The 60,569-nt window shown below is 50.9% G+C and overlaps 3 protein-coding genes across 4 annotated transcripts in view; all 3 read left to right on the forward strand.

The window, feature by feature from the left end:
- The window catches only part of RAB7B (RAB7B, member RAS oncogene family), a 5,495-nt gene extending 1,382 nt beyond the window's left edge, over positions 1 to 4,113 (forward strand). The window contains exons 2-7 of one of the 2 annotated variants that reach the window (XM_014955421.1): positions 673 to 731; positions 1,715 to 1,776; positions 1,912 to 2,038; positions 2,187 to 2,402; positions 2,800 to 2,925; positions 3,422 to 4,113. In XM_014955421.1, the coding sequence (XP_014810907.1) occupies positions 720 to 731; positions 1,715 to 1,776; positions 1,912 to 2,038; positions 2,187 to 2,402; positions 2,800 to 2,925; positions 3,422 to 3,502 (624 nt within the window). In that variant the 5' untranslated portion in view covers positions 673 to 719 and the 3' untranslated portion in view covers positions 3,503 to 4,113. Of the gene's footprint in view, positions 1 to 548; positions 732 to 1,714; positions 1,777 to 1,911; positions 2,039 to 2,186; positions 2,403 to 2,799; positions 2,926 to 3,421 lie in introns of those variants that run through there. The other variant, XM_014955420.1, reaches the window with a different exon arrangement.
- Positions 4,114 to 22,940: 18,827 nt separating this feature from the next.
- Positions 22,941 to 39,561, forward strand: SLC26A9 (solute carrier family 26 (anion exchanger), member 9). Its single transcript, XM_014955416.1, has 20 exons — positions 22,941 to 23,065; positions 24,047 to 24,186; positions 24,508 to 24,618; positions 24,915 to 25,090; positions 25,451 to 25,615; positions 26,191 to 26,343; positions 26,723 to 26,805; positions 27,081 to 27,228; positions 27,955 to 28,068; positions 28,513 to 28,590; positions 28,923 to 29,018; positions 31,284 to 31,390; positions 31,967 to 32,036; positions 32,266 to 32,358; positions 32,813 to 32,929; positions 33,469 to 33,786; positions 34,005 to 34,059; positions 34,456 to 34,601; positions 35,367 to 35,441; positions 36,458 to 39,561. Exons 1-20 carry the CDS (start codon positions 22,941 to 22,943, stop codon positions 36,503 to 36,505), a joined length of 2,418 nt encoding a protein of 805 aa, XP_014810902.1. The 3' UTR covers positions 36,506 to 39,561.
- Positions 39,562 to 40,331: 770 nt separating this feature from the next.
- On the forward strand, positions 40,332 to 54,150 carry PM20D1 (peptidase M20 domain containing 1). Its single transcript, XM_014955467.1, has 13 exons — positions 40,332 to 40,536; positions 42,274 to 42,360; positions 42,924 to 43,156; positions 44,597 to 44,683; positions 45,444 to 45,577; positions 46,009 to 46,128; positions 46,913 to 46,988; positions 47,202 to 47,263; positions 47,497 to 47,575; positions 48,757 to 48,828; positions 49,786 to 49,954; positions 50,666 to 50,765; positions 51,805 to 54,150. The coding sequence occupies exons 1-13, from the start codon at positions 40,332 to 40,334 to the stop codon at positions 51,932 to 51,934; spliced, it is 1,554 nt and encodes a 517-aa protein (XP_014810953.1). The 3' UTR covers positions 51,935 to 54,150.
- The last annotated feature ends 6,419 nt before the right edge of the window (positions 54,151 to 60,569 follow it).

The raw sequence follows: 60,569 nt of genomic DNA on the forward strand, positions 1-60,569 counted from the left end.
GGGACCTGGGGTCCCCCCGCGTCCCCCGGGCACAGGGTCCCGCCGAGGCCACCAGCAGTTGCTGTTCAGGGTGAGGGAGCTGCAAATGTTCTTGCTTCCCAACCTGCCCACAAAAGGAGAAGAAGCCACACAGAGCCCACAGCCCCCTCAAAGGGGGACCCCTACCCCTCTGCTCCTGCCACTGTCCCCCCCCCCAATTCTATCCCCAGCTCCCAAAACAGCTTTTCCTGCCCCACGTTATCAGAGCTGCCTGAGCAAAGTCTACGGGGGGAGCTCCCGTGGGCTCTGGGGATGTTGTTTTTAATTCTCAGCCCTAAAATAATCCTGCAGATAAAAGGGTCCCAGGGGGGAGGTGGGTAAACGGTCCCAAGGGGGGAACTTGAACAAAAGAAGAGGCCAAAAGTCAATCCCAGGAGAGGAGGGGACTTTGTTCTCTTTCCCTTATAACACCCTGAGCTGAGGAACAACCAGCAAAAGCTCCGGAGCAGAGGGAGATGCCGTGACATCCCGGCAGCCGCCCGCGGCTCCTCCGTCAGGATCTCGGCCCCTTTCTGCTGATGTCACGGCACGGGGCCCCGCAGCCGCCTTCCCCGGGCAGTGAGCAGGCAGGAATCAGTGCCAGGGATTGCCGCCCTTCACTGGATCCTCCTCTTCCACCTCTTCCCTCCCCAGGACACCAGCTGGAAGGGAGCCCAGAGCCTTGGCCGCCCGGCAGACGGATGCCCCGGCAGGTGAGTGTGCTGCAGCCCAGACCACGGCTGAGCAGGAGACCCCCGGAGCGATTAATCATCAGGCAAGAAGCTTGGGAAACTCCATTTTGAGTTGAAAACTGCCTGGCTTCTGAGAAAGCCATCCAGTGCTGGGAAAAAGCCTGGAAATTTTGTGCATGCTGAGACATGAGGCTCTGCCTGTGCAGAGGGTGCTGCCTGAGATGGGTCTGGGGTGGCAGAGGGGGTGTGGGAGAGCCTGGTCCCCCCGGCGGAGAGCTGTCCTGGCAGGGGTGATGTGCCAAGGGGGAACGGCGCGGGGCCGGCCAGCGCATCGGGGAAAAATGCAGAGAAGAGGCTGTCAGTAAGTGTTTCCATCTGTGCCGTGGCTGGGGATGCTCGTCCCTGCCCAGGGAGGGGGTCTGCTGGGGGTTCTCGGGGCTCCTTCCTCGGGATGGCCACGCTCAGAGCACGTGGGGACACCAGGACGCATTGGGGATGCAGGCTGTGGGGAGCTTTTTGGGGTTCTCCCAGGCTGGGGGCACCCCTGGGCTGTGCTTTGGGGCACCCAGAGAAGTCCAGATGACTGTGGTCTGTACTGAATGTAATTTTCCCCAGAACCCTCGGTTTGTGCCAGGTTTAGGGGGAGGGATTGCACTTTGGAGGGAGAGGGAGAGGCAGGGAAGTTGTTGAGAGCAGCTTTTAGTGGTGCAGGGCGCTGGCGTGTCTGGACGTGCATCGGCACCTCGGGAGCCAGTCCCAGGAGGTGACGTGGGCCGGGCTCCTCAGGGCGGTTTCTGCCCCCACCACCACCACTGGGACACCGGAGCAGCAGGGTGCTGGCCCAGCGCGGCCACGGTGCTGCCATGGTGAGGACACGGCCAGGGTGGGAGCAGGGAAAAGCCATGGGGAGCAATGGCAGCTCCCACACCTCCACCAGTGCTGCGGGGATCACCGGGAACTGGTCCCATCCCCGTGGCCAAGTGACCCCCCTTCTCATCCCGCAGGGCCCGTCCATGGATGCCAGCAAGAAGGTGGATCTGAAGATAATTATCATAGGAGCTCTGGGGTAAGGAGCGGCGCTGGCGGTGGGAGGGAAGCCCAGGAGCCTTGGGGTGTGCAGCCCCTGTCCCTGCTGCCACCCACCCCCCTGAGCCTGGCTTCACAGGGCAGACCCTCACCCCTGTCCCTTCCCTCCCACCAGCGTGGGCAAAACCTCCCTCCTGCACCAGTACGTGCACAAGAGGTTTTACGAAGACTATCGCACCACCCTGGGTGCCAGCATCCTGACCAAAGTCCTCGCGGTGGACAACACCCCCCTGAAACTGCAGGTGAGAGGGGCTGGGACTGCCCGGGGTGCCCATCCTGGTCCCGTGGCACGAGTGTCCCACCATGTCCTGCTGTCCCCAAACACCTACTGGTGTCATGAGGTGCAGGGCTCGTGTCGTGTGTCTGTACCCGTGTCCTTCTCTGCCCTAGATCTGGGACACGGGGGGACAGGAGAGATTCCGGTCCATGGTGTCAACCTTTTACAAAGGCTCAGATGGCTGCATGCTGGCCTTCGACGTGACGGACAGGGAGTCCTTTGAGGCCCTGGACAACTGGCGAGATGACTTCCTGGAGAAGGTCATTCCAAGGGAGCAAGATTTCCCCATGGTTGTGCTGGGGAACAAAATAGACCTCTGCGATCGGCAGGTAATGGTGGAGGAGACCAGGGTGTGTGGGTTGGGATGCCTTGGTGCCCCAGCAGCTTGTGAGCGCTGCTCCTTCTCCTGCAGAACCAGCCTTCTGCCCATGCTCATGTGGAAACCAGGGCTCCCAGGCAAGGAGCCGCCCCCCCCCATGCCCCTTGGAGGCAGAAGCAGCATCCCCACCCCCACATGCCCCTTGGAGGCAGAAGCAGCATCCCCCCACTGCCCTTCACAGCAAACATTGTCCCCACTGAAGGCAACAGGAATTTAGCATCTCAGAGAGCTGCCTGCTCTGCCAGCACCCTTGGGTGGGCCAGGAGGGTCCTCTCCACCACCTCTCCAGCAGCTACAGCCCCATGCAGGGTTGGGTTGTGTTGTGGCTCCATCCTCCTTTCCCGCAGGTCCCCAAGGAGACCGCCTCAGCCTGGTGCAAGGAGAAAGACATCCCTTATTTTGAAGTCAGCGCCAAGAACAACATCAACGTGGCGGAGGCTTTTGAGACCCTCGCGAAGCAGGCGCTCTCCACGGTGAGCATCGCTCCGGGGCCGGCAGCGGGGACATCGGGTGGGAGCTGGACTCAGCCCCTGGTGGGACCTGACCCAACAGACCCTCAGAGCCCACCTCCTGATGCAGAACATCTTCTGTTCACCACAGAAGTGAGGTCCTGTGGGACAGCCCCAGGAAAGAGAAAGGCACCAGCGTTTGGTTTCTTAAAATAGATCTAAAACAAGTTAGAAAAGAGTAAGAATTGCTGTTTCTCTCTGCCCCTGGTGACAGGGCGTGCAGCACCACACAGCGCGCCAGCACTGTCCTCTAGTGGCCAGCCCTTGGGGACATCCATGTCCCCGAGCCACACAAGTGGGGTGGCCCCACTCCTCAGCTGAACCAGGATGGCTTTTCCCTGGATTTTGCCTTTAATCACAAATCAGGACTGAACCTGCGCTCCCTAGTCCTTCGGTCTGCTCAGGCTGGTTCTGATCTGACATCACTCACCCTTTCTCTTCTCTTTTTTTTTTTCCCCAGTATAAAGGGATATTTGAGAGTTATTTAACCGACTCCATCAAACTCACTCCCAACGACAAGCCCAAGAAGAGCTGCTGCTGACCCTGGGCACGCACCGCGCTCCGGGCTGTACTGGATGAGCAGAGCCTGGGGGTGATGGACCCCACGTTGCCCACGGCTGGAGCTCTGCCTGGAGGGGGGGTGTCCATACCCCCTGCCCACCCCAGCCCGGCCACAGAAGTTGGCCAAGCCGGGGGACAGAATGGCCACCACTTGATGCAGGTACCTGCGCATCCCGGGACTTGCTGCTTCCCACGTCTCCGGAGCTGCTCTCCCAAACCAGGAGCCTCCCAAATCACCGCTGCGTCATGGTGGCCCCGTCCCCCTCGATCCGCTGCCACCCGGCACCCGAGCGGGCCACCCCCCTGCAGTGACGGTGCTGCTGATGCTTCTCCAGAGACCATGACCTTGTCCCCACGGGTGACCCTTCCTGGTGCGTGGATGGGTGGCCCCACGGTGCTCGCGGTGCATCCGGGCTGTCCCGGGGCTGGTGGCCACGGCACAGGTCTGAGAGCAGCCGGGTCCCCTCCCGGGGTCAGCCGCTGCCGACGTAACCGTCCCGTGCCTCAGTTTCCCCTGCTCTCATGCACACCCCCCGTCAAACACCCTCCGCCTCCCGCCTCACTGGTGAGGATCCTCAGTAAAGCACTTTGTCAGGGACTCTTTTTTTTAGAAAAAAAAAAAGGAAATTAAATATTTCATTTTTATTTATAGATGCGTGCGGCAAAACACTCCTGTGGCCCAGCAGCAGGAGGATGGGGTGGGGGCTCCAGGCTCTTCTGCTCTCCTGTGGGCTTTCCTCTGGCAAGACCAGCAGCTCTGAGCCTGTGCCAGCTTCTGGGGGCAGGAGGATGCATTTTGGGGCTGGATTATATTTTTTTTTCCAGTGCAAATTTTGGGTCAGGGGCTAGAGAGGAGGTGTGTGGGATGTTGTGCAAAGTGGGTGTGCAGTGGTGGCGTGGGGACCTGGCCGGGGCGGCTGTCGGCAGAGGGAGCCCGATGGGAGCCCAGCCCAGTGGCCGCTTCCCTTCTTGCATCCATCTGGCTCTGGCTTGGACACCTTCCAGAAGCCGGAGCTGGCCAGAGGGGCGGCCGTGGCCACCATGTGCCACCTTCCCTGCAGCCTCAGGAGCCCCATCCCTGGGGCTGCAGCACCCTGCTCACTGCAGAGCTGTAGGAATGGAGGGACTCGGGGAGACCCCCAGCTGGACAACCTCCATGGGACCTCCTGCCCTCTCGCCACCCTTCCCCAGACCCACCTACACTGACCCCACCGGTCCCACAGAGCTTCCCCAGGGCCATGGGGGCTCTGCCCCGGCATCACCTGGACCCTCCATGAGCAACGTCCCCCTCGTGGCTCTTCCCCACCCAGGACCACCGAGCGGTGACACAGGCTGGGGAGAGGACCCACCGGTGGTGGTGGCAGGACACGGGGCCAGGGGGTGCGTGTGGGCAGGGTGAAACCTGAGCGAGAGCTCGGGGGGCCGCAGTGCAGTAATTAGCCTGCCAGGCTCCGCAGAGGCACGTAGAGATCTTCCCACCCTCCTCCTTACGCAAGGCTCAGCCTGTTTATTTGGGCACCACGCCGCGGGAGAGGGTTTGTCCCTTAATATTGGGAGGAAAGGGGCATTAACTATTTCCTCCCTGAGCTCCCCACACCCCTTTCCCCCTGTATCCCCAAGGCAGCAGGACAAGCTGGAGCCCCCCTCGTGCTCAGCATCACCTGTGGGATGCAGCCCCCATCCTGGCACAGCTGGACCGAGCATCAGCCAACGCACTCAGCCGGTTTGTTTGGACGGCGGGTGTTCACCCGTGTCAATAGTGATATTCTTTCTAATTCCACCCTTTCTCCAGCAGCTCTCAGTGCTGGAGGTGGATGCAAACTCCATCTGTTTTATTCCAGCGAGCAGCAATTTGGACACCCAGAGCTCAGCAGGTCAAATAAATGCACTCGGTGGAGTGGGTGCTCCCTCGTCCAGGGCTGGTGTGTGCCCAGGGCTGCTGCTGGTGCCAAAGCCCACGAGCAGGAGCTGGAGCCAGGCAGGAGCTGCTGATTTGGCTCAGGGACTGTGCAGAGTGGGCTGGAGTGTGTCACAGCACCCAGTCAAGCTGGGGCCAGACCTTTGATCATGGGCACAGCTTGCTCCAAAGCCCTTGACTCTAAAACGCTGGGCTTGAACTCAGCGATGGAGAATAGCAGGACCCAAGCACTTGTGTGGCCATGGAGCATCATTCCAGAGACAGGAATTAAGGCTGCATAGGAGATTGCATCTTGGGAAGCTGGCAGGATCTCTAGTGGAGTCACCACCCTGTAGAGACCCTGGCTAACGCACCTCCAGATGTGCAGCACCATGGCTGGAGCCCCCCACAACCATTCAGCCTTTCTTCTCCCTCCGTCCCTCCTGGGTAAGCTCACCGGTGTGGTCCTGCTGATCCTGCCTCAGGATGGTCGGGGTCAGCCCAGGAATTGTCCCTCCAGGAGGATGTGGAGACTGGGGGGGGGGTGGCACGGCGCCAGGCAGGATGCTGGCAGGAGCAGCCAGAGGTGCTAAGCTGGTAACACTATCCCCCAGCCGAGAGGGGATAAAGGACAAGGGGGAGGTTTGCGACACGTGGGATTAACAAGGTCGGCTGGAGATTTTCTCAGGGTGAAAATCAAAGGGGAAAAATATTTGCCTTTGCGTGACTCAGTGAGTTCCTGCGAAGCCAGCGGTACCAGCTCACCCCGGCGGGGCACCGGCCCACGGGGACAGTCAAGAAACCAAACCAGCCTGAGCTCTCCCCCTCCCGCTGTCCTACCCCACACGGCTGGATTTAATAAACCAAAGATACTTCCCAGCCATGATGCTGGGCTCGGCGCTTCACTCGGCCAGGCTGCACCTCTGCCCTCACAGGTTTGCTTTCACTGATTGAATCTACGCCCAAAAATCACTAAAACCCCAGCCTGAGGATGCTGAGCACCAAACGGAGACCATCCCTGCCCTGCAGCACCTACAGAGCAGAGGCTGCCCTCGGGATTTGCAGAATTAGCCCCTGATGCTCCCTCCAAGTCCAGAACTGCAGTTTCCTTCAGCATTTCTAAGGTTTCGTGACTCCTAACAGCTCTCCCACCCTCCGCCATCCCTCCCAGGTGCTCCAAAAATGCAGCGTGAGCTCCCTTTTATCTCGTGGGACCAGTCTGGTTGTGTGCTGACTGGTTCCAGCTGTGGGAGAGTCTGCTTCGAGCCCGGGGATTTGCCTTGCAAACCACCCCTCAGCAGGGCTGACCCACAGCAGCTCCTCTGCAGCCTGCGGGGACATCCCAGCCCCCCGGGGACAGCCACCGGTGTCCCTCCACCCCAGCCTGAGGCACTGGGGCTGGCTGGGATTAAATTCTCTTCCTCAACCTGCAAGCGTTAAAATGAAGCAGCTTAAAATCTGCAGAGCAGATTTTAAAGAAACTCAAGTTTTCCTGTTCTGAAGGAAGAGCCCCGTTAACCTGGAGCTGGGATTGAGAGCAACCAACGCTCCAAACACGACGAACCCCAGAGGCTTGAAGTTTCAGGTAACCTCTCCAGAGCTGCAAACATGAAAAATAAGGCTTCGGGCAAAGTCTCACCTCTGCCCTTTGGTGCCACCGGGCAGCAGGTCTGGAGCTGCCTGGGGAGCGTGCCAGCCCATGGTTTTGCTGGCCACACGTGCCGTGCTTGGCCGTGCCCGGTCCCTCTGGCCAGTGGCAGCCCCAGCCCCGTGTGGGTCCCGTTTGCTCATTAACGAAGGGTTTGGAGTCGTGGTGTGGGATGGAGCCGGGCACGGAGCGACGCCGGAGCATCCCCCAGGGCGCTGGCACCGCTTGCCCTGCTGCACACGAGCACTGCTGATGCTATTCATTATTTCTTTGTTTCCTCAATCATTGCCCCATTATTCCACCTCAACCCACCAGCAGTGAACCCCTTGCAGGTGACACTAATGGGGTTTGTGTCACTGTCCCCCCTCGACATCTAGGGACACAGAATTAGCCCCCTCTTGGAGCAGAGTCAGGTGGGAGCGGACGCCGTCCCCTCGCCCTCTGCTTCGTTGACCATCTACTCACGGCAAATATTGATGCTTCTCCTTCAAACCCACCACATGGGAGGTTTTGTCACCACTTCCCACTCTGACAATCCCGTGGTTCTGTGATTCCATGATCCCAGCTGCAGTGAGTGTCCCTGTGAAGGGGTCATGCGGGGCCACAGGGCTCTCCCTGGCCCCGGGGGCTGCGAGCAGCGGGGAGGGGGGACACGGCAGGTCTGCAAGCCAGCACGTAGAGAGGATTAGGGGCTGTGGCCAGGCCCCCAGTCAGCCGAGGTACCTGCTGAAGTCAGCAGCCAGCCTGAGCTCCAGGCGTCCCCCAGCCGGGTGAGGGACAGCAGTAAAGTGCAATCTGCTGGGACTGGGGGGGAGTTTGCTCCAGCCAGTCCGTCAGGGGGCTGCTCCAAGGTCCCGTGGGGCACTAGGTATGGCAGTGCTCTGCTTGGAGGGCTTTCCACCCCTCACCACAGTCGATGGGCATTTTGCAAAGCCCTCCAGAAACACCAAGAGCTGTGGTGAGGGTCCCGTGCACGGGCAGGGGATGGGCAGGAGTAACGGCAGCAAAAGCAATATGGAAAAGTCCATGAAGGATGCATTTCACCAGGATGGGATGGCTCCCGGGGCAAAAGGCCAGCCCAAGGCCAGGCATGGGTGGTGGGCAACTCGGTGGTGACCAAGGTAGGACCAAGCAGTGGTGCCTCCTGTGGGTAGACATTGTCTTCGCTAAGGAATTTGGTGCTATCTGCACCTGGAGCAGCTTCAGCCTCCAACTGATGTCTACCTGCTGTCCAAGGAGGAGCTCACTGCCTCCAAATTCCCTTGCTTTTGGCTTGAGATGGGCCAGACTCTGTCCTGCCTGAATGAGCAGCTCCTCAGAGCATGGACAGATGTGAACCACAGTCAGCAAGGGGAAAGTGCAGACATAACTTCTCCTTGCTGTGCTGGCTGAGCACCCTTGGGTCTTGCAAGCCTCTGCATGAGGCCACCAGCATCCCTGGGGACGTGGCCAGACCAGATCAGGAGCCAGGGATGTGGACCAGGAGCCGTGGACCATCCTCTGAGCTCTGGGCGAGTCGCAAGGCAGGGAATCTCCCACCAGATTTCACCCAGGCATCGCATCCCTCTGGCCTGAAATGATTTATTCAGTTTTAAACGCCCGCTGACTCTTTCCAGCCAAGCCTGAGCTGGCTCCTGGCCTCGTGCCACCGGCTCCCGGCCATGGCTGCGGCACGGCAACACCCTGCCTAAAACTTTTGGAAAAAAAAAAAAAAAAAAGGACAAGCAGGCTGTCGGCGCTTTCATCTAAAAGCTGGATCCTGATCTCTCTAACCGGGGGCGACAGGACCTCCCATCCTGGCTTTAAACACCTGGGTGCTCCTGAAGATATTGACCTCAGAGCCCTGAACAATGAGACGTTTTATTTTCCCGGCTTATCTCCCATCGCTGAGGTTTGAGCATTTTGGCCTTAATGAGTTGCCCAAGGCCACACAGCAGGCGGCCACGTACCAACGTGAGGGCTCCTGCTCCCCCAGGACCACGTTCAGTTTTTGCCCACAGCCCCCCCCCCTGCTTTGCACCACCTTGTACATACTCTGCCGTCAAGGAGGGAGAAGCTGCGTGTTGCTGAGCTTCTCCCAGACTCCTCCACAACACCACCACCACCACCCCCACCCATTTTTGGGGGGAAAAATTCCTCTTTTTTTAGGAAAAAAAAAAAAAATTGGAAAAATCTCCCTTTTCTGGAATTCAATCGTTTGTGTGAAACAAACTCATTATGGTTGACCCTCCTAATTCAGCGAGTGGGCAGAAAGCCCTAAGGGGGGACACAATGAGCGGTGGGGGGAGGCAGAGCCTGGAGCCAGCCCCGAGCTGGGATTCCAGGAGAGCAGGACTCTCTCCTGAGGGCTGGGGGGGATCCCGGGAGGCCCCCACCACCCCGAGGTGCCATCACACCAGGCATTTTTGACCGCAGGTGTGGGCTGGGGCTGCTCCTCACCCTCGCCCCACCGCTGGGCGCTGCTCCTGGGCCTTGGGCAGCCCTTGCTGAGCGCTCCCCGGGAGGAGGCAGTTATCTTGCACCTATTTTACAAATAAGATAACAGCCCTTGCTCAAGGTCACCAGAGGCAGAGCTGGGAAAAGGGCTGTCAGGAGAGCGCCGTCCGGCCTCAGCACTTTGCCAAGGACACAAACAGCCCAGCGTCCGCCATGCACAGCCCATGCCTGCTCCATGATGCTTTCTGGGGGCTGCCCCTGCACTGGGAAGGGTCTTCTCGGGGGTGATGCTTGTTCTGGAGGGCCTTGGTGTGCTCCAGAGGGACATCAGAGCCAGTGGGATTGACTCTGACCAGCAGAACGTGCTCTGCTGCCTGAGCCAGGACATCTTACACTGCAAAGCCTTCAATTTGGGGATGCACTTGCACACTGCGCTCGTGCCAGCCCTGCTGTTGTGGCCCAGGGCTCTCCCGTGAGGAGGTCCCCCTCTGAAGACAAGGGCCAGCACCAATGTGGCAGGGCTTGTTTGATAGACACGTGCAGGGGACACTGTCTCATCAGGAGGCCACCCCTTCCCTTGCCTCTGGAGATGTTCCTGCAGGGCTAAGGCAGGTTGTGAAGGCCATGAGCAGATGGACACAGCAATTCCCTCCAGCAGACAACCAGAAAGTTGAGGTGCTTCTCCCCAGCTCTCAGTTCACACCACGAAATCACCTGTATGAAACATCCACATGGTGCTGAGCCACAGGGGCAGCTTTGAACCTCCCCACGCCTTTCTGCATTCCGCCCTTTATTTCGGTGCTGTAAATAATCCCTCTGTCTCCCTCTAGGACATTGTGTTCCTCATTCCTCTCGGGATAAAGCCCTTGACCCCTGTGCCAGCTGGTGAGACCAGCACCCAAGGGGGAAGCCTGGGGAGTGTTAAAAGTTGGCGGTTCCCTTTCAGGTGAGCCCCGTGTCTCCATCACCCGGCACCGCGGAGCCGACGGCTCGGCCACGTCTGCCAGGGATATTGTGGCATCTGGCCCGAGCCTGGCACCTGCATTCCTGGGCGAGAAGGAAAGGGTGATAACCAGCCCTGGGAATCTCGGTGCTCCAGCCAGGCTCTGTGTGGTGACACGTGGTCCCCGTGGGTGACACTGCTCACTACGCTGCGGGTACCCAGCGGGGACCAAGCCCTGTCTGCCCTCCTGGAGGTCAGAGCATCCTACAGCACTGGGCACGTCCAACGCTCCGTGAATGGTCACCTCATTCCTCTTTCCTGGAGGAATCTGGCAGCCCCGATCTCTGCTGTCCCCTCTGGTTAGGAGAGACTAGGGATTTCAAGAGCTCCTGAAGGGACAGACAGACAAACAGCGAGGCAGGACACCCCACCGAACTTCAGATGTCCCCTGTGCAAGTGTCACAGTCTGAACTACATGGAGCAACAGCCCCTCAGGACCTCCCAGGTCCACCTGGAAGCACCAGTGTCTCTCCAGTGCCCACAAAGGCTCCACCTGCAGCATCCCCATCCCAGCCCCTGGTTCCCACCCACGACTGGGGCTCCACAAGCCCTGGTTCCTTGGCAAAACTGCCTGAAAGCAAGAAGCAGCTCCGTCTGCAGGTGTGAGGGAGGGAAGCCGGGGGGGGGACACGGGCTGCCTGCAGGTCCCACCACCAGCTGAGCTCCCAGGAACCAGCCCCCTCTGCCCCGGGGGCCGCGCTGCCTTTCCCCGCTGACTCTAACCTCGGGGCTCCAAGAAAGCTTTCTCATAACTTCCAGCAGTAAATTACCACTGAATTATTACCCTCATTAAGTGCAATATAGCTGCTAATATTAATCATCTGCAAATAAATCCACACATTCCAGCACTTGGTATGCTGTTATCGGACCAGAAGATAAACAGCTCAGCAGTGCGTGCACCCAGGGCTTCATGTTTGACCCAGGGAAATCCCTCAGGTGTCTTTCCATCTCCCAGTGCCTCCCAGATTTCTGGGCAGCCTGGTGTTCCCCGGACGCTCCTCTGTGCCCTGCACATCCTCCTGGCCAGGCTGTTGGTGGACACATCCCAGCAGAGCAGCTTGGGTCACGCTCGGCGAGTTTGGCCAAAGCAGAAAGATGCAGAATCAGAGTTTTATTTATAGTTACTGGAAGTGGAATTTGACCAGGACTGCACCTCCCGTTGCAAGAAATGCCAAAGGACCATCGGTGGCTGTACGGGGCTGGTTTCTCCACAGGGCAAGACCTTGCAGTTCCCTGATCACACCCACTGGGACTTTGAAATAGCAGCTCATGTAACGGGGAGCTGACAGTCCCCCCCAACTCCTGTGAGATCCAGGGAACTGCTGGTGACTCTGCCCGTGCAGGAGGGACATCTGCTCATCCCCTGCAAGCAAGATTATCTTGCACAGGATTGAGAACTTCCTTGGGTTTTGCCAATGCTGGGTGGGCAAAAGACCCAACCAGTGGGACTTTTGTCCTGCCAATATCTCAGAACAAGCCCCCCAAAAAATGCACCACTGGGTGCCTTTGCCCGGTTCTGCATCCCAGTGTGACTGCATTTTATTGTCGGCCAGGGAGACGTCGCCTTGGACATGGCATCCCTGCTCCAAGGGATCTGGCTGGTCCTCGAGGTGAGACCTGTTCCCTCTGGCACGTACCTTGCCCGGGGGACACGGACACGTGTGACATCCTTGCTGGAGCTCCACATGCACAGACTGGCTGCACCAGCCTCTCTGCTTGGCAGCTTCTCCTCTTCAAAGGCAGATGGCTGTGATCAGAGGGGAAGCTGAAATTCAGAGTTCTGTGGTCCTATTCCAAACCCAGATACTGATCTCAAAACACATTTATGTGTGTCCCCCCCCTTCCCTGTGCCCCTGGCCACTTCTCCAGCTCCACAGCTCTGCCCACACTAGGGATGCCAGTTTAGGAAAATGAGGGGGAAAAATCTTTCATTGGTGGAATCATTCCTCCGCGAGGAAAAGCGCCAATTCAATGATGGCAAAAAAAGTGCCTTTTAGCATTAGTTGATAGTCCAGGCATTTTAGCAATGCCAGCATCCTCTCTGCAGCAGAGATGGTGTCTCCTCTCTTTCTGTGGTGCCTCGTGAGCAGGACCCCTGCAGCTGGGACCTTTGGGTGCTGGTGTCCCGGGTTGCCTGGATCTGCCCTGTTGCAAGGACCCTTGCAGACACTCATGGGCTGCTCCTCCTGCCATGTCACACGTTTCCGTTTCAAAGGGCTCCACGCATATCAGGCTGCCCTTTAAAAAAAAAACACTTGATACGGGTTATTAATATTTACAGGATAACTGCTTGGCAATTATTACCTCTGTCTGTCAGATGGCAATGAATCAGCCCCTTTCCCTCTGGCACACTCCAGCAGGGTGTTCCTTTGGCGTGATCAGGACACCACGATTGATTTCCATAAGATGAGGTTTCTTGGCAGTAAACACCATTTCCCTGTGCATGCACAAGGTACCAGAGATTTTTACTCTGACAGCCTCTGGGAGCGAGCAAAGGCCACATCATCTCCCTCTCCTGCCTCCCACCCCAGCCGTGTCTCCCCCCTCTCTCTCGGTGCCCTGCCTTCTCTCTCCCCTCTCCCTTTTCCCATCATTTTCCCCACACACAGGCCAACAAAGGCTCAGAGGTGGCAGCACATCCCACCCGCCCTGTGTCTGCACTTTGGGACTGAGCCTGGAGCGGGGAGGGCAGCAGAGCCGACCCCCAAAAACTGCTCGTGGTGAGCTGTCCTTGGGGACAACGGGAACAGGGAAGATCCAGGGAGGTGGTGGAGTCCCCATCCCTGGCCAAACTGTCCTTGGGGACAACAGGAACAGGGAAGATCCAGGGAGGTGGCGCAGTCCCCATCCCTGGCTGTGTTTAAGGGCCGTTTAGATGCAGTGCTGAGGGACATGGTGTAGGGGAGGACTTTGTAGAGTAGGGGAGATGGTTGGACTTGATGATCCCAAGGGTCTCTTCCACCCTAGACCATTCTATGATTCTATGATCAATTCCTTTCACAGCAAATAACCCCCTACACCTTCCTTCTCAATTCCTTCCACAGCAAATAACCCCCTACACCTTCCTTCTAGTGACCTGTTCCCTCTGTGATGTACCCTGCTCATCATCTCTGAGTGGTACCCGCCTCCTGCACCCTCAAATCCCTGTGGGAGGAGAAGGACCATGAGCCTGGACACAGCTGGGCACAGTGGTGGCAGCACAGGTCAGGGACACGGTGACAAGAGGGGACAAGCCTTTGCCCCGAGTCCCAGCTGGCTGCTCCCTGCCAACACGCGTGTCACACCGGTGCCTTCTTCAGCTCAAAACGCTGCATTTCCCAAGATGTCAGTAAATTCCCGGGGCAGGAGGTTGACTGACACCTGCCCCCAAGCCCGCGGCTCCCGATGGCCCATCCCAGCACCTCCCCGCTCCATCCCCATCCCCAGGGGCATCCGAAGAACTTGTCAAACTCTCCTCTGGAGGAGCACGTGGCGCAGGTGTGGCTCCTGCCTGGGGACCGTGCCTGCAAGGCTGATGACAGATATAGACCAGCCTCATCCTCACCAGCACATCCCCGCTCCACGGAGAGGTCCCACCTCTTCCCCACGCAGGGGAGCGGGGGGCTTCACCTCTCCTTCCCGCTCCTCTCATCCCTTTGAACCTGGACATCAGAAAGAAGCTGTTTTCCCCCTGCCAAGCCCATCTTCCAAGCCCGAGCGGCAGGGTCCGGTGCTGGCACAAAGGGCACCATTGTCCTCTCTGGAGGTGGAGAGTCGGCCGGAGCACAAAGGCCAGGGAGACGCTGCCCACCGCGCCGGGGAGCTGGCCCAGGCCAACAAAAGCATCTTCTCTCACCCCCGAGTCCAAAGAAGGGGGCCCAGGGGTGAGGGTGAATATAAGCCATTGTCACCGAGAGCCCAGAGCATGGAGCGACCTGCAAAGGGGATCAAACAGCCCAAGCCTCAGCGGGAAGGGGTGGGGTGAGGGAGGGGGGGACACATCCAAAAAAGCCCTTGTCCCTCTTCAGATCTCTCCTTATCTCCCCGGGCTATCTCCTGGGCTTAGCCTGGGTGTACTTGCTTGGCAATTACCTCCTCCAAGCCAATCAGGCGCCGAGCACAGCCCTCGGTCCCCTTGACAGGGGTGATTTATAAATGACTCACTGGCTTATTTGAGCACAGACCTCTGCACACCTCCTCGGGAGCACCTCTCTGGGCCCCGGGCTTTCTCCCCACATCTGCAGTTCCCCTGGCAGAATCGGCCCTTTCTCCGCCCGCCCGGCGAGGAGGCGCAGGTAACCCAGCTCCAACAATCGTGCTCTTTGTCTGGGTGGGCGTGGGGGATTTACACTCCCGGTTGCACAGCCACTGGGTGTGAGTTTCAGTATTTGGAGAACTGGTACTTCTTTTTATTTCCCCCCCCCTCCCTCCCCTTTCGCTTTTTCTCCCTCCTTTCGCAAAGGGGATTTACGGCAGCAGATTTACTCAGGAATTAGCACCAGCAACGATCCAAGGGCTTGATTTATGAAGAGAGGCTGGAAGAGCCAAATATGTGAATTAATTATTGCTAGAATAAATCCTGCCATCTTATCCTGGCTGGCTCCTGCTGAGATCGGGGAGGGGGGGATTTGCCTGGTATCGGAGAGGCAGTACCATGGAGACACCCTCAGTTGCTGGATCCTTGTTACGATCAGAACTTTCTGTGCACGGGACTATGGAAAGTGGTCCCTGCCTCGAGGATGTCACAGCCCAAATTAGACTTTGTCCAAACAGACACAGCGAGAAAGGATGTGGAGGCCAGTGCCTGGCTGAGGAGAGCTCAGGGATCTAACCTGGGCAAGGGGTTTTGCTGCACGGGACATTCCGGTGCGTGGATGCACGGCCCAGGGCACGCGATCAGATTAGGAGGGAATTTTAAAGCTGGGAATGAGAAGCGTTCCCAGACTGAGACCTGTCAGACTGGGTGCAGGGTCTCCAGCTCCTCCCAAGTGCCAATTCCTGGCATGTTTAGGTCCAGTTTGGGCAGCCTCAATACGTAAGCAAGAGAAAACATCCTCATAAGCTGGCTCCACCACAGTAATCTGCTGTTCACGCAGCTAGGATGCTTTCTGCTCTGCCCTGATAAAATTTGTCCACACTCCACACCTGGTTTGTAAGCAAGCTCAAAACTTCAACTAGGGACCTGTGCTTCCCTCCCTTGAAGATAAATCCTTGAAGTGACATGTTTTTTTTTTTGCTGGTCACAAAGTCTTTCTGCCCCAGGTCTGAGATTTCCAGTCGAAAAATACTCTCCCATCCTCTCTCTCTGGGGGAGGATGGACTGGGTGACCCTGCAGGTGTTTTTCCTCCTCCAAGAGTGAAATCACAGGGGCAGGGAGCGTGTGCTGGAGCGAGCTCTCAGCAGGCATCCCAGCTAAGTGTTCGCAGGCAGTGCAGGAATGCTGCAGTCTGCAAACTTTTTAATTCCTTGGGATTTGCGTTGCCCACCGGCTCTCCAAAGGCAGAGGGCAAGGTCTGTGTCAGAGGCGTGTGGAGAGCAGAGACTCATGGCAGTGAGGGACACCGAAGCTTCACTTCTCCTTCTCTATAGAGCACTTTCCAACCTTCCCTCCTCCCATCCCAGCGGCTCCGTACGGCGAGGGAGCAGCATGGGGATGGGGAGGATGGACACACCACTTCCCAAGGGACAGCCTCAGCTGCTGTTACGCTCAGGGACTCCTCTCTGCCTGCCCAGGAGCTGGCAGCCCCATCCCAGCACCACTGGGACACACTCAGCAAGGTGACACCCCCGGGGGACTGCAGGGCAGGGAAGCTGGAGGCTCTCGGAGGATGATGATGGAGCCGTATCCGCATCCCGGAGCGAAGCACCCCGGGCCATGAAAGGACACTGTAGAGAGGTTGGTGCTGGGCTCTTCTCCCAGGTAATTAGTGACAGAACGAGAGGGAATGGCTTCAAGCTCCAACAGGGTAGGTTTAGACTGAACATTAGGAAGGAATTTTTCACTGAAAGAGTGGTCGGGCATTGGAACAGGCTGCCCAGGGAGGGGGTGGAGTCCCCATCCCTGGCTGTGTTTAAGGGCCGTTTAGATGCAGTGCTGAGGGACATGGTGTAGGGGAGGACTTTGTAGAGTAGGGGAGATGGTTGGACTCGATGATCCCAAGGGTCTCTTCCAACCTAGACCATTCTATGATTCTATGCCTCACCCAGCCCAGCCCTCCCTCGGCGAGGGACGGCGCTGGATGCGACAGCAAAAGTCACAGAGAGCGAGGGTGGGGTTGAGAACAAGCGGGTTAATCAAACAAATCACAGCAAGAGAGGGCCAAATCTGGGCTCGTTTGCCCCCGGTGTCGGTGCAGAGCAGACCCTCCGTGCCCACGGCATTTGCTGCATTCCCGACGGCATTCAAAAGAGCAGAAGCTGAGCTGCTGAATATAAGCATTTTACTTAATAAACGCCCTTTGAGCCAAACACTTTGGCTTCACCTTCAGTCGCTGGCAGATGTCTGCAGATCTTATTATTCTGGTTACCAAGCGCGGAGCTAGTTTGGTTAGAAACTCGTGTGAAGTGGTACATCAAACATTGGCACCGGCCCAGCGACGGCAGAACAAGAGCACGGGGCAGCGCTCCTGCCCGCTGCCTGCGCTGGGCTGGGTGGCTTGAAACAAGAAAAGGGCCATCTGCCTTGTGGAAATCACCTATTTAACACTCCAAATATTTAATCTAAACAGAAGGAAAACATTGATTTAATGCCTGGCTGCCCCCGTGGCAAAAGTGCAGGAATGGAGGAACGGGATGGCTACTCCCAAGGGGGATGTTAAAGCCCAGGCAGCAGCAGGGATGGAAGGTGGGAGCTGCAGGGATGGAAGGTGGGAGCCAGAGGGATGGAAGGTGGGAGCCGGAGGGATGGAAGGAGAGAGCCAGAGGGATGGAAGGAGGGAGCTGCAGGGATGGAAAGAGGAAGATGGAGGGAAGCAGAGATGTCTCCTCCCTGCCCCTGCCCGGCCCCCTCTGCGCCGCACCATGGCCAGGCTGCACGTCCCTGCACCTTCTCTCTCCTCTGCCCTCTTCCTCCAGCTTTCATTCCACCAGCCATCACGATGGTTCCCGTTCATGGAAAATTGGTTGAAACGGCTAAGTTTTGTCTGAACTTTATGGGCTCTGGCATTTTGCCTTTTCTGAGGCTAACAGCTGGTTTTGGGACAGGGTATTTTTCATAACTGATCTATCTGCTCTCCTAGTGTCAACCTCTTCTATTTCCAAAGAGAAAAGGTTAAGACAAAGTTAAAACCCGTGGCCAAATATTGTGTGCATTCAGTGCGTGGCACCGTGTGTGCAGCCAACTGCTCAGCCCCCTGAAACAGCCACAGCTTCCCCACTTCTGCCTTTTCCCCTTCCCCACAGCACTGGGAAAGATGTTTTTACCAATATGCTTGTGCCAGAAATGCGGGACTATAGATCTGGCTTTACCACCATAAGGTGCTTTCTTCCTGATTGAGTTTACAGAGCCAAAGGTAAAACAAAACTAAATCAGATCAAAGTGATTTTAACCATGAACAAAAAAAAAAAAGGTATGCCCTATCAAATGGCCCAGCCCAAAGACACTAAACTGACTGAAGGTGCCAGGGTCCCTTGGTGACAAGTTCCTGGTGTGGCCAATCAGCCAGACTCGGTCCTGGCCTGTCCCTGATGCCAGGAGGTCGGAAAGGGTGAACAGCCCGGGAGAGCGGGGGCAGACGGCTGGGCTGAGCAGTGCCCGGCAGCAGAGGTGAATGATACAACATCCTTCTGAAATACCCCAACCGACTGACAGCAGAAACCTCCTTCTTCCTCCTGCCTGTGTGCTTTGCCAGCCCAGCTCGACACCAGAGGTGTGAAAGGGAAGCGGGTGTGAGGCAGGAGGGTGAGGCAGAGTTCAGTCGGGGGGAGCACCCAGCACCGTGGCACCTGGTGCTGCAGAGTCGGGCACTGCAGCATCCACTGCAGAATCTGGCACTGATGCATCTGGCACTGCAGAATCTGGCACTGCAGAGCCTGGCACTGCAGCATCCATCACTGCAGCATCCATCACTGCAGAATCTGGCACTGATGCATCTGGCACTGCAGAGCCTGGCACTGATGCATCCATCACTGCAGCATCCATCGCTGCAGAGCCTGGCACTGATGCATCTGGCACTGCAGAATCTGGCACTGCAGAGCCTGGCACTGATGCATCCATCGCTGCAGCATCCATCACTGCAGAGTCTGGCACTGACGCATCTGGCACTGCAGAATCTGGCAGTGCAGAGCCTGGCACTGCAGCATCCATCACTGCAGCATCCATCACTGCAGAATCTGGCACTGATGCATCTGGCACTGCAGAGCCTGGCACTGATGCATCCATCACTGCAGCATCCATCGCTGCAGAGCCTGGCACTGATGCATCTGGCACTGCAGAATCTGGCACTGCAGAGCCTGGCACTGCAGCATCCATCACTGCAGCATCCATTACTGCAGAATCTGGCACTGATGCATCTGGCACTGCAGCGCCTGGCACTGCAGCTTCCATCACTGCAGCATCCATCGCTGCAGTATCCATTGCTGCAGCATCCATCACTGCAGAATCTGGCACTGATGCATCTGGCACTGCAGCGCCTGGCACTGCAGCTTCCATCACTGCAGCATCCATCGCTGCAGTATCCATTGCTGCAGCATCCATCACTGCAGAATCTGGCACTGATGCATCTGGCACTGCAGAATCTGGCAGTGCAGAGCCTGGCACTGATGCATCCATCCCTGCAGCATCCATCACTGCAGCATCCATCGCTGCAGCATCCATCGCTGCAGTATCCACCACTGCAGTATCCATCACTGCAGCATCCCTCACTTGCAGCATCCCTTGCTGCAGAGCCGGGCACTGCAGCATCTGGCACTGCAGCCGCCCAGTCCTCCCCAGTGCCATGCCCCGGGGAGGAAGCCCAGCACAGGTTTCAGAGGAGGAGGTGACGTCTTCCTCACCTGACCTTGCGAGACTTGGGCCCTTTCACTGTGTTGCCCCAGGGCTCCCATGGCACCTGCAGCCGGCGCGGGGAGGCTGGGGGTCGCGGCAGACACGGTGCTGAAGGCACCAGCTCAGGGGAACAGGAGTCAAGACCTTGTCCTGGTGTCGCAACCAAACCCTTGCACCTGTGCTTGCCCTCTCCAAGGCAGACCTTGCCTCCTGGGGTGGGGGAGAGCTGCTTTTTATAACCCGTTCTTGGGCAATGGAGCTGGGAGAGAGATGTTTTTTAACGAAGATTCACCCAGGATTTGGAAAGGACCCGACCTCTGAACTCCATCTGCTGGGAAGCAATCAGGGAGGAGATCTGCGTGTGCACTGCCCCGTGTGAGGAGCAGGGGGGATGGAGGGGGGGCAGACAAAGGAGGAAACAATATTTCCAGAGCACTGAATTTTTTCTCTCTAAAATGCAGCAGAGACATTCCCTGAATGTCCAGCTCTTGCATTGGGATCAATTTGGGCCCTTAAATTACGCCTAAGGCAGAGATAAGATTGCATTTTCACTAAATTTTGACTCATGGTCCTTGGACTTGAGTCCCTTTTCTGTGCCCATGCCAGCACAGGAAAGTGGCTTTATGCCAATGGCTCCTATCAACACCAGCCAGAAATCTCAATGTGACTTTCCTCTTTCCAAACACAGCTATCACCAGCACAGGCACAGAAGATAGGTGCTTAGTAAGTCCATTTGCAAGATGAACACGGGGAAGAAAGGTCCGTGGCTGGTGCGAGCCTGGCAGGGCAGGGATCAGCCAGGTACGGACTGATGGGACTCTTAGCTGGTGACTTAGTGGGACAATATCCTTCACCCACACCATCTTCTTGGAGAGAAGCAGTTCTGCCTTCGTTTGTTGCTTGCTCCAAGTGTCACATCACAGTGATGTACTCAGGGTGCCACAATTTCTCCAAGACCCCAGGCTCGGTAGACTTATCAGTGAGGCCAAACTTCACATTTCTCGGCATCACCCACTCTGGCCAACACACAAGAGGAACAGGCTTCTTGAAAAGCTTCAATCAGGGGCTCCACACTTGGAGCTCCTCCCCTAGACCTTGTCCTTTATTTCCATGCCCAAATTGGAATAGACCTTTTGAAAAACCTGGTCCCTGCAATGCCACAACTTACTGCCACTCTGCTTTTCTCCCCACACATTACATCGCTTCGGTGTCCTGCCCCAGCTCTGCAGCTTGCCATGGTCTTACCCCATCGACCCCAGGACAGCTGGTTTTTACCTTTTGTTCAAGGAGCAGTCACTCGTTCTCTTTAATTCCGAAATCTTAAAGGTTTAACCTGCTGTTTGATCTAGGGCAAAGCCATTGATAAGCCAAGTCAAGAACTTGACTCTGTCCGAGACGCTGACATCATTAGCCTGTTTGTTTAAGATGGAATTTAATCATGGGGATATTTTTCCCCTCTATACTTGCCTTGTTTATTATTTTTCCTGATTGCCAGCACTTTCGCTCAGCGGGGGAAATTCATTAAAGAGCTGTGATATAATTGGCTGATTCAGTCTGTCTGATGGCAGGCACGCTGCTTGGCAAGTGATGGAGCTGAGAAATAAAGCTGAGAGAGACTTCTTGCACCGGGAACTCGGGTGGGTTTCTCACCCCTTAGAAGCATCTTGCTGAGCCTGGACCTGGGCTACAAGATATTCACGAGGGAGAACTGGAAATCCAGAGGAGAGCTGTGGGGCTGGGACCTGGGGAAAGGCTGGGAACCTGCTCAGCAACAGCCTCTGAAGGCAGGGACATGACTTGTGCAGAGTGACGTGGGAAAACCAGGGAATGATGGTTTATCAGATGGGCCTCTGGCTTGAGTGTAGGGACTGGGAAAGAGCCGAGGACACTGCATCGCCTCGGTCCGCACCCATCCTCTCACAGGTAAAGCTTGTCATTGCTCTTGGAAGGCTACCTCTAGTGCCAAGGAGTGGAAGGATGCCAGTGTGTGTGTGTCTGCAGAGGGCACTGGATGAAGCACCTGGCCATGCAGGAAGGGGGGCACATCCCTCCTCCAGCTCTGGAGCCCAGACATCCCTCCAAAGACACCTCCTGAGCTTGGGGGGGTGCAGGTCAGAGCCTGGAACACACCATCACTGGAGCTGTTTTTACAGCAAACTGCACTTGACTGCCCCTGGGATCACTAAAGTATCCACTGCAGGAGTGAGGTTGATGACCTCCCTTTCTAAGTCCATTACCTTTTATTTGCATAATGATTCTGTTGACCTAAATTCTCCCAAAAGTTTCGGCTGCCTGCATCATACTTTCCTTCCTGTCCTGGACTGCTGGGTCACTCTGCTACTTCTTACCCACATCTTCCAGCCCCAACACCAGGGTACCTGCTCATCAGTGAGCACTGACCTTAGTCCTACGGATGGACATTTTGCTCATCCTGGTTCCACCAACCTCGGTGTGAAGGTGTGCACTGGCTCCAGTGGTACTCACAGTGCCAAGAGAGGGGAGAGGAGGATGTGGTGCATCCAAATCACTCTGTAAGCTCTCGGCAACCTGGATGTTTCTTGATTCATTCTCCTGCCTGAATCACCAGTTTTCTTCCACCCCCTCTTCTACTCCTGTGTTGGGCAATGACCCACTTAGATACACGCCATACCATAAATAATTACCAAGATCCTCATTTTATATCTGACCACTTCCTCCCTCCACCCCCAGCCTCCCCAGACCATAATGATTCTCCCCTCTTCCCAGGTATTGCTGGTCATAGTAAAATAAGGGTGCTCTGAAGTTCATCATCTCTCTTTGGTAAGACCCAGATACTGGGCAGGACTAGTCCATCAGGATGTTTTGGCACCTTCATCACTGAAATGAATTGGAAACGGTTATCTTTCTGCACATCACTTCCTAGAATAAACCCAGGACTCGTCCCCAGCAAAGGAGAAATAGGAAAGGTGCTGGATGCAGCTGAGAGCCCTCGGCAGCACGTCGGAGGGAAACTGCCTTGAATCACGGTGCCAGTATCTGCCATTGCAAACTGTGTCAGGGCTGCCCAGCCTCGCGAAGCCGTGCCAACCCCGTGGTGAAACTCAGGCTTGAGAAAGGTCAAGTGACTCGCCCGAGGCAAAAAGGCAGTCTCTGGCAGAGCCGGGATTAACACCCATGCTCATCTGCCAGGCAATGCGGGATGCGCCCCGGCCCCTCCACACGGCATCGCTCATTAGCATCACCCCAAAATAACTGGTAAAAACTCCCCGGGCCGGGGAGCAGCAGCCCCCGGTGCTGGGTGAAGCCACTCCCAGGGACCTGCCCCTGAGCCACGGGGAAACTATTTAGGGTGGAGATGTTCGGGGAGGGCTCCCAGACGCTGGAGGTGTCCAGTCTGTTATACCGCAGGTGGGGCCAGCTCCAGTCACATTCTTGGCTTTGCTTTTTCTTTCTATTTTTTTTTCTGGGAAAAATTTAAATGATCCAGAGATGAACCACGCCAGGCCTCGCTATGTCATCGAACGCCCCGCGTATTCGGTCAGCCTCTTCGATGAAGAGTTTGAGAAGAAAAGCAGAAGTTACCCCATCGGGGAAAAATTGAACAATCTCTTCAGGTAACGTAGAATGTTGTAGCTGGGGCAAGCGCCAAGCAGATTGGGTCTGGAACTGGGATACAATTTGGACCTGGGGATATAGTTCCCATTTTCCTCCTGGGAAACCTTCTCCATGGTCTTCAGGGCTTTGATGGATGGAAGGCAGAGGAGAAATGCAAATTGTACTGAAGCAAGTGAAACTGGTTGCTCTTTTCACTGCCTCAGCTGTGACGCCACAGGGCAAATAAGCGGAACACTTTGCACTACGTGCATTTGGGAATTGGGTTTCTGTGTTCCAAATATTTTTTTTTTATAATGAGAAAGGTATAATTGGTGATGTAGATATGAGTGTGTGGATTAGTTCTTTAAGCTTTCCAGATGGGATTTCCTTTTATCAAGTTTCTTGTTAAAAACAGTACTAAATTTCTTTAAAGAAAGATTATTAATCCTGCTGATCTCTGCCTTGGAAATCTATCTCCATTCCTTGGAAAAAGGAAGGCAGTAGTACAGGAAAGAGAGAACACACATGTTAGCAGGCAGAGATGTTGCATTTGCCATTCCAAAAGCAACCTTCTTTCAGACACACCTAGGGTTTTTTGACCAAAGACCTGAAAAAACTTGTCTTTGGCTCCATGCAACTGCCCCACGGATCTCTGAGCTGTTTCCTCTCTACAGCTCACCCATCTCATGGGTATCAGGACCCTGGGGAGCTAAATCCTTCACTCTGTGCTGGTTCTCCTTCCAGCTGTGGCAGCACTGGGGACCTCCCAGCAAGTCAGGAACATCCCCTCATTAATCCTCCATGGAATATCCAGCTAGTTAACTGCAAGGGCCTGGCACCCGCAGGGAAGGGCTGCACACCATAAACTGGGCTCAGGATTTGGTGTGGGAGAAAGATTGAGACACTCGTACAAACACCCTTCCTTGCTCACTTCCCAGCTCACTTCCTTCCTTCCTTCTTTACTTATTTGCATTTATTTTTTTTTTTTTGGTCTCCTCTAGATGTTCCACTTCCAGATTAAAACACACCTTCTTTAGCCTATTCCCAATACTTGTGTGGCTTCCCAAGTATAAAATTAAGGACTACATTTTGCCTGATGTTCTCGGCGGGCTCAGTGCGGGGACGATTCAAGTGCCACAAGGTGAGACACAATGACTTTCTTGGTCACTGAGAAGGGACAGCTCTTTGCCAGTTCAAGTCAAGGTCTGCAGATGGCAGCTGGTGTCCAGCCCTGGGGGATTAGCTACCTTTACTGCTGACATGTATAAATCCAAGCTCTACCTTCTCCTTGGTTGTCCCTGTGGTGCATTCCCTGCCCTCTTTGGCCTCTCCTGCCTAGAAAGCAGCAGTTCGTGGTGGCCACAGCACCTTCTTGGAGCTGATTGTGAGTGTGAGCAGGGCCAGGGGCTGACACCAGCTGCACACACCTGGGTGACCTGCCCATTCCCCTTGTGTTTTCCAGGGATGGCCTTCGCGCTGCTGGCCAACCTGCCTCCCGTCAACGGGCTCTACTCCTCCTTCTTCCCCTTGGTGACATACCTCTTCCTTGGTGGCATCCATCAGATGGTCCCAGGTGAGAGTCTGCAGAGCAATTGTCTGCACAAGGCAGTTAAATGTGGGCTGGGAACACTCCATGTGCCCCAGAATAGAGATGTTTGGCCATGTTTGGTCCATCAGGTGTTTAGAGGATCCCTGATCCTGGCTGGAGAGCGGGATCTCACCCCAATGAACCGCTGCCGCATCTCGCCGCGGGGCTGGCTGCGGTGATGGGCTGGGTGTCTGGGTCCAGACAGCCCAACCTGCCCGAGTGCCTTTCAGGACAGGACGCTCTCTAGAGAAAACTCCTGACATCACTGTGTTGTGCTGTAGGTACTTTCGCAGTCATCAGCATTATTGTTGGCAACGTCTGCAATGAGCTGGCTCCGGAGTCGGACTTCCAGTACTTCAACCATACTACCAACGAGACCAGCGTGAATACCACAGCCCTGGAAGCGGCCAGGCTGGAGATCTCTGCCACGTTAGCCTGCCTGACAGCCATCATACAAGTAAGGACTCACTGCACCACCTGTAGTGTGTGTCCTCTGGCCAGCGCTGACCCACACGGGCTCTCACCCCGGGGTGGAGATGCTCAAAGAGGCCCCACTTCTAAGTGGATGATGCCTCAGCGGCATCAAAGGATGGCTTTGGGGGGGGAAATTCTTGCTGTGAAATTCTCTGAATGGACTAGCCAAGGGTGAGGCCAGCCCCTGGGGCAGGATGGCAGCTGGAGATGACTCCCCACCACCCCACAGCTCTCCTCTCCCCGTCCCTGCTCCAGCCCAGCTCTCGCCGTGGCTGCGTGGGAGGGATGAGTCCTCCACACCTCACCCTCCCTTCTAACGCCGCCTTGTCTGTCCTATCCCTAGCTCTGCCTGGGATTCGTGCAGTTTGGCTTTGTCGCTATCTACCTCTCCGAGTCTTTCATCAGGGGCTTCATGACAGCGGCAGGGCTGCAGATCCTCATCTCCGTGCTCAAGTACGTCTTCGGCTTGACAGTCCCATCTTACAACGGCCCCTTAGCTATCGTCTATGTAAGTGGGTGCTCTGGGCAGGGGCCTTCCCTGCACCTCCTTCCCCAGCGACCACCACACCGTAGGCACCACTGCCACCCATGGAAGGGACAGGGGGGCTCGGAGAAAAGGGTGGAGAGGGGGGGAAATAAGGCTGTGCAACCCTCCCAGCCCACACACCCACGTTGCGCCATTGCCTTCCCCATACAGTATTATCTGAGCCCTCCTCTGCTAGTTTGTAATTAGAAAGAATGAAATGGGTCTGGGATTTGGGGAGAATACAAACTGTGTTGCTTTACAGCAGGAGTCTTGCACAATTTTTAGCAACAGAAACTTTTCCTGTGAGCAGGTTTACCCATTCCAGGGCTTTCCTGCATCTTCCGTGGATGCAGCCTCCCATGGATGCAGCTAGAACCTCATTTAACCAGAGGGCACAGACCCAGGGCTGGTTGCTGGTCTCTCAGCAGCAGGGTTTCTAGCACTTTTCACCCATCTCAGGGTGTTTGCAGTGGTAACAAGTGTTCTCTGTTGTGCTGTCCACGTTGTCCAGAGTCTCTGGTTCTCCATGACACCTTCTCCTCTTTTCTCCCCTTCAGACATTCATTGATATTTGTAAAGGTCTGCCCCATACCAACGTGGCCTCCCTGGTCTATGCCTTGGTCAGTGCCGTGCTCCTGATCATCGTCAAGGAGCTCAACCTAAAGTACATGAAAAAGATCCGGATGCCCATCCCCATGGAGATCATCATCGTAAGTGATGCACCAGCTGTCCCTCAGACCCTCCAGGAGGAGACAGTCCCTCACCTTACGGCCCTGGGACACCCACTTCTGCTCATCATGTAGAAATGACAGTGAAAATGATGTGATCCCCACATCATCTGGGGTCAGAAATTGGGCCACCCTCACAGAGGATACCTCTGACCCCCACCTCATCCCTGTTAAACTGTACCTGCATCCTGGTGATGCTGAGGATGAGGAATATAACTCATTTTGGGGAGGTTTTCTCTTTTCCTAGCCCAAATCCGGTGCTAAATTTCTACTGTCAGCCCCAGGAGCACAGCAAGCTTAGTCCTTCTGAGAGAGCTCATGCTCTTTGCACTTACTGCTCTTTTATTCTCTGTACTTTCAGGTAATAGTTGCGACTGCAATCTCTGGCAGCTTTAAGATGCCCGAGAAGTACCACATGCCAATCGTTGGGAAGATCAGCATGGGGTAAGTGCATGTGCAGGTCTGACACAACTTCCAGACAATTTCCCTTCCTCCTGCAGTCTGGAAAACACCTCACTCTTCCCTGCTGGATGACAGTCCCCTTCCAGGACTGTCAGGCAGCGCTGCTGCGCCCTGTTTCACAACTGCCACCATCCACTCGAGCTGTGCACGGCGTAGACGTGGATTATGTCATTCCCAAACACACAAGCTCCTCACCTTCTTCCCCAGCCTCTGGACACCAGTGTCACCACTGCTTCTCGCCTCCTCTTTGAGTGCAGGTTCCCAGAGCCCACCCTGCCCATGGTGGACAAGTGGAAAGACATGGTTGGCACAGCTTTCTCGCTCGCCATCGTGGGCTACGTGATCAACCTGGCCATGGGGAGGACGCTGGCAGCCAAGCATGGCTATGACGTGGACCCCAACCAGGTAACGCTTGGTCTGGAAGGACGTGGGCAGGGACCGGTCCCCTCGCTCTCAGGCGTGAAAGGAAAAACTGGCTGCATGAATGGGAAGCTTTCAACTGGCTTCTGCTTAAAACAGGGGGGCTGCTCCCCTGCACGTGGGCTCAGGTGGCAGCTTGCCATGGAGGGGTCGAAAGGACAGATGGCAGATCCATCTCCCATGGATTGGAGAGAGCCTGCAAAAAGGAAAAAAAGCCTTAGGCTGAGCTCTCTGCTTTGCTCTGCCTCCAGATCGGAGGCTTCAGCCCCGAGTGCTGGCACCGACGGCATTTTTACAGGTTGTTGGAGCACAACGAGGCACATGTGTTTCTCAGTGAGCAGAGAAAGACCTGGATTCCTGGTGTGTCACCTAGATACTGTGAGAGGCAGGACATTAAATAATCCTCTTTTGTCATCACGGGCACAGTGGCAGCTTTCAATAACAGCCACGCATACCACATGAAGCCCTGCCCTTAGTGTGTCAACAGATGACAACGTGTTTATGTGGAATTGTGCTTCCAGGTTTCCCTGCTATACCAGAGCCTGTCCCAGCTCTTACTGGAAGGAAAGGGTTTGGGACACACTGGTCCCTTCCCTGGCCACACAAACCCTAAATTCAGGCACCTGCACTCCTCCCTGGTAGCTCTCAGGCATTGGCAGGGCAGGAGGGGCAGTTGTCCCTTCTGATGACCATGTTCCCCCATCTCCACAGGAAATGCTGGCCTTGGGCTGCAGCAACTTCTTTGGATCCTTCTTCAAAATCCACGTGATCTGCTGTGCTCTCTCCGTCACTCTGGCCATCGATGGGGCAGGAGGGAAATCACAAGTTAGTATCTCCTCCTCCTCCTCCTCTCTTCCCTACATGACCCTACTTGACCACAAACCCCTGTAGCTGCAGCACGCTGCCAGGTCTGGAGAAGCTCCACACACAAGTGCTTCACGTTGCTGCTGTTAAAAGCAGAATTTTCTCCCTTCCCAACCCCTCTTTGTTCCCTGGATGGTTCTTTGGATCGGTCAGAGATGTAGGGCTGTAAATCTGCATTCCCAGACTGGCTCCCTCAATTGAGCAGAGCTACCACATGCCGGAAGCTCGGGGTTATCTATGAGATCTGCAAAATCCCAGCCCATTGCTCAGATGCAATCGTCTGCTCACGTAAAATACAGCAGTGACCAGTCGTGCCGTTGGCTGAAGTGGTGGGGAGAGGAAAGACCCAGAGGGATTTTAGGAAGACCTGGATGTTTGCTGAAGCGATTTCTTTCTTTTTTGCAGGTAGCATCTTTCTTTGTGGCCTTGGTAGTTATGGTGACCATGCTGTCTCTGGGGATCTACCTCGAACCTCTTCCCAAGGTAACACAAACATCTGCACAAACAGCGTGGCCGTTGCGTCACGTTCTCCTCACACCCAAGCGCAGGCACAGCCTGGCTCCAAAACCCCTTGATGCACAGCACAACTTGTTCCTGACCTGCTGTCCTGTTTGCACCGAGTCTTTGGAAGCAAAAATAGTCTAAGTGATCACGCTCAGATCCAAGTGAGATCTTTGGGCGCGTCACCTTTTTCTATTCCCTTGTGGTAACCGGACTGAGGAGGGCAGACACTGCAGAAAGCATCTCCTGCAGAACCTGGCACATCCACCCTGCACACCCACGCCCCAGCTGATACCATCCTCTCTCCTCCCCAGTCCGTCCTGGGAGCCCTCATCGCGGTCAACCTGAAAAACTCCCTCAAGCAGCTGGCTGATCCCTTCTATCTGTGGAAGAAGAGCAAGTTGGACTGCGTGAGTACCTGGGGATGGAGGGGAGGCAACCACTGGGCGAGCAGGCTCACCCCCCGGCAGGTTTTGGGGGGCAGGAGGGTGGTATAAGTCCCCTATAGAAGGTGGGTTTCACTCTTTTGGGGCAATCGTGCTTCCAACCCCTCACCAACGGTGTCCTGAGCAGCGGTGGAGCCCGTCCTGCCCAGCTGAGCACTCTCACACTTAGTGCACGTATCGGAGAGGCCTGAACTATTACCTGCTCTGTTTAAATGCCAATCAACCCCGGGAGCCTGTTTGCCCAGAACTAGCCAAACCGGCCCTGCTCAATATCTAGGAGTCATGACTTAAAAACTCACACAATAGCCCTCCAGGGTGAGGAGAGCCCTTCACAGCGATAAGGACTCCAGGCACTGGTTGATGTATAAACCCAGGCAGGGGGTGCGGGGGAGTGAGAACGGAATTTGGAAATGTCTGACATAAAAAGACAGTGTTTGAACAGGACTCCCACGGGCTGAGTGGTGTGTGTGGACACTGAGCCAATATCCTGTCAGGTCCCGACAAACCATCTTATCCGAGAAATCGGGAGTCCAAAGGGGCTGACCTGAGTCATCAAGAGCTTTCCCAAAATACTGTTCAAACAGGGGCTGGAGAAGAGATGGGTTGGCAGCCCCGGCAGAGAGGTCACAGGGGTGGGATCATGACGTGAAGGCACACGTCAGCACAGGCCATGAGCCACAAGAAGTGGTCCATGCTGAGGATTGAGCCCTGCAGAGTGACCGGACCAGGGATGGGATGTGCAAGGTCTGAGCTGATGCAGTTCAAGTGAGAAACAGCAGAGTCACTGATGGGAAGATGCGATTCTTCATCAGAAGAATCAAGAACAAGATTCTTCATCTTGTTTATGGCAACTTAAGCACATCTCTGCATGGGTTCTGCTGGTGCCTGCTGGGTAGGATGGAAGGTCTGGGTTGGCTCTGGCCATTCGAGTGAGGTCAGGTGAAGTTACTGCCCTTTATCAGAGCTCCAAGAAGGGAGCACAGACTCACCCTGTGGGGTCCTCAGCCCCCAGCCCAAAGTCTGGGCAAACATCTGAGAGGACAGGGGTTGAGCAGAGATGCGTGGTGATGCCTGGAACACCCTGCCAGGTTGTCTCTGCCAGACGTGGTCAGAAACCTCTTTGTTTTTGCCTTTTGTGTGAATCATCTGTCCATGGCACAGCCAGACCCACTGCCCCGATGGTGCTGTGTTTCCACTGAGCTGGTGGAACAACGCTCTTGGTACCAGCAACCATGGACAACCTACAGGTGCAGGGAGCGTGGGGACCAGGCAGATGCCAATGGAGTGAACTGCATTCCCCTGACCTTAATCTTCCTGGAATTTGAACTAGATTCAGTGTCCTGTCCCAAAATGGGGAACACCGCTTCTGGGTGATGTCAGACCTCATTACCTCCAAGTCTGATTGGTTTTCAGTCCTAACTGCAGGGATCACTCCACAGATACAGCCCAGTGCGAAGTATGGACAGAGGGAAACCCTTACTTGTCATTTATATGCACTATCAATATAAACAAAGATGCTGAAGTCATCAAAATTACGCTGATTTCTCCAAGGTCAAAGTTAGGTTTTATCAGTCTTGGGGATGGGATTATAATAACCCAATAATGATTCTCAGAGGGCATGTTTATATGCTTAGGCAGGACTAATTTCATGTGGAGGGAGACGCTCGACCGCTAATATATAAAAATGACAGATGACAGAGCTCTGAGCTGAGAGGTGGAGCAGGTTTTGCTGTGCTCTGTCATACTTTGTCATGGAATCTGCTCTGTGCTCGGGTCATTTATCGTAGGTGCTCAGAGGGTTTTCAGATAGATGCTCATTCCTTTTGAAAGGCTCTGACTGACAGCGGGAGCTTCCTTGGGGCTTGGGAGCAGTTACGGAGCAGCAGATGGGCTGATCTGCAGGAGCCCTTTCTCAGCTCATGAGGCTGATGCTTTTTGAGCCGACCGAGCGGTGCGGGTGTTCATGCAGCTGGGAAGAAACGCACTGGCTGCTTTTATGGCTGAAAAACTGGGGCTTCTGGCAAGTTTCCCAGCAACGATGTTTCACACGAAAGCGTGCAATAAACTGTATGAGTAGAATAGCTGCACAATTCAGCCCTTGGTCTTTTGATCCTCAGCTGTGTAGTTCTTCGGGTCCAGAATATCAACACGGAGCCACTTTTCCATCCATCGCTGTGCTCCAGCCCCTGGTAGAGTAAAATGATCTTCCGTGCTCTTCTCTTTCTGCAGCTGGTCTGGCTGGTGAGCTTCTTCTCCGCTTTCTTCCTGAGCCTTCCCTACGGAGTCGCTGTGGGAGTGGGATTTTCCGCGCTGGTCGTGATTTTCCATACCCAGTTGTAAGTACCGGGGTAGCTCCAAGAACCCAAAGAGAAGGAAAATCTCCCAGTTGCAGAATCAACGACAGATTATTCTTATAACCGACCTCTGGCCCGTGTTTCGAAGGAACGTGTGGCAGGAGCCTGGGGGAGTGCAGGTGTCCTCCCCGGCCCCTGGAATGTGCAAACAGGAATGGCAGGCGCTAATTTACTGCCTGCATTCCCCCTCCCGCGCGCGGTTACCCCTGTGCACATCCCAAGGCAGGGGGAAGTCTGAAGGTATTTACTCCGAGCACGAGAAGGTACCTGCATAGTTCCCAGCAGAAAGTCCTGCTCATGAAAAGAGCGAGCCTCGGACAAGCGCAGAGTCTGGTGTGAAGTTTGCACACCCTTTTTAATCCATCAAAGCCCTTTATTAATATTTCCCAGTCTGGGATCTCAAAGTGCTGACTTATTTTTTTTTGCCCCGTTAGACTCTGCAGGGACGAAATCTAAGTATTTTCATAAAGCAAATTTTCAAATCCTGGTATGGAATGTGAAGAGAAGCAGTTTTCTTCCCCTGCAACGTTTAATTCTGGTCACCTCTTTTCTCCTCAGCCGTAACGGCTCTGCCCTGGGCCAAGTCACTTCCACCGACATCTACAAGAACCCCAAAGCCTACAACAAGGTAAGGAGAGCTAAAGCACTCTCAGAGAAAATGCTGCTCTTTGTCACTGGTCCCCAGTTTGATCCAGACCCTCCACGGTTCTGTCTCAGCAAGGCTGTTTGCTGGTTGTTTCAGGGGCAGCAGAACAGCTACTCTTCCATTCGACCTTCCCAGTTACCTGCTGCCCAAACCCACCCTGTACCACCCCCCACAACCTGTCAGGTCTGTTGAGCTCTCATCTCTGTTGCAGGTACACGAACTTAATGGGATTAAAATCGTGACCTACTGCTCGCCACTGTATTTTGCCAACTCAGAGATATTCCGCGAGAAGATTATAGCCAAGGTGAGCAACGTCCTAAGAAATCTCCACTTGCAGCCAATCCCCAGTGGCCCTTGCTCTCTCCTCTATTGCTACGTGGAGACAATTAAGCTTAGGATGATGGCAAAAGATGGTCACATCCATCCTCTCCTCTTCCATCCTTTCATCCCTGAACTTCAGGACTGTTTCTACACCTCATTTTAGAGGTTATGTCTGACTCCTGGCAGGTATCCTCCTCCCAGCTCTGCCAAAAGCAGTCATCCTGCTACTGTAATCTCTCCTCCCTGCAGGTGCAGGTACCCTGAGTTGCTGAAGATGTTGTTTGGTTGCCATCAGGATCACCTTACTCTGTCGTACAGCTGGTGCTGTCCTCCTGTGCCACGTGCCACAGGCTGGGAAATAGCAGGAAAGAAATAGCAGCCCCCAATTTCAGGGCTGAACAGACTTTTTCAAAGAAAATTCTCTCTCTTTTCCACAGACAGGGGTGGATCCTGGCAAAGTGTACTTAGCCAGGAAGAAATATGTGAAACAGCAGAAGAAGGGGACAGCACAACCACCAACAAAGCTACCGAAGTTCTTATTGAGGCAGAACAAGGTAACTCAGTTTGGGTTTGGGTGAATGAGACCCCAAGTCCCCATCAAACAGCTCCTCTTGACATAGGATTTTCTGCCCTGTTTTCCCAGCCACTTCTACCAACTTTTCCTCCTTTCCTTCCCACCCACAGCTCCATTACTCCCAATAGCCAAAACTGTAAGATGCAGGAGCACTGGAAAAGGCTGGGAGCAAGAAAGCCGTAGAGATGGCTAGAATGGAAACACGGGGAACAATTTGCTAGAAACTAGGCTCGCCCTCTCTCTCTAAGGAAACACCTATGTCAGCATTTCAGTTCAAAAGTGCCCTTTTGAAGCCCAATTCCCACTCATCCCAGCTTCACTTCGTTTGCATTGCTGAGCAGTCTCGAAGCATGTGAACAGGAATAATTTAACTCCAGCCCTAAGGGATATTCAGCCCAGCACCGGGCTGGAATTAGTCCAAATTCAAACACCACATGCCACTGAATACTTCAGGTGCCTTCACACGTCAGCATCTCAGCTTGTGCCCTGCCCTGACTGTGCATTTCTGCTTTGCTGTAGACCTTGTCTTTGCAAGAGCTCCAGAAAGACTTCGAAAGCACCTCTCCCACCGATACCAACAACAACCAGACGACTGCCAACGGCGCCAGCATCTCCTACATCACCTTCCGTCCACCCACTAACAGTGAGGGACAAGTGCACACCCCCAGTGAACTGGGCAGCACCATGACCCTGCAAGGAAGCACCCTGAGCGTCCTGCCGAGAGCAGATGCTGACCCTATGATGACAGGACCGCCCTACGTCAACTTTCACACCATCATCCTGGACATGAGTGGAGTCTGTTTTGTTGACCTCATGGGCACAAAAGCACTGGGCAAGGTTAGTTCTGTACAACAAACACAGCCAAGCAACGTCACCCAGGTACCTTCTACTCTCTTGGGCAGCTCAGATAAAGATGTTTACCTTCCTTCTGTGTGACTTTCTCCTTCAGCATCTCCAGGGCACGTGTAAAGCCCTGGATAAAAGACTTTATCTATAAACACAAGGCTGGAGCAGCAGTGTTATTAATCCTCTCTCTCCCCTTTCATCCCTTCTAGTTGTGTTCCAGTTACCAGAAGATTGGGATTAAAGTGTTCTTGGCAAACGTGCATGGTAAGAATCCACGAAGAACACTTTTCCATGTGATTTTTCCCCATTTACATGCTCTGGAGAGATCTTTTTGTGTTCTTTATGCAAACTGTGTGAGCTGTCAGCCTTTTGTTAGACCGAGCCAGAACAGATGAAAGAAGAGAACAGAAGAAAGGAAGGAGGAACGCTGTTCTCTGTGTGTGAAATGGGTTCTTTATTTGGGGAGTGATAGGACTGGAACATCTCCACATTCAGCATGTAGAAAACTAGATCTCCACACTCTCATTTCTGCAGCAAACCTCCTTCTTCCCTGTGCATCCCGGCCCTGCTTTAGCTCCGGGGGCTACTGTTAGCCATGTGCACTTGCAAGGGCTTCCTTCTTTGGTCTCCTTCTTCTTCATGTGCTTTTCCTTTCTTCAGCCCAGGTGTACAACGACATTAGTGCAGGTGGAGTCTTCGAGGAAGGAGGCCTGGACCGAAACCACATCTTCCTGACGATCCACGACGCTGTTCTGTTTGCACTGGCAAACAGCAGAGAAGTTGTCCACCCGCCCATCTTAGAGGAGGTACATGTGCTCCCCGGTCTTCCCCCAGCTCACAGTGTGGTATTATTAGATTTACATGCTGCGTCAGCACAAAGGAAGAATAACAGCTTAATACTGCACCTAATAAAGTTTCTTGTTTATCTCAAGTGGTAAAGGTCTAAATCCAACAAATTATTCCATCTTCTAATTCTCGCCTATGGACCAATTGCCTACTGATTGAATTGATTTCAATGGAAAATCTGCAAACCCCTACCTGGGAGATGGGTGTTGTCCCAGCCCAGAGAGGCCAAAAGAGCAGTTCCAGCACCACGGCCCCAGTTTGCTGTTGGATGGAACATGCAGCTGCACACAGAGGCAGAATTTGGCCCTGGGAAATGAAGACAAAGCACGTGCCCCTGCCCTTGATCAGCCCCGGCATCCATGAGTGCTTCCCTTGGTGGGAGGAGAAAAAGGAATGGGGCACATGCTGACAACACAGGGTGAGACAGGCCATTTCTCCAAATAGGGGCTGGTTTATTGCATGATAATTGGAGTTGGAACGAGGGCAGTGGTGGCCGGTTATCTCATAAGAGTAAGTTAAGGTACCTCATATCTCGGCAGAGAGATATGTAAATGCCAGCTCAGTCAGAGCAGATAAAAAATCAAAGCAGGATTCCTTCTGTGCCCCTTCTTCCTGGGCATTTCCCTTTGGACATGTGTGAAGTCTTCAGCCTGGCTTAGTGATTTTTTCCATTCCTTTCAACCCCACACTGTGTTAATTTGTGGATTTGATTCTTTCCCACACAGAGGCCAAATCAGACAGAGCTCTCCATCTACGAGTCTGCGGACGAAAGCAGCACGGAGTTCAAGAACTTGGAGGAGGTTAGTCCTAGTGCCAGGGGTCACTTCTTCAGCTGTGGAGTAAGGTGGAAATCAGAAGTTGCGGTTGGGATTGCTTAGGTGGGGAGTCCCCCGTGCCATTGCCAGGCAAACTGCTAGCAAGAGTAACACTTTGAAAAGTTAGCTGCAAAAATAATTTAAAATCCCTTCCATGGGGAGCCACTTCTTATTCCAGCTGTGGAATAAGGTGGAAATCAGAAGTTGTGGTTGGGATTGCTTAGGTGGGGAGTCCCCCGTGCCATTGCCAGGCAAACTGCTAGCAAGAGTAACACTTTGAAAAGTTAGCTGCAAAAATAATTTAAAATCCCTTCCATGGGGAGCTCTGGCAGGCACCTGGCCGAAGAAGCAGCTGGGAAACCCCCACGGGGGAAACCTTTCATCATTCTGGGCCACAGAGCTCAGGTTCACAGTCAGACCCGTGGCCTCCACACACTGGCACGGACTTGGAGAACCAGGTTCAGCTCAAGCTCAAAAGAAGGGTCAGCGGTGAAGTTTTCAGCACGGACTTTGTTACCACTGAAGAGATTTGCACCCGCTGAACCCAGGTCCCTGGGAGGAGATACCTTCCAAGGGTGACCTTCCCCATCCTGTCCCTGCAGAGTTGGAAGCTGAGCACCCTTTCAAGCTCCAACAGGGTAGGTTTAGATTGAACATTAGGAAAGAATTTTTCACCGAAAGAGTGGTCGGGCATTGGAACAGGCTGCCCAGGGAGGGGGTGGAGTCCCCATCCCTGGCTGTGTTTAAGGGCCGTTTAGATGCAGTGCTGAGGGACATGGTGTAGGGGAGGACTTTGTAGAGTAGGGGAGATGGTTGGACTTGATGATCCCAAGGGTCTCTTCCAACCTAGACCATTCTATGATTCCCTCGTGGAGGGAGGGTTGGGAAGGGTTGGGGTTTCTGGTGGCATTTCTCTGTGTGACCAAATGTCTGCTCAGTTGCGTGGCTGGGTTTGTGCCACGGCGTCAGCCCTAACCCAGTGTGCCTTGTGTGCCCTTTAGGAGATGTTTGGAAGCATGTTCCACTCAGAGACGCAGACAGCTCTGTGAGTGCACAGGGAGCCTCAGCGTGCGGGCAAACCCTCCCGAACAGACTCCTCTCTCCCCTCCCTCGGTGAAGAGCTGCGCCTCTACCTGGGGATACAATAAGTTTGCAAAGCAAGAGGCCATCACACCTCTTGAACTGATAAATTCCTCCCTCCTTTCTGCTCCGCTTCTGGGATTCAGAGCAATGGACTCTGGAGCAGGCAACAGAAACCTATGGAAGCAGGAACTCAGGAAATGCCATCTCATTAATTACAGAAGAGAAGCGAGTTCATTTGAAGGCAGGTGCCTTTAACACATGGGACAATTAGTCACCATTGCCAAGTGCTCTCCTTTGTCTGCCATAACCACACTCTTCTGCCCACGCAGACATGACGCAATTTGGGCATCCCCGTTCTCGCCTTTCCCTCTCCCTCTTTTCCCGACACAAGCAAACATTAAGAGCCTTTCACGGCTTTGTTGCAGGACCAAAAGCAAGTCTTGCAAGTTGGGGAGACACAGCTTTGTAAGGTAATGCTGTTCTGAAGCGTGCACTGCCCTGCGGGGGGTCTGCACAGCAAGTGCAAACCCCAAGTTTCCCCCCTGGCACCAGCCCTGCCTCTTCTGTGGGTCCCCCTTCTCGGACCCCTCCGCCGCTCCTTCTGTGTCCCCCAAACTGCTGCCTCACACCTCTGCCATATTTCTCATCCCCCAAAGACCTCCATACTCTATCTCAGCCAGGCTACTTTCTGGTTCACATCTATTTTTTTCTTACAAATAGGACGAGTTTGTAATCAGAAAGAAGGGTTCCTTGTTACTGTGTTACTGCCGGGCCAGTGGGTTGAGTCCGTGTTCAAAGGACCCAGGGTCTGGTTCAAATCCCCTCTGAAGTTTTTTAGGGATCTTTCTACGGACTGAACAGCGTTTCAGATAAAGCTCTTAGACTGTGAGTGGCATGAAAGCATTCACCCCAAGGGTGTTCCGACTCTTCCCATCCTCCTCTTGACGGGAACAACTAGAAGATTTAGTCCAGAGCATGGATGAGTGCTTCGGGGAGATACCTTTTTCCCAAATCATTTTGATCACAAGTAGCAAATTCAGGGACAGGGAAGGAAGCCCCTCCCACACACTTTTCATAATGCCTCAGACTCAGAGCAGTAAAACTGAAATTAGAGCGTATTTTATGCCTGCAACTAGGGAACAGCCCAAGTGACAGGCTGGGCTACGCAGGGCTTCCAGTGACAAGCTCTCAAATGGTCACTTGTGCAGCAAGAGACAACTCTTGTACAGTACGTGATATTTCCATAACAATTCCCTACTATGTGCTTGATGATTTTCATTAAAATTCACCACAGACTGACGCCACCAGGACCATCTACCTCTCAGGCACAGATGCCTGCCTCACTAACCCAGAGACAGACAGCTGAGATCTTAATCATTTCTAAAAACCTGACGTTCTTTTATATTTGAGTGATGCTAATAACAACTGCTATTTTAGTTTCCCTCGCTGATGCCTTCCCTCCTCACCCAGTGCTGATGTTGTGACAGTAATGACAAGATGACAATATATAGCCTGAAAAATCTAAGCATAAGCCAAGGGTTAGAGACCCTTCTTCAGTGCATTTCAAATATGGCTTTTATGAAAATAAGGTTATAAAAAATTTAAGATAAAGACATGTACTGGTATGTCTTCAACTGCAATGAGAACAATTTCTTTTGTTGGAATTTCAAATCTTCCTACCAGGTATTTCCAGCACTCGGCTAAAATGCAAGAATCTACAAGAAAAGCTGAATAGTAATGGAAGTAAAACTGGAGAGTCTGTTATCTTTCCATGAATGCAAAAAATAAAGAGTGGCCTTAATAATAAAAGTAAATTATATTTTTAAAGGTTATTTCTATTTTATTACTTGAAAAAAATTGAAAATATTAGCAAGCTTTAATGTACAGTTTTGAAGTAGGTATACATTATTGAGCTGATTCACTAGCAAATTGCTAGAAGGAGAGAAAGTGGGGCTCTCCTACAGCTCCCAGATGTCTCATTTTTAAGGAAAACAGAGCTTCATGAACCATCATAGCTAGACAGCCATTAAAGGAAACATCAGGACCCTGCCAGTTTGGTTTTATGTAACACCTCATTAACTAAACTAAGTCACCATTTCTCTACCTCAGTTTCTGATTATGTGGTGCAGGAGAGAGTAATAAAACCAAAGGAGGTTAGTTTCCAAAAGGAAAACCCCGCTACCTAATGTTTATTACTTATTTTAATCTTAGACAGCAGTGATTTTTCCAGAACCATGTATAGCTTGTTCTATAAGGTAAAATCAAGAGATTAATTCTCTTAAATTATCTTTGAGGGTGATTACTCACGGTCTTTTGTTACTGCCTGAGAACTCCTTTTACTTGCTCATTTGAAAAAAAAGCAACAAGGAAATTGGTGCAACGGAACGAGAAACTGTCCTACAGTAGCTAATCAATATTTCTGCATCTCTGAGGTGGCATCACATAAAATGAGGAAAATTCCAATTTCCAGTCCTTCATTCAAGGTTAATTACAGGAGGCTGATTTCACCATCTCGAGGCCTGACAGGCCAAACGCAGGAAGCCTCAGAGCAACAGACCATGTATAAAAAATAGATTGTATTTCTTGAAGTTCCTACAAGCATAATGGATGGGATGTTAAAAGAGAGGGTTGAAAGTAGCTGCACCGATTCTGCTCTGCGATTCCGGTGACCCGGGAAGAAGGATACTTCATTTCTGTAGCCACGGGCCAATTCTGGCAATAAGTGTAACATTGATGGGCAAATGGCATTGCTTGGAAGAACAATGTGGCCCGTTCAAAGCCTTAATTTCCAAGTGCCCAGGCAAGAAAATTAGGGAAGCTCAAATTCATGCTGGGGTAGAAAAACTTTGATTTCCAGTGTCCCTTTATTGCTGTAAAAGTAACCGTGATGTGGATGTGTAATGGCTCTGAAGTCTTACTTGGTAAACGCATGATGTATAACCAGCTCAGAAATGTCTGTAATTTATTTAATTTAATATTGGTTTCGTTCTTTTTTGATAATAAAGAATGTGCGAACAATCATCTGCTTTGTCTGTTGATTCGAGAGCTGCTCCCAACCTGGTATTAAGCATCTCAGGACAGTTTATGCCATGGAAAGATAAGATAAATCATCAAATACAGTACAGGACATGTAAAGAAGGGAACAACAATTTTTCCATCATGCTCCCTACTGAAGCCAGGCAAGACATAACATGTTTTGAACACCTGGCGGGTGTAAACCCTGTCAGGAGCGGGGCTGGCACAGGCCGGGACACGGCTCTGTGCCCAACTCGGGCCTCACTCTCAGCCTGGTCCTCACCAGTGTCCCTTTGCCCAACTTGTGGCCTGACACTGAACCTGGGGATGCTTATTCCCCACGGGCACCCCTTTTTCCCCTCAAACGCCCCATCATTTTGGGAACAGCACCCCAAACCCCAGCACTTTAGCCTGGAGCGGGCTCGAGGCACGGCCCAAGCCAGGGTGAGGGGGTATTCCCATTATTGCTCGCTCCTGTGTGCTGGAAGCCCCTCATGGGGGCAGACACCGTTCGTCACGGTTCCTAAACGTCCCCTCGAGCTAAGAAACACGCGATTTCACGGAGGAGAGAAAAAATAGCCTCGCCCTGTCCACCCGCCCGCCGCCATTTCAACTCTGCGGCGGCGCAGAACTACAACTCCCAGGAGTCCTCGCGGAGAGGGCGGATCCAAGCCTCCTATTGGCCATCCCCTCGGGCGGGTGCGTGTCGATTGGCGTTCGGCCACGCCCGTCCGCGCCTCAGCGGGCGCAGGGCAGTGGCGGTCAGAGTCCGTGGGGATGGCGGGCGGTTGCGGGCGGCGGCGGGCAGCGGCCTGGGCCGTGGGCCTGGGGCTCTGCGCGGGGCTGCTGGCGCTGGTGGCCGCCGTCCTGCTCCGTACCTACCTCCTGCGCGCCCCGGCCATCCCCCGGCTGTGGGCGCGGCGCGGCGGCACCGCCGCCTTCAGTGCCGGCGAGAGGCTGGAGCTCAAGGAGGCGCTGCGAGGTGAGGGGGCCCGGCGGGCCGCCCTGGCCGGTCCCACTCTCCAGGCCCCACCGGCGGCCTGTAGCCTCTGTGTCCCCCCCTTCGCCTCCGTGTCGGGGATTGTTTCCCCGGCCTGGCAGGCTGGGGCGTCCCGAGTTCGCCCTGGGGCCGCCGGGGCCTTCTGTGCAGGGAGAGAGGTTGGCATCAAGGGCTGGCCGTGGGGATGGGTGGGAACGGGGCAGCAGTGAAGGAGGACACTTCCTCAGGTGCTTTCCCCTTGGAGGAAACGAGTTGTTTGTTCTCCCGAAGCCAACTTTCTTCCCGTGTTGATTTTCTAAAGCGTTTCCCTCTCCTACTTGCAGAATGTTCCCGGCACTCTGTGATTGCATTTCTTGGCATCTCTGTGGCTGCTGGATAAATTGCTGTTGGGTTTTGTTCCTTTCTTGCTGGCTGGGACCTCACACACCATCTCACTGCAGGCAGCCTGTCCCTAACAAGTTGTGGTGTGTTTCTGCTCTCTGACACAGTGCTCTGCACAAAACTTGGAAGATTTTTAGATCTTGTGAGGGTTGGCAGTTTGCAGGAAACCACTCTGGCATGAAGCAGTGGTCCTTGAGTGTTCAAGTAGGGGCTGGGTGCTGTAAATCTCACATTGCTGGTTTGGAAGATTCATTGCCTAGCAAATTCTGTTGAAATGCTTTTTAATGGGAAAATGCAGGGTTTCTATTGTGTTTTTTCAGCCTAGAGAAAAGGAGGCCCTCTACAACTCCCTGAAAGGAGGGTGTAGCTGGGGGTGTAGTCTCTTCTCCCAAGTCTGAGGCAGTGGGATAAGAGGAAATGGCCTCAAGTTATGCCAGGGGAGGTTCAGATTGGATATTAGGAACAGTTTTTACACTGAAAGGGTTATTAAGCCTTGGAATGGGCTGCCCAGGGAAGTAGTTGAGGCACCATCCCTGGAGATATTTAAAACCTGGGTTGACATAGTGCTTAGAGACGTGGTTTAGTGATGGTTTTTATCAGAGTTAGGCTGGTGGTTGGACTAGATGATCTTAAAGGTCCCTTCATACCTAGACAATTCTATGATTCTTGAATAATAAATATGTGACCTTTAAAAGAATTTGTAACCTCACTTGCCAGATGCTCTTAGGAAAGACAGCTGTGGTTGGGCCTGTGTTATACCCATGTTTTGTGTGACAGTGACTTGATGCTGAGGAGCAGCCTTGTCAGACCCTGTTTAAATGACAGAGCAGAGTAGAAGGAGCAACAAAAGACCTGTCCGTTTGTATATCTTTAGGGGATGGAGCACAATGAAAGAAGGTGCTGTAACACTCCTGCCATCATAACCTGACTTTACTATTGAAAAAGAACTTTGAATTGCCAATTAAGCTGCCTGCTTAGCTGCCAGAATAGTTTATTACTATGAGGAATCAGTTCAGCCTAGCAAAATGCAGCTGCTTCTGAACAGTAGCATTTCTAATAACATCCTTCAGCACTTCAGGATGAAAAATGGGGTTGCAGTATCTAGAGAAATACCTTGGCTGAAACTGGAAGGAAGTACTGGTGTGCTGCACATGCAGAGCTCAGCTGGACTACAGCAGCCTTTTTTGATAGTGGCAGCTCATACTGTCCTTGGAAATAGTCTTAAAAGCCTGGAAAATATTCAGGAACATAAATATTACTTTTTCTGTTGAAACGCAGTTCGAGTATTGTTAGACTGATTTCTGTGTTGAATGATTTATACTCTGTATTTCGTTGAAGGTGCTATTAAAATCCCAACGGTTTCCGTATCTCCAGAGGACTTGAATACAACTGCCATGGCAGAATTTGGGAATTACATTCAGAAAGGTACTAAACTTTCCTTCTTGGCAATCTGCTGCTCAGTTTTATTTTTGTAAATGGATTGAAGAGAGTGTATATGGTTCTTTAATATAATGAAACAGATTTTTATTTTGTTTTTCCTCAAGAAAGGAGTGGCAAAAATGGCACACATAGGTTCTCTCTGCAACAGTGTGCTTTGGTGTAGCAATGGCTAAAGCTGCAACAGAGGAGGTTCAAAAGTCCTTTTGCAATGGTGGGTTTTGATCCCTGGGATGGTTAAATCACCTTGCTATTTAAAAATAAAAATTAAAATAGGAAGACTACCTCTGTTTTAGCCTGCTTTTTGGCAGTTCCATCATTGCTACCTGGAGCTCTGATGAACAGCAGTTCCTGGCTTTGCTTAGGAAAGCCTTAAATACAGAGAGAGGTGGGTTGGTTGAAGTGTGAGAACGAAGCTGCTCATCTGCTTCCTGCAGCAAATTTGTTCCTTGAGGCTAAATAGATGACTACTCTGTGGAGTATATAGTGATAAAATTGGGCATTACTGTTAATTTTTCTTTTTCATGTGTTTTTAATTTTTTTCTTAACAGTCTTCCCGGCTGTATTTTCTTCAAAGTTCATTCAACATGAAATTGTTGGGAAATACAGCCATCTCTTTACTGTTCAGGGTTCTAACCCTGAGCTGATGCCCTATATGCTGCTTGCACACATGGATGTTGTGCCTGCTCCCCCAGAGGGCTGGGATTTCCCTCCTTTCTCAGCTGCAGAGCACGAAGGTTTCATCTATGGACGAGGAACGCTGGATAACAAAAACTCTGCCATAGTACGTCACCTTGGTAATATCGTTTCAGAGAGATGCAAAACCTGAAAAAGGCAGATTGGAGAAATCTGTTCTCTTCAGATTTACTGTATTATATCCCGAGCCCCTCTTCAAATGCAGGATGTTAGTGATAAATTCCTAAGCCCTGCGGTTTTCTCCTAACTCTTCCTAGAGGTGGAGTGGTCTTTTATTAGGGGGGAAAAAAGCAGATTTAAAACTCTTAGAAGATACAGAAAAACATATTCCCAGCTGCAGATGTATTTCATTAAATGCCATATTTAAATTTTATGTCAGATGCTGTGTTTGAAATCAGGGATAGACCTTTTAGTTTTTCTCAGGTGTCATATGGGCATTCAAAGCAAAACTTGGCCCTTTGAAAAGGCTTGAGTTTCAGAATAAACAATTGTTTATTTAATATTACAGTCAAACAACCTTGTATTGTGTATTAGCTAGTCTGTGGCAGAGCTGTTGTATGAAGTACGTTTGGGAGGAATAAAGTACCAAAAAGATTGATCTGTGAAGGATTTCTCATTTGGGAAAAGGTTGATGGAAAAATTAGGAAGGAGAATAGTCTTTTGTGACTTGCAGGGATTTCTTCCATGGCAGCACCTGTTTAAATTTAAACAGATGTTTGCCAACCAGTGTCACGGATGCTGTGGGTGCTTGTTGCGGCGTAGGCTGTACTCCTAGAAAGTTTCTTCCAGTTGTTTAATCATCAGTTTCAAAGCCTGGCAACTTAAAACCTTGCTTTGGTGCTCCCTTCTACTGTGAGCTGCACAATTAACTCCAGAAACGGACAATGAAAATCTACAATTTCAATGAACAAGGAAAAATGGGTGTTCATAAGGTAGAGGCGATGTAATTTCTGCTGAAGTGTAGAAAATTAACTAGCTTAAATTGAAATCAAAGAAAAGGTGAGATGAAAAAATACAGCAAATGGTAGATTTCATTTCTAGTTCTTCAGATTACATTTCTCATTCTTCTGTCTGTGTCTTCTTAGATTTTTGTACAAAACATACTGCTTATTAAAATCAATGGATTTGGTAGCTCAAGTCAGAGCCAGGCTGTGTGTAGGATAGGCAGTTTAAAGGAACAGTGAATTCCTTGGATAATTACAACTCTGTGGTGCTTCCTGTGCAGTTTGTCACTGACTTCAGCAGCAGCAGAACAAGCCTACACTGTGTTTTGTGTACGTACACTGACACTCTGCAGCACACTCAGTCTTAAGCATTATTGATCAAAAATATTGCAGTGTGTTTTCCAGAGAATATGAATATCATCAGTAGGAGTTGGAGAAATAAAAGCTCGACTGTGAACAGGACAAAGTCTCCTTAAGGGCTGTGAATGCATCCGATTTCTTTTACGCTGCATTGCATTCTTTTACATTTATTCTCCTCACTAACACACAGGAATAGTACAATACATTATGTTTTTTTTCTGCAGGCTATTCTGCAAGCTCTAGAATTTTTGCTGAGAAGAAATTACAGACCCCGCAGATCTTTCTATGTTGGCATTGGGCACGATGAAGAGGTATTTCCTTTCATTTTATCAAAACACCTCGTTGTTTGCATTGTTCATGTATGTAACAAGGCTTAATTTTTAAACATTGTTTAGCTAGAAAGTCTTTCCTGTTTTTCTTGGTTATGTGAGTAGATGCTGTGTCGGACACGTGGTCATAGTTACATATTGATTGTTTGGCTTTAAGTGACATTGACAAAGGGTTTGGTGTGATGAGCAAAGGGGAAAGAACACAGCAGAGTGTTATTTCAAATTCTTTTCTGCATGGAAGGTGCAGCAGGAGTCATGTTTTGGACAATGTATAGTAGGTGAAAAGCTGGCTTAAGATTTACGTGGTTGTTCTAGTTGATCAGTAAACAGTACAAGGAGACAGATGAGGTGGTTTTGTTTATTCATTTTCCAAATATAAAGACAAAGAATTGTTAAAATTTGAAATGAATACCTGTTTAAAATGACTAATAAATCTGTGGAGCTTATAGCTCTGACGTATCATTGCATCCAAGAGCTAGCAGGATTCAAAGCAACATTCAGTGACTTGTGAATGGGAGCGTCCCTCAGTGTGGATATAAATTCATCAGCTATTACCATTAACAACCTCCAGTGAATCCTGCCAGGAAGAATCTCATTGATGGGTTGCCCTAGAGCTGTTTGCTAGTGGATTTTGCATACTTTCAGTTGTAGCACTGGTCACTCTCAACAGCAGAATGTTTTCCAGTAGTCTTCCTGATGGCATGGCTTAATCTGACCAGTTCCTCTGACTGGTTTCTCGCAGGTGTCTGGTTGGAAGGGGGGAATGAAGATTGCAGCTCTCTTGGAAGCAAGAGGAGTGAAACTCTCCTTCTTACTAGATGAGGGAAGCGCGATACTAGATGGCATCATTGCAGGAGTGCAGAAGCCAGTAGCTGTGTAAGTAAAAACACAATTCACTGTGATGGAAGTGATCCATTTTCGCTAATTAATTTGGGAGAAATGACCTTACTAATGTCACTGAAATATGTTTTCAAGGCTTGTGGCAGTGTTGACGTGGCTACAGCAGTGGCACAAAGTGCAAGCCAAGGACCTCTGGGGTTGCCTGCTGTCCATCCCAGCTCTGCTGACAAAAGCAGAATGTTCCACTTAGTGCAGGCGTGTTAATTGTCTGCTGCAGAGTCCGCTCGCTGGCGAAGCAGCCAAAGACATCAGTCCTCCAAACACTTAGAAATTGTGTTGAGGATTTGTCGTTGCTGCTGCTTTGGTTTTTTTATGATACTAAAAATATGCAGTTGTTTTTTTCACCTATACTCTGTGCATGTGTATTTGGAATTGCATTGATCATTTATTTATTTATCATTGACCAGAATTGCTATCACAGAAAAGGGTTCAATGACACTGAACTTCACTGTGGAAAAAGAGCCAGGACATTCATCCTTTCCTCCTAAGGAGACAAGTATTGGCATTCTTGCAGCAGCAATGTCCAGGTGAGAGCTTCCCTGTCATTTTAACACCCAAGACAGTCACACAGACTCCTAAGTCACTGATGTGTGACTTCTTTTTTAATATTTGTATTTAGAGTATTTTGCAAATTCCCCTTATTTTTTTGAAATTGAAGTTTGTAGCTCACTTTGAAGGGCAGGAATGCAATCCCCAGCAAAGGGACGATTGCCAAAAGTCTGGAGTGTCTTTTCTCTTCCAACTGTTCTAGTGTCGGTTGATTCCTTGAAACCAAGACAATTGGTGCATCACAGTGTCTATGTCATTTACTCTGAAGCAATAGAGATTGCTTTGCTTGGGTTGCAGAGTTTCTCTGGCATTTATTCTTGCAGATTCCTGCTACCTCTGTCTGGTAATTATCCAAGCCAGAAAACATGGTGTAAAGTCAGAATGTGACTGGGTAAATCATCTCATTGCATGTCTGTGTAGGTATCAAATTGGCTAATATATACATATTTTACAAAAACTTAGTATGTACAGTTACAATGGAATTTGGTGTGATATTTTTGTAGTTTTTCCATGTATTCTTTATAAGAGTCAGGCTTTTTGATTTTTTTCAGCTGTTCTTGAAACAAAATCTTTGCTTGTGACTGGAATGCTCAGAAATCTGTCACAGAGCTGTACTTACAGATTTACTTACCAGGAGAGGAAAGTGTGATTGCATCTCAAATACATGGATACGTTTCACAAATCAAATTCCTATCAGCCTTCTGGAGCAATAATAACTAGAGATTTTTTTTAAATTTCCAATGTTGATTTGCTTTGCTGTAGACTGGAGCAGAATCCCTTGCGCAATCTCTTTGGCCATGGGCCAGAACTGATGACAATGGAGCACCTTGCATCAGAGGTGAGGAAAGAACCGTAATTTCATTCTCAGATTTTCATATTAATCAGTAAAGAGTAACTCAACATATGGATTTAGAGCACAGTTATGTAGTTCTCTGGCCTTTCTCCCAGAGAATTCTTTCTGCTGGAATTATTTCAGCCGTAGCCAAGTGACTACGCTGCCTTCTTGAAAACTAGAAACTCTCTGATTTCTGGTTTTATTTCTTCCACTTAGTTCAGGTTTCCTCTCAATGTCATCATGAGCAATCTATGGCTGTTTTCACCTATTGTCAGCAGGTAAGAAAATATATCCTTGATGACCATTCCCAGCCTCTCATCCCTAAAGGGTGAAGACCACAAGCCGTTTCTGGTCTTATAGTTTAGACATTGTCGGGGCTTTACTGATCATAACCACATTGTTAATTGAATAGGCCATCATTCAGCTTACTACCTTTGTAATTGTGGCATGTTTTATCGATGTTAAACTTTGAAAAATGTTTATTTTGGTGGTTTTTTTCTTTTTTTGTAAGAGTTCTTGCCTGGAAACCATCCACCAATGCCTTGATCCGAACTACAACAGCAGTCACCATGTTTAACGCAGGAATCAAGGTAGCTTCATTGTGATTTTTCTCTGTGTAGTACAATGAGACAATTAGGATATTTGGTTTCCACATGTGTATATCCAGCTGTGAGATCAGGACCAGAACTGGTCTTGGACCCCATGTGGTGTCACCACCAATCTCATTTCTACTTTACATATGGCTTGGATATAGCTACAGTTGAAAATCACTTCCTTTCAGCAATGCCTGATCTCTGTGAACCACTGTTAAGATTGTTTACATTTCAGGATGGACGAGAAAGAGTGGTTTTTGTGTAATCATACAAAGTATCAATGACAGTTTTTGAAGCTGCTGGATGTGGTAAACACTTCCCTCACCCAGGTGGGGTCTTGCGTTTGTGTGCAGAGATCTGGTGTTTGCCTTCATTGGGGTAGGGTCAGTGTGCACCTTGGACTGAGAGATAACAGGTTCTGGCTGATACAGCCAGATCTTGTCCTGATAAGGAGGTGTAGTTACCCCAAAATACTGTAGCCCTGGAAAATAAACAGGCTGTTTGGTGTGTCCCTGAAAAAAATCTGTTACTGGAAAGCATCACTGGACAAAAAAACCCAAGATAGAGTGGCTGAACAGTGACACTGAGTGGCCAGGAAAGAAGTGACACCCTGGTTTCTTGGGTTTTTTTCTAAAGATTATACTTCCTTTGTTTAACAAAATTACAAATATTCATTCTGTAGAAGAGTTACGTGTCTTCAGTTAGATGATTTGTTAAGCAATTTGCATGTTTCATACTTGGGGAAAGATAACGTAACTGGTAAAAATATTGCTTAAAAAAGCCAATGTAAACTTTCAGAATTTCTCAATATAAAGCTGAAGGGAGAGGTCTTATCTCAAGAGGAGGACTTCTTTATAACAGTTAACTTCTTTTTTGTTGGAATGATGGATGTTTCTTTGTGTGGTTACCTGCATTATAGATGAGATTTACAGCATTTTAACAGAGTGTGTAAAGAGATACCACACTTGATGTTAGTAGAAACAGCGAAGGGTTACTCTGAGGCCTGGAGTTGCTTGAGCAAGTTTTTGTCCTGCTTTTTTTTCTAGGTAAATGTTGTCCCATCTTCTGCAAAAGCCACTGTGAACTTCAGGATCCACTCTGCAGGTTTCTGGGTTTGCAGTTGGCATTTCAATCAGTTTTTAACTTCCCTTTAAGTTCTTGTCCTGCTTTTTTTCTAGGTAAATGTTGTCCCATCTTCTGCAAAAGCCACTGTGAACTTCAGGATCCACTCTGCAGAGACAGCTGCTGAGGTACTGGCTGTACCCCCAGGTGTGGGGTGTTCTCCATCCCTTTCTGAGCAGAGCAGCTCTTGGTTGTTGTGGTGGCAGTTCTGGTTTATAAGAATATTCTTCATCACTCCCTGGGTTCTTAGAAACAGCAGAAGGGGAAGGTTTAGGAATTGCTCCTTCATGGAGACTGTCAGAAACACAGTTTCTCTTACTCCTTTTCTCCTCCTTTGAGATGGATTACAAAGTGCTTTGTTTTCTATGGCTTCTGACTGTGGGGCAGAGCAGGAGGCAGAGCAGACTATCTCTACTCCTTTCCTCCTCCTTTGAGATGGATTACAATGTGCCTTGTTTTCTATGGCTTCTGACTGTGGGGCAGAGCAGGAGGCAGAGCAGACTTGGAAGCACGCCTTGCAGTTCATCGAGCAGATTTCAGGTCTTTTTGTGCCAAAGAGCACATGGATCGTGTGTGATTATGGAATGGAAGCGTTAGGATCTGTGAGCTGTGACTGTGGTGATCTTGCACGTTTCAGTAGGTGTGATGTGCCTGTCCAGCCAAGGACAGCTGTGAGACATTGTCAGTAAGTAGTATTCCTTCCCTTCCTTCCCTTCCCAAGCCTTTGCTGAAAGTTCACCTCTCTGGAAGCTTCTTCTGGATTATTTACTGAGATGACCTAACTCCCAAGTAGGAGCAGTCTGACCACCTGCCTTTCAGGACCGGAGCGGTTCAGGAATGTGTTGAGACAGTGACGTGCATCTGATTGCACAGGGGTTAAAAAAATTAGCTTTAAGTATCAGCCATCAACTGAGGAAGAGGAAGAGAGGCTGCCACACAGTTCCAGTCCTAACTATGCATCTGTATTTGCAGCCATAATTAGCAGTTCATGGACAAATGTTTTCTGGAAAGTGGGACATTTGCTGACACCTAGAAGGGATGCTCTCTCGTTTCTTTTACTTATTTAATCTCTGTTTTACCCATAGGTGCTGGAGGCTGTTAGAAACACTGTTGCTGATGACAGAGTGAAGATTGATGTAGTAGATGCCTTTGACCCGCTCCCCATCAGTCCTTGGGATGACCAGACGTTTGGAGTCCATATTTTTCAAAGAACCATTCTGGATACGTTCCCAGATGTTGACAGTGTCGTCCCAGGTAACAGCAAACACATGATGATTATTGTTTCCTCTCCAGCTTCCACCCTGCTTTTCTCTCCCCCATCCTCCAATATTGACTTGTTTCCATTTTCTGTGTACTTCTCCACCCCAGCTGTTAACTACTGGAAACAGCTGGTTTTTCCTCTTTTTATTCCGTTCCCTCTTTATGTTTTAAAAGTTTTAATGTTGTTTTTTAGTAGTGGAAGTAAAAAAGCAAACAGGAAACTGACGGAAACAATGAGCCTTGAATTTGACTCTCTGAACATACAAAAGAATCTCTTCAGGGAAGAAAGGAATTGTGAGGGAGAGTAGGAGGTCTTCTTGCTTTAGCTCTTCTTTTATTGTTTCCATGGCTGGCAAAGCCATTCCTGCTTTTCTGTATTGTTCCTTATGATCCCAGCCCCTTTCCTTTCTCGCAGCTCCTTCCTAGTGCTGTACTGTTTGTTGGAGTGCAGTTGGAAGCTTAAACTTCAGTGGAGGCTGAGTAGCATGACTGGTCTTAGAATGATTGGATTGTACGTTCAGCTCCTCCTGTTTGTGAAGGAGAGACTGTTCTTCCAGGATGTACCAATAAACTGTTTCCAGTGATTTTGGTGTAGCTGGGGGTTACATGGAACTCTTATCAGATGCCTTTCCTTTCTCCTGGAAAAAGTGTCGGTCATTAAAATTGCTGCTCTCGTGCATAGTAATCCTGAGGTTTGTTTTCCAGGCACGTGTGTTGGAAACACAGACAGCAGGCACTTCACTAACGTCACAAACGCCATTTATCGATTTAACCCCCTGCTCTTGAAATCAGAGGATCTTCCCAGGTACCGTGTGCTGTCTGCGTGTGGGCAGCTCTTTGGGGTGGGGACTGGTGAAAGAGAAAATCAATCTGTGTTAGGCAGAAGAAGGAAACCCAGCCTTGTATACCTTGGCGTGGTGGTGCCTCACTTTCTGTTAGGCCACCCATTTCCTGCAGATTTGGGTGCTGCACAAACAGGGGGTGGTAATTGCACTGGGAGAGTGTTAGGCTTTTCTCTTCTTTACTTGAAGCACAGACAAGACCTTGTTTAGGTGCCCCATTCAGTAGCACAGCAATGCTGGGAAGCTGATTGGAGCCTTCAAATAGCACAGCAGTGGGAAAGGTGGTGTTCTGGTAGTCAGCCTTGTTTCAGAGATTTATCTGTATGCGTGGGCACATGCCACTCTGAATTTATTTGCTCCTTAAAGCTGGAAGCTAGGTTTCCTGGAGAAAGTGATAACATGATAACAGAAAACGCTATTGTGTGAGGGATTGTTTGTTTAGTACTAGATTTGTCATTTTATTGAGGTGCAGATGGTACAGGAGTAAAGTGTTCTCAGGAGTAGAGTTTACAGTCCAGTGATATAAATGACCAAGAAATGGGCAGAGAGCCGGAATACTGTTTTTTCTTTTCCACATACACCATTAACTTAATTACTGTGCTCTGAGTCTTAGAACTAACAGAGAACTCCATCGTGTGAGGGATTGTTTGTTTAGTACTAGATTTGTCATTTTATTGAAGTGCAGATGGTACAGGAGTAAAGTGTTCTCAGGAGTAGAGTGTACAGTACAGTGATAGAAATGACCAAGAAATGGGCAGAGAGCTGGAATACTATTTTTTTTTCTTTTCCACATACACCATTAACTTAGTTACTGTGCTCCGAGTCTTAGAATCAGTAAATTTGGCTGGCCTGAGGGGCAGACGTTGCCGACAGTGTGGTATTTGGTGTACATTGCTGTGTTTTTACATTGTGCATTGCTTTATGAAGTGAGAGGCAAGTGCTGGGTGTATGCAGGAAAGTCACAAATGCACACTGAAATGAGAAACTTTCTTTTTCTTCCAGGATCCATGGGCTGAATGAGAGAATCTCAGTTGAGAATTATGAGAAACAGGTCGAGTTCCTCTTCCAGCTGATGAAGAACTGCGATACGGAGAAGCTGCCGGAGCCTCACGCAAACTCCCACGAGCTGTGAGAAGAGCAGCTACTCAGGTGGACTCTGGGATGGCAGGGGATGGGCTATAGCATCCAGTTTGGCTTTTGTATATTGTGGTTTACATACAGATGGAAAAACTGCTGGTTGCTGCTTGAGGCAAATGTAGGGTTTGCTGGAAAGTGATAAGAACCTGGACAAAACACAACGAATAACGCTGGTTTCTCTTCCTCCCTGGTCTGACATGCAGCCGTTAGTCTGATGGTATTAATTTTTTCAGTGCTTTCTTTAAGCCTCTGAAATTGGTAGTCACTTAAAAATTCTAAGCTATAATCAGCAGTCACTTGCCTATCAGTAAAAGAGGGGAATTGTCCTGTGTGTGCTTTTGACAAACTCATTTTATACAGTTGATTGATTTTTCATAAATGATGTGTCTTGTCAAAAGCCCACGTGAAAGATTTGTGTCGTGGTGTAGGTTTCATGTAATTGGTAGAATGACACTAAGAGTTTGTGGCCCTGCTGCTCAGTCTGGGCTCCTCCCTGGGTGATGGTCTCAACCAGGGGTGGTGATAACTTGGTACTGCTGAGTTCTCCCATGCATGCACTGATTTCTGACTGTTTTAAAATACTGAGCTCCAGAAGTTCTAGCTATGTTGCTTTAACTGATGTTCCCTTCGTCTCAGAGGTGCTGAAAACTTTTCTTCCTGTCTTTCCAGTGTCTCTTTGGTTATTTTTTCTGTCTCTCACTCTTTGGTATGGCCCAGGGTATGTTGTGCAGTGGGCTGTCAGAATAAGGAATTGCAGTTTTAAATAAGAAACTAAATTGGTGTTTTCTGCTCATACGTTTTCTCTTATCACTGAGTTGGTCTCTGTAGTGTGTGTTCTCTTTTGCTCCTCTGAGAACTTGATAGGGAAAGATGGTGAAGCCCTTGAGTTTCTTCCAGTTTTGGGGAGCAGAGAGTGTGCCTTCGCTGCCCGCCTGAGCGGTTTTCACTTCACACAGTGATTGTATTGACTCAGCTCTTTGGGAATCCTGGTGTAAACAGGCCATTGACATTGATTCTGTTTCATCTTGCACTTCTTGTACTAGCATGCTTTGTTAGCACCAAAGGGTTAAGCGTTCTTTTGGCCTTGATAGCCTCTTTAGTTGGAGTTACCATTATTAAAGTGTTAAGACCCAGATGTCAGCCAAAATTGTGAAGATTGCTTTGTCACACTGACATGCAGACTCTGTGCTGCAGGCACTAGTGCAGTTCCTCCTGTTGCACTGTTGCAGAGCTGTGTCTCTCTTTTTCAGAGTTTGAATTATGCACTGGAATGGGTGGTTGTTCTGCTCTAAATTCATATTATAAAATGCACTGGAATGTACAGGAAATACCCTGAAACCTATCCTGAAAAACAGCGATGGAACTGGGATTCCTATTCTTTCCGTTCACCGTTCTCTATTTATTTGCAGTCTGATCTTATCAGTATGGCCAACGGGGTAAAACTGCATCAATCTACTAAATAATTGAAGCCAGATTGCCATTTTTATCTAATAAAACAAGGAATGCGGATTCTTTTCGGATAATTATTTCGTCTTTTTATGTAACCGTATAATTGCAATGAAGTCATTTCCACACCTGATTCTACACTAGATCAAGTCGTAAAGTTTCCATCAAAACAAATCCACATATTTTCCAGCCTGCTTTCATCTTTGCACCCTCCCTGGTGCACCCCTTTCTGTACAAAACGAGCTAACGCTGTTTATGCATTATTAGGTAGTAAGTAGCTTGCATCTTTTACGGTTTGTTGCATTTTGTCTGTGTGCTCTAACATCATTCATTTGTTTAGCCACACGTCTGTGGCTCTTTTGTGAAGGTGTCATTCCTCTTGCAAACTCCCGTTGCAGACACAGCGAAAGTGATGTGTCAGGGTACAGCACAGAGTGAAATGCATCCCTGGGAGTGGGAGGTAGAGGAAAATTGTTTGGGTTTTTAGACAACTGAGTCTAAAGCCTTCACTTTGACTATGGCAGTATAGGATCAATATTGTTTAACATCTTCATTAATGACCTGTGCTCTCCCATTACCCATCCTTGGCAAGTTTGCAGATGGTGTGAGACTGGGAGGAATGGTTGACTTGCCCAGTGGTTGTGCTGCCATTTGGAGGGACCTCGACAGGTTGGAGAAATGGGAGAGCAGGACTCTCATGATATTCAGCAAAGGGAAGTGCAAAGTCCTGCACCCGGGGAGGAATAATCCTGTGCTGGGGACTGGCTGGCTGGAAAGCAGCTTTGCAGAGAAGGACCACAGGGTCCTGGTGGACAGGTTGAATATGAGCCAGTAACATGTTCTGGAGGCAAAGGAGGCCAAAAGTGTCCTGGGAGTGAAGATTAGGTGATGTCCCAACGTGCCTTCCAATCTCAACCATTCTGTGATTCTGTTGTAGGGCACAGGATGTGAAAATCCTAACTCAGATCATGCTGTTGTGCAGTGGAGGCTGTGTTGTAGTAGTGAAGAAGGGATTCATTGCCTGTTGTAATAGCAAATGGGTCCTAAAGACATAAAGCATCCTCTATATTTTGTAATCTGCCCCCAACCAAAAATCACTCGTCTCTGTGTTTTGGTGAGGATTGTTTCTCTAGAGAACATCCATCTGAAGATTCATTTTGCTGCTGAAGGAAAAGTGAAGGGCAAACAGCGCTGGGGAGGCAGGGTTGTTTTTGGCAGGTACTGTGCAAATGTCTGCCATGAGGTTTTGCTAATGCAGCTTGTTGAGAGCCTCGTTAAGGGTTGCTCATCAGCCAGTGCTGAAATCATGCAGTGCCTCTCTGCATTGAGTAAATGTTCAACAGAGCTTTACTGCAACCTGAAGCCACGGAACTCAAGTGCTTGAAGCAGATCTATCTTGTAGGATCGGATGGTGAAAAAGCACATTCCCCCCCTCTGTCCATTTTTCCCAGTCACTTCTGATAATCGTTTGTGCTTTTTTCTGTTCAGCAGCTTTGCCCTTAGTATTCCTAAGCCTCCTTATTTTATCACGTTAGCTGCCATGTCACACTTATCTGGCACAGTTCCGAAGAGTCACGCAATGGTTTGGTATCTGCACAACCTCTCCTGACAGAACAGCTTGCTTTCCACCCTGTTTTACTGCTCCTGTGATATATTTTCAGAGGACATCTCTCATTTTGAGTGGTATTTGAAATCTTGGTCTCATCATGTAAATAATAGTATCAGGATCATGTGCTGGCCTTTTCTGCTAAGATGGTATACAACTTTGCATTGTGTGAGTAGTTACTTGATAATGCCAACTACATCATGAAAACACAGATTAATAGTTCTGTGAGTTATTCTTTTTTTTATTTTTTAATGAGTCACTGTGCTTTGAGCATGTAGAGCAATTACCTTTGATTCATCAGAGAAGGAAAAGCCTGATTTTTCTGCTCCGAAGACACGTAACTTGGTGTCACACCTAATGGGGTTGTGAATGCTGTTTGTATTAGCCCAATTCAGATGTGTTAACGGGGTTCTGTTATATCCATAGCAACTTCCCTTTTTCTTCCTCCTTTGTAGCCAAGTCTACAAAGCTGCTGTTCTTCTGACAGCATTACTCAGAGTAACCTGTGTGTAATTGTCCAGCCTGCTGGCTGGGAGAGCGGCTGATCTGGGGTCATGCGGGCCTGCCTGCTGCACGATGGAGAAAAGGTCACATTCCACACCTGCATTTTCTAAAGAAAGCTGTGTTGCTGGCCTCTGTTTAAAAGGACGTGGATTATTTTCAGCGCCAAGTGACCATGGAGAGTTCAGGCACCGAGCTGGAGGAGAATGCAGGAACAAGGTGTTTACAAAGTTGTTTCCTCCAGCCTTGCATTTGACACTTGTGTTCTTGGCTCCTCTTTTGCCGTTTTGTTTGGAGCTGGTGAAATCCAGTTTCTCAAGCAGGTGCTGTAGAAGCCTTCCCACTCAGGCCACCAAGCCTGAGCCTTACCAGTGCCACAGAGAAGACATCCACTGAGGAATTTGAAGGCTGCCCAGTCAGTGGTGTCCTTTGCTGTTACAGAAAAGCAGCCCTTGCTTGTAGCTCAGCCTGTCACCCTTAATCCTGACCTTCGGTGGTCTTCAGTACTACCTGCTGCTGTCAGGTTGAACCCTGCATGGATCCTTGTCAACGCGTTCAGGCCTCATCCACAGCTCCTGTGCAGAGTTTGTTAGCAATCTGAAACTTTTACAGCCATATTTGTCACTTCAGTCCCCAAATTCAGGCTCTCGCAGTAACTCTTCATAGAAACTCTGCTGCCGTGACCTGTGAGGTCTCCAGTACAGCGTTGCTAGTTGGATGCCACCATCTCTCAGTGCCCGTAGCAAGGCCTAGAGGCTTGCAGAAGTGCTGGCCAGGGAATTATTTGGACAACACAGTGTCAGTTGTGTGTCACCTGAGTTGCCGTGCAGGGGGGCTTGGCTCTGCTTTCCGGTTCCCCGGTTTGCCAGGGCAGCAGGGGTGGGGGAGATAAAGAGCTCAGCGTGGTGGGGAAGGGAGGGACCCGGCCTCGCTCGGTGGAGATCGCTCCGGCTGATTTCAGAGCCGTGATGGTGAGCCCCAGAGGAAGCTGCAGTCACTTCTCAGCAGGAAGGAAAATGACCACATGGAAGGGTGGTTAGTGCAGGGGGTAAGGGACAAAGGGTAAATGTTCTTTGTCACTGATGGATTTACCTCTGAGGTGGTCACGGCCCGGGCAGTTGGGTATGAGAAGCAGTGTGCAAGTCATATAGCATATCCCAGGGAGCTTTTCACACATCTTTTAACTTACATTTTTAATCTAACACAATTGTGTGGTTTAATGTAGCCCTGTAAATCCTCAGATCACTTTAACGCTGCGCCTGATCCTGTGATAAAAAGGCAACCACATGGAGGGGCCTGGCTGCAGTTCAGTCATTTAACTGAGTAACCAAAAAAGCTCCTTCTAGTTCATGGCAGGAACCCCCTGCTTGGTGACTGTGCTGACTGTGTGGCAGTGCTGAGGCTCTCCACATGCTCCCTGTCCAGTTTCCACAGCTACAGCAGGTTCTTTTCATGTTTTCTGAACGGTGAGGATGATTAGAGAAAGGCAGCAGTGGATTACCATCACACATTGATCCAGTGGCCAGAGTAAGGGATATGAACTTCTCCAGAAAGCCCATAGGAGAGAACCTGAATGGTTTTTTTTCCAAATTATAACTGTACTGCAGCCACTGCATCTGGTGTGTGTGTATCTTTAATTACCTTTAAACCTAGTAGCTCACCTACTCAGCTTGCTCCAGCTTCAGCATAGGTCTTTCTGAGAAGCTCTGTGAGTACTCAGGAAGAATAATTATGATTTGCCCTGGAGCACTTTTATCCTTCCAAGTCCACTTGGATTTTTAATCATTACTACAGTACTGTCTAGTTGTACGGAGACACCAGAAAAGGTCAATCCAATGTCCTCCTTGGGATTTTTGTGAAGTGAGAGGGTCATCATGGAGTAGGAAATAGGGGGCAGTTAAGAGATGATTTTCATTTATTTTTGATGATCACTTTTTTTTTGATACCAGCCTCTGCTCTGATCAGCCTTGTGGTGTTTGTGCTTTCTTCGGCCTAATTTCTGAATATAAATGAATTTGCAGCTTATATCCGGAACGAAGCAGAAATGTGAGGCACGTCCTGCGTCCCCCCGTGACAGGTGTCCCTGCTATCGCGGGGTCATCAGCTGCTGCCACAGGAACCGGTGGCCTCGTGGAACGCAGGAAGCGAGGCCCTTTCAGCTCCTCTCTGCCAGATGCTCTCACGTGGCAGAAAGCCCTGGGGATGTACCTGGCTGAGGTTGACCTGTGTTTGTCACAGCAGGCACAGCACGTGGCTCACACCTGAACACAGTTGGGAGCGGTAGTCGTTTGGACCTTGGAAAAAAGGATGGTGATGGTTTTGTTTGCTTCCAGGCTGGTAAAACAGAACTTCCGTGCTCTGCGTTTCTTCTCCCAGATCAGGACCTGATTAGGGTCAGCTGCTGATGCTGTTGCCTGCCCTCATGAACTGCTTTTGCTCCGGACTGACATCTGGAGGGGTAAGTCATTATCCATAACCTATTCAGTCTTTGAGTTGTTCTGTTGGGATTCCTGGTTACAAGAAATCAAGAGTTAGATTTCCTCACAATCCTTGGTCAAAGGTAGCTGGGACTCCATTCAGATCAGGGTTTAGATGGGAGCTGGAACAGGGAGCAAAGGGTTTGACAGGACACTGTCACATTCTATGTTAGGTGGGGGTTTTAAATGACTTCTGCCAAACAGCTTCATTTTACTGGATTCTTCTGTGAAAAGGGGAAGGTCCTCCTACCTAGGCCATCACTGAGAGCTTGCCCAGAGCTGGATGGCTGTTTATGTGGCTGCTGTAGAACATACGGGCACGATCCTCCATGATCTCGTGTAGCTCGATGGTCAAATCTTTCCATTCCAAGCATTTTGTTGCCTTTGGTACCTGCTGCCCTGCAACTGGAAACCCGTTTCCTGCCCTTTCATCCTCTGCCTTTCTGATCTCTGCGCGGCAGTGTCGCTGGTGGGGGTTTTATCTATTTCTGTTTTCTTGTCTCGGGCGGCTTTTGTCTCCGCGCTTCCACTTCCTGAGCCTGCAGCTGGTGGGGCTGGTAATCAACAAGGTCACGTTTTGGTGCGCGTTGTTTTTAGGAAGGTGGGGGAAGATAGGGATTTTCCAAGCCAGGAAGGAAAGATGAAGGCGGAAAGAGAGCCCTACAGAGCAGGTTTATTTGGACAAAGGAAAAGGGAGGCCAAGGTTGGAGTGGAGGCAGGATTTGGAACTCCAGTTCCAGCCTGAGTGTGGGACTGCGCTACGGCTTTCATTAAGACATCGTCTCTGTGTGTCTCGAGTTTTCCCTGATGTCCCTTTGCTGGTGTCACAGCAGTAGCTCCTGAGAATTAGTGAGATGACTGCAGATGCTTGTCACCCCTTGAAATAGGGGGTTCCAGCAGAGTGTGTGGCAGCAGTTGGGTACTTCACACCGGTGACTGTCCCACGGTGAAAGCAGCACTCTGCTCACCTGCTCTGGAAATTCAGCCTTCTTAAAAGAGACATATTTGCAAAAGTTTTTTGGGCCTGAGGAAGTTAGAAGACTTAAGTGGGTTTATCCAAGTGATCTTGCTACTTCATATAATTACATATCCTGCTCTGCTTCAAGTGCGTTGGTCACCCTTTTTGTGGAATCATGGAATTGTCAGAGCTGGAAGGGAGCTCTAGAGATCATCTCGTCCAACTCCCTGCCAAAGCAGGGCTGCCCAGAGCACATCACTCAGGAGCATCCAGGCGGGGCTTGAAGATCTCCAGAGAAGGGGACTCCACACCCTCCCTGGGCAGCCTCTGCCAGGGCTCTGCCACCCTCACCCCAAAGAAGTTCTTCCTCAGATTGGAGTGGAGCTTCCCGTGGTCCAGCTTGTGCCCGTTGCCCCTCGTCCTCTCACTGGGAACCACTGAGAAGAGTCTGGCTCCATCCTCCTTCAACCTTCTCTTCTCCAGGCTGAAGAGCCCCAGCTCTCTCAGCCTTTCCTCATCAGGGAGATGCTCCAATCCCTCCATCATCTCTGTTGCCCTACGCTGGACTCTCTCCAGTAGTTCCCTGTCTCTCTTGAACTGGGGAGCCCAGAACTGGATGCAGTATCCCAGTTGTGGCCTCCCCAGTGCAGAGCAGAGGGGGACAATGACCTCCCTCCACCTCCTGGCCACACTCTGCCCTATGGCAGCCCAGGATCCCATTGGCCTCTTGGCCACAAGGCCACGTTGCTGGCTCCTGGAGAGCTTATTATCCACCAGGACCCCCAGATCCTTCTCCTTAGAAGTGCTTTCCAGCAGGTCCACTCCCCACCTATATTGATTTACGTCCAAAGCAACAGGAAAGCAAGCTGGATTTTGAGATGAGCGGTAAGAAATGCAGTAGCCCAGCTCATGCTTTGAAGGTGTCTGGGTCACAATGGATTTCTGGCTGCTGTTGACCGTGGCTGCCTTCATTTCCGTTATTTTAAGAAGTGATGTCACCAGCTGTGGTCACAGCGTGTCCGTGGGGGAGTGTGGTTCCTGACACGCTTCACCCGTCCCACCCTCTCCGAGGCAGGGAGCTGGGGATCACGTCATCCCTCCAGGCAATGACTGGCTGTTGACTGTTTCCTGGGAGGAAAGGAGAGGAAAGGCAGGAAGGAAAAACAACAACTGGTCAAAAGTTCCACTCTTGCATAAAAAAAAAAAAGGAAGTAAAAGGAAAAGATGAATCAGAAGAGCTGCTTTCATTCAAGAACGAAGGGTTCTACAGAGCAACGAGGTAGGAGTTACAGCTTTTTATGTGTGTGTTTGCTGTGATGTTAATAATTGTGATGAAATTCCCTGTTTTCTTTGCGAAGTGACACCAGCGCGGCCCCCGAGCCCGGCAGAGAGGGCTGACAGCCAGCGCCTGCCGCCGGCACCGCCTTGGTGCTGCCGGGCCTCGGTGCGGGGATGCGGGACAGCGCGCCAAAGCTGTGCTTAATTAATTAATGATTTACAGCCTTTTAATGCCCGTCCCCGGCTCACGCTCCTTTTTAAGCTGAGCCGGCTCCATGTGGGCTCGGCCGCACGTGACCGCCTCAGGCCACGCCCCCCGCGCCGCCAAGGGGGCGTGGTCACCCGCCTCACCGCTCCCCCCCCC

The sequence above is a fragment of the Calidris pugnax genome, unplaced genomic scaffold (assembly GCF_001431845.1).
Source record: "Calidris pugnax isolate Ruff unplaced genomic scaffold, ASM143184v1 scaffold215, whole genome shotgun sequence".
Lineage (NCBI taxonomy): Eukaryota > Metazoa > Chordata > Aves > Charadriiformes > Scolopacidae > Calidris > Calidris pugnax.

What these genes read in the sequence shown, in the direction of transcription:
- SLC26A9 (XM_014955416.1), top strand. Translation starts at nt 22,941, where the DNA reads ATGAACCACGCCAGGCCTCGCTATGTCATCGAACGCCCCGCGTATTCG. An exon ending in GTGATTTTCCATACCCAGTT is followed by an intron (nt 31,391 to 31,966) that starts GTAAGTACCGGG and finishes TTTTCTCCTCAG; the next exon opens with CCGTAACGGCTCTGCCCTGG. An exon ending in TCTTATTGAGGCAGAACAAG is followed by an intron (nt 32,930 to 33,468) that starts GTAACTCAGTTT and finishes GCTTTGCTGTAG; the next exon opens with ACCTTGTCTTTGCAAGAGCT.
- PM20D1 (XM_014955467.1), top strand. Translation starts at nt 40,332, where the DNA reads ATGGCGGGCGGTTGCGGGCGGCGGCGGGCAGCGGCCTGGGCCGTGGGC. An exon ending in GCTCAAGGAGGCGCTGCGAG is followed by an intron (nt 40,537 to 42,273) that starts GTGAGGGGGCCC and finishes ATTTCGTTGAAG; the next exon opens with GTGCTATTAAAATCCCAACG. An exon ending in CTTGCAGCAGCAATGTCCAG is followed by an intron (nt 46,129 to 46,912) that starts GTGAGAGCTTCC and finishes GCTTTGCTGTAG; the next exon opens with ACTGGAGCAGAATCCCTTGC.